Raw genomic sequence first — 60,948 nt, forward strand, 5'->3', positions numbered from 1 at the left:
CAGAAATCGACACATATACTGTCCTATTGAGCGTTGAGAATGAGTGAGAATCGTTACCTTTGGTACACGTAAACTAGTCAATTTTGGGAAATCGTTATAATGCGCCTCGTTAGAATAATGGCCTTTACAGTATGGCACGGGGCCATGATGCTATCTACACATTCGTAGATCGCCTCACAGAATATGTTCACCTACAAACTTGTAGGCTGTGTTTACATGAGGCGTTTTAACCCAGATTGAGTTCGACCCGGGTCAAATTTCAACCCGCCATGAACACAGATTGACTGGCGCGTTTCCATACTGTAGTGACGCGCATATAAGCGCATGTGCCTATACCCGGGCATAAGTGCACCCTCACAAATAAGCGCACGGGCTTATAAGTGAACCTAAATGCAATTCCATCCGCAACACACAGACACCACAAAAACACCATGTTCACATAGTTCAATGTGCATTGCGGTATCGCACTACAAGTATGTGCATAATTATGCAAGGTGCCGGTACACTAGCAACTCAAGCGCATGCGCCTACGTGTGAGACAAAACGACCCGGAAAAAAATAGCAAATAAGGCCACACTGAAGAAGGTCTGTGGTTCGACTCACCCGACCGACCGTACAATTTCAGCCCGACCGTAACTTTTTTTCGGCGGGCTGTCGTGTGACTGACGTACGTGGACTGAACACGTCCACGTCTACGTGCTGTGCAGCGTGAGTCTGCGGATGCAGGCGGCTCCTTTTGGACTTGACTTGTAGTTGTACTGCAGTGCAGTGCAGTGAGTGGTAGATCTACGACTGCTGCCTTGTGCTGGTAGTAGAGTCTACTCGATACGACCACCGGCAGACTGGCGAGACTTATTTTGAAGTGACCGTCCGGTTGAGAGTGATTGCCTCGTTCCAGATTAAGGACGGCCTTCTGTTTTGGGATGAAGGACAGACGAGATTGCACTTTCCTCGTGTATTGGGAACGATATTTCACCTGTACCGGTAAGTTGCTGCTCCATATGTGTGCAAGCACAGGAAGCGTCGATGGAAAAAGCCCATGTATTCGTGCACGCCGACACCAAACTAGCAATACATGTACCGGTACATTGTACAATTTGTACTTCGAAGTAGTTCCCGAACTTATTTTCAACTCGCATCGTTCTTCATTTGCTTGATGATTTGGACAGTCAGAGTCACCGCTTGAAGTTATTCTCTTCTCGTTCCAGAGCTACACAATGTTTCAAAGTATTAGCCAGTGATCCCTTTATACAACATGTATGGCATAACACTGCGTAATAATACCGATGTACTGGGTGTCTAAAGGCAGTACAGTGTATTTACATGTACTAAAAAATATATTAAAAAAAAAAAATCCGCCCGCCCGCCCGTAAAAAAAATGTCCATGTTAGTCGAACCACACACCTTCTTTAGTTTGGCCTAACGCAAAATCTCACTCATAGGCGCATGTACATGTGCCTTTATGTGCGTCACTACGGTAATGCATTGCGCTTGACCCGGGTTGAAGCTTCGCCCCGGGTTGATTTCAACCCTTCCCAATCCACAAATCATACTACATGTACCGTACTTCTCGCGCCAGGTTTGAACAGCACTGCGCAGTCAAATTTCACGCGAAAGTTTTCACGTGACCATACAGGACTCTAGAAGTGGACTTTTGGCGGCATATCAGTAATGGACCCTGGGTCGACTGTCTTCATCATGTAAACACCCACCTATTTTTTCCATCGTACAGATTTTCAACCCGGGCTGAACTCGACCCGGTTTGAAAATTCTCATACCTATAAACACAGCCCTAGTCCCTACCTCACCCATTGGGGATGCAAAAGGTAGCGCCTCGGTACCAGGCTTGCATTCAGTACAGCAAACCATCCCCAAATGGACGGTCTCACCGAGAGGGAAAACATAATAATAATCTTTATTTCAGGATTACACATGATTGTGGAAGATGTCTTGAGGGCCTGCCATGACAAATGGGACGTATTTTTACCCGTTTGTGAATTCGCCATCAAGCATTCATGGCAGCCATCCACTGATCAAAGTCCATACTGTTACAGTATGATATTTTTTTGAAATACGGAACCGAACCCCGGTCACCCCCTGGTCTACTCGTACGGGGTGGGGAGAGAATAATTGGCTTCAGGGAAAACAAGATGCCCAAAAGATGGCCGCGAAAACATGCCCTGATTGCCGCCCAGGACCGTCAAGCAATGCATGCAGACAGAGGCCGACAGTCTCGAAATTTCAAGGTGAATGACTTGGTCATGGTTTACTGAGATTTCCTGGTGACCTCGGAGTGTTGTAACCAACCCACTCCTGAACTCCGACCAAAGTGATATGGCCCGTTCGGGATCACTGAGCGAGTAGGCCCAATGGCAATGCTTTTCGTAGCCTAGGTCGTTCTTATTCAGTCCATGTACTGTGGTCTATGCACAGTGGAGTCACCATAATTATATGTACATTGGTACAGGTCTACTCTCGTTAGTGACGACATTGGTTACAAGACAAAACCTCATTACAGTCAGACCTCGCTTATCCGGTCCTCTTTTATCCGGATCCCTCGCCATCCGGAAGAAAATCGTTGGTTACCGATTTACAGCATATGTCAGCTCACTGACTTGTCAGTTTGAGCACTCTGGCAAGGTACGTTCGGGCCTGATTGGAAATTTTTATTCCCGTAGCTATGCAGAAGACGTTACTTCAGTAACGTCTGGCGCTAGCCAGGGTCCACACAGCTTTAATTTGGTGTTTGTTTGTTTGTGGCGGACGGACCTCCATATATCTGGCGCTATCCCGTATCTGTCCCGTACCGTACCATACCATCAAAGACAGCTGGCCACAAACAGCTGGCCACAAACAGCTGGCCACAATATTCAACGCATATTCAAATAGGGCTTTCAAATGCAAGATCATAACGTGAAGCAACTTGGAAGAATGAGTATGAATGCGAAGTGTATCGGGTAATGCATGTAGGGCGATTGTGCGGGTTCGAATCTCAGGTTATGCCTTGAAAAAAGAATAGGAAAATTGAAAAATTTATAACATCCCTATGCTTTTTTGCCTAGGTCATCAAGGTGGTAGACGGTGTCGTATTACCCTCGACCGGACCTGTCCCGTACCGTACCGTACCATCAAAGACAGCTGGGCCTGGCCACAAACAGCTGGCCACAATATTCAAATAGGGCTTTCAAATGCAAGATCATAACGTGAAGCAACTTGGAAGAATTAGTATGTATGCGAAGTGTATCGGGGGATGCATGCAGGGCGATAGTGCGGGTTCGAATCCCAGGTTATGTCTTTAAAAAATAGGAGAAATGAAAAATTTACTACCGGTATGCTTTTTTGCCTAGGTCATCAAGGCAAAAAAGCATAGCGTAGGGCCCTGAGCTTCCAAGCTCTCTCGTTTTCATTGCTATCAGGTTCGGCCTCATTTCCTCTGTGCTGCGCTGATGAGTTCACAAAGAACGAAACAGCATGCTGTCCGCAGATTGAGTATGTCATGATACATACAGTACAGTCTGTATCGGCTATAGAGTGACCTGGTGACCGGGTATAAGAATATATCGGCTACAGTGATATTGGTACGAAATATCAAAAGCAAAACGTATTTTATCCAGTAAAATATCACTATAACCAATATTATCGGATGTAATGATATATCGGATATTATGATGGCAACAAAGAATCAAAACATGCATAACACACTATAATTATAGGGCTTGAAAGTGCTACGTCACAGCATAGCAACAATTTCAAAAATTCAAAAATTGGATCCACTTGGATCCAGTTTTTGTATGGATCCAAGCACATTTCAAGCCGTCTTACTCTCAGCAAGGTGATGTAACCAGTGAAACTGACTGATTTGGCTACTGGGGGCGGGGTTACAACTGGTGGCGAAGTAAAAGTCACCCCTGCATACGACATGAGTGGGTTGCTATGCACCCACATACTGAGGCAATAGCAAAGTCACACCTTAGTGGATCCAAAATAGAAATCTGATGTCAACTTAGTACTCCCTGGCCGTTTTTGACGTCATCACTTTCAAGCCCTATTGTTATCGGCTATAGTGATAACTTTAAAATACATGTACAGGTCGTCCCTCGTTAATACATAATCTCTGGGACTTGACAAATGTTATGATTGTATTAACGGGGTTTATGTACTAAACGAAAGTGTACATATCTTGCTTGTGTATCAGAATTTTTCACTTTTTTCAACTTTTCAGAGTGTTTCTTGCTGCCATGACTAGGGAGCGAGATATTCTTGATTCCCTCGATATAACATAAAAATTATGTTATAACGGTCACAGTCAGCGAAGATTCTACAGTTTTACTGTAAGACCAGACATTTTACATGAGACCTGCCCAGTCGCACCTGTACAGTCACTCGGGGATAAACAGAGCTTTGTCAGTTTGTGATGTGCGCTCTGATTTCTGAGCTAATTGCGTCCACCAGTAGAAACTAGAACACGATGTGCCTCCACTGGAAGCCCAAAAGACCAACAAATTATGTACTATTGAGGTAAGTGGCATGCGGGTACGGAGAAATGTTATGTACTAACGGGGTTTATGTACTAACGAATTATGTACTAACCGACACAATTTATATGGAAGTGACCATGTTTCGTCCGGGACTTGAGATTTCTTATGTACTAACGGGGTTTATGTACTAACCGGACTCGTATTAACGGGGGACGACCTGTAGCAATAATATCAAAGGCCCTATTTTTTTACTTTTTTCACGTTGCTTGTTTTTATAGTGATACATGTACATGTATATAACATAATTTTTTGTATGGAAATGCGGGCACTGTCAACTATGCAGCATGCTCATTTGTCAAAACACCATGCTGGAAGTATTTCCTTGCCTTTCATGTGTCGATCGGAAAAAAGTCCATCGTATCGCATATAGTGATGCATCGGTTATACTGTAGTGATAAAATCACGGAAATCAAAAGGGTACGCTATAGCCGATACAGACTGTATGTGTGTTCGATTATCCGGTTCCCTCGCCTATCCGGATATCTTTGTGGAAAACAGATGACCATGTGTGTGGTTATGCGAGGTCTGACTGTACTTGTCATTTGCGCCATTTTGACAAAACCTATTGCAGGTTGATATACTGGTACTTGTAGTACCCAACTCACTATAACATGAACCTCGCTATAGCATAACACTTCGCAACCCCCAGAGATTACGTTATAGTGAGGTCTGACTTGTAGTGACCAAATTCATTTTGTCAAAAGACCTGTATTACAATGTACGGCAAAATAATGTCAATATTCTTGCATTCGATTAAGTTTGTGATTTCAAGTGGTGTCAGAGGATATGCAAAAGAGAAAAAGTTGCGTCCATGTGACCATGTCATGTGACCATGTCATGTAAAACAAAAGAGGGGCACAGTACAGTAAAACCGGAAAGTCTAACGTTTTAACGACCAATTTTTTTCGTTATTTCAAGAAATGTTATTGCGAACCCAGTTCGAGATATGTCTCTGCAATGAGGCGCATACATCGATGCATGTTCTGGGTGGCCAGGTAGCCATCGTTAAACTTTCTGCACGTTATGCCTTAAGCAAATTTAGGTCTGCGCCTGCTAAGGGGGCGTGTGAATCGGGCCACTTCCTGGTCACAACGGACACTTCGACAGTTAGCGGCAATGATTATTTTACACGTTGCAGTTAGAAAAATTCGGCACACTACATATGAAGAAATAAGTACAGGGGCAAGGAGCCATAAAAAGGTGCTTCGGAAAGGTCCGAGCAGAGAGACTATCTGGAAGAGAAAGTAAGCTGGCTGGCGGCAACCGTATGCAAAAAGCGAGGTTCGTTATTCCATACGGTACGGCAATTTGCTAATGTACGCTAAAGCCAGTGCTTCCAAAAAACATTGCGGAAAGTGCAGCGTGGACAGCACAAAGCCACGTGGGTGACTTCGAGAATTATGTTGCACGACATGCCAAAATTGCAAAAACGTTAAACTTTTGGTCGTTACACTTTCTGGTTTTACAGTATACAAGTTCGAATCATGTACAATTATACATACACATACACATGCACTTGTAGCATATTGGTCACTGGACATAGATCTATGCCGTAACCAAGTATGCAGTTTGTCAGTGCATGATCGCTTAGTCTTTTGATACCCCATTTCCATACAGTACATGTGGTATCGGTCATATGTCTGGCTGTCTTTGATGGTACGGTACGGGATAGCGCCAGGCATGCCGATGGCACAAACAAACAAACACGGAACGAGAGAGCTTGGAAGCTCAGGGCCCTACGCTATGCTTCTTTGCCTTCATGACCTAGGCAAAAAAGAGCATAGGGATGTTATACATGTTCCTATCAATTCCTCCTATTTGTTTTCAAGGCATAACCTGGGATTCGAACCCGCACTATTGCCTTGCATGCATCCCCTGATACACTTTGCATACATACTAATTCTTCCAAGTTGCTTCACGTTATGATCTTGCATTTGAAAGCCCTATTTGAATATTGTGGCCAGCTGTTTGTGACCACCCATCTTTGATGGTACGGTACGGTACGGGACAGGTACGGTCGAGGGTAATACGACACCGTCTACCGCCTTGATGACCTAGGCAAAAAAAGCATAGATATTATAAATTTTTCAATTCTCCTATTTTTTTCAAGGCATAACCTGGGATTCGAACCCGCACTATCGCCCTGCATGCATCCCCTGATACACTTTGCATACATACTAATTCTTCCAAGTTGCTTCACGTTATGATCTTGCATTTGAAAGCCCTATTTGAATATTGTGGCCAGCTGTTTGTGGCCAGGCCCAGCTGTCTTTGATGGTACGGTACGGTACGGGACAGGTCCGGTCGAGGGTAATACGACACCGTCTACCGCCTTGATGACCTAGGCAAAAAAAGCATAGATATTATAAATTTTTCAATTCTCCTATTTTTTTTCAAGGCATAACCTGGGATTCGAACCCGCACTATCGCCCTACATGCATTCCCCAATACACTTCGCATTCATACTCATTCTTTCAAGTTGCTTCACGTTATGATCTTGCGTTTGAAAGCCCTATTTGAATATTGTGGCCAGCTGTCTTTGATGGTACGGTACGGTACGGGACAGATACGGGATAGCGCCAGGCGTGACACAAACAAACAAATACCAAATTAAAGCTGTGTGGACCCTGGCTAGCGCCAGACGTTACTGAAGTAACGTCTTCTGCATAGCTACGGGAATTAAAGCTGTGTTACTTAAGTAACGTCTTTTGCATAGCTACGGGAATAAATATACAAGACTTAGTAATGCTATAGGTGACATCAAGAGTCCATAAACAAGAGTATGCAACTGTGATCTCTTTCCAGTCTATGGGCCAGATGCGCGGCGCGCTGCCTTCATTACATCATTCAGCTGCAGTCCACGCACTTCGGAAAATCAAATACAGCACTTAGCCTCTGGTTTGAAATGAATTTTTTAACGGAACTGGAGTTCACGCGCCAAAATTTAGAGATCGCGACGGTACTGGAACGAATCGAGCAAAAACGGATGGGCTCGTACGAGAAATTGTGGGTTTGAATGCATGCTTTCAGAGCGTGATACAGGCAAGTTAGGTAATGAAGGCAGCGCGCCGCGGATTCACCCATAACCACAGTTGTCAGTGTTTATGCACTTTTGGTGACATGCACTGTATACAGCGGCATAATCATCACAATGCAACAATAAATCAATGGTCTATGGCAGCTCAACAGATCGATCAGCACAAATTCCTATAATCGGTCAGGATTGTCCTAGTAAAATAATAATAATTCCCCTCAACTCAAACAGCCAGTTGCTCTTGCTAGGTCACATGCATCGGCTGATTTCAAGCGTCGTGCACAGAGCACATCTCTCGTTTCTTTCCAAAGGCGGCCAATCTCAGCATACTTCGACTTGGAATCGATTTTCCATCCCTTCTCCATGGTGAAGTGGACAAGACGTATATCAGATTTCTTACTCTGCCACAGGGACTTGTCCCATAACCAAGCTGCCAAGTTTGCATTATCCTCAAAAGCCAGCTTTGTCCACACATTCTTGTAAATTACGGACAGAAATCCTTGCTCAGACATTGTGGATTCATACTCAACACTGTCACTTTCCAGCAAGTTGAACAGACGGACAAACTCTGTTCGATTAGTCGGTATTACAGCAACACCCATATTGAATCCATCCACCCACTTGCCGTTGAATATATCCTGTGCTACAGCAAGTGGTTTATTCGAAGCCATACTAACCGGTGTGGCGAGCAGCCGCTCCAGTCTTCCCACAGCTAGAGTGTCGGCATCCATGTAAACGACACGTTTGTACTGCACCATGTTCCACATAAGAAGCTTGACAAACTGATCCTTGAAGCGAGCAAAATCGGACGGACGCGGCGGCTTAATAGGTGGCGCGTGGCAGATACGCCAGCCAGTATCATGAAGTCGTCGCATGCAAAGCTCGTCACAGTCTGTACCTTCCAACACCATGAGTACACGCGGCACGCTCTTTGGAGCAAACCTGTCCAGTGACGTTCCCAAAACTTCCAGTCCTAGAATATAATCTAGAAGCAGTGATGGTACGGATGCAGATAGAAGACTTACTATAGCCAGCTCGCCAGGGTTGCCAGGTGTATGGGGCCATGAGTGATCCTCCGTGAATCTGCACGTGTACTTTAGCAGCTTATCAGAGCCATTCACTCCACTGAGACTTTGGGAATAGTTTCCGAAAGCTGTGCGCTCCGTTATACTAGGTACGCCTATTCCATCTCGAACGGGCGATGGAGAAGATATATTGCCCGCAGGCGCACATGCTGTGGGCAGTGTCACTGTGGCATGGGTATCTCCTGCAGAGGTCAGCGGCGAATGCGAGCCTGTCTTCCTATCCTGGTGACGTTGAAAGACACTCCTCAGCTTCGTCGGATTACGCTGCCAAGTGAATGCTGCAAGGAGCAGACACATCGCGATTCCAAACCAGAAGAAATATCGACTCGTACTAGTACCGGCAGAGTTAGTCATGGCTCCTATGGCAGCGCGCGCGCGGTGAACCGGAATGGCGATCAAAAAACATTTCGGCATTCTGTTCTCGTCGACGCCATGCACCAATGTCAGGCAATGGCAATGGCAATGATTGCCAATGAATGGCTATGTCTATGATGACTTATGACTATGACTCTATTTATGAGCAAGACTACATAAACCATGTAAACCATGCATGTAAACCGGTTTATGTCATGAGTGATTGACATGACAGACTCCGACTCAGTCAGTGTCAGTTCTCGGTCAGCTTGTTTATCGCTACTCTTTAAAAAAAGAAAAAGAAAAAAAAGCCCGCAAATAATTATCGCCCTCATCTCATGAGCTCATCGATCATCTCTTCTGTTCTTGCCCGACGTCTCGCGATATCTGCTCCCAGGTAGGGGTGCGCGGATTATTCCCGGAATAATTTGGGAATACTATCGTCGAGAAAATTTTGGGAATTTTAGGGGAATTCTATCGATCTTTTGCCAGATCCATTGACCTTCAGAAGAGTTTTGGGGGAATTCTGTCAATTTTGACCTGCCAGAGAACAAGCTCGCATCCATGGCCATGGACGCACGTACATACATGTACATTTAAAGGGGAAGTTAAGGCAAAAAATAAAATTTCACCAGTTGTAGTCTTCGGGGTGCTGAGTCGAATGGTCGTGGTCCGAGGAAGCTGAGACGCTCCCTTCCTACTTGAATCCCAATCGAACTCGCGCACTTCCACCGAAACTGGGTGAGTGCACCCTACTAGATGGGGATTTGTATGCAAAATGTCACTAAAAGCGCCATTTCGTTCTTATAAAAGCACGGATGACCGCGATTGGCCCATATGTTGTAGTCTTTTGGACGCTGAGTCGACTGGTTTTGGTCCGAAAAGGCTGCGATGCAGCGTTCCTCCTTTATTCCCAATCGAACATGGTTGAACAAGCGGTCACGTGCTCCTGCGTACGCCAGTCACCTGGTCACCGTGCCTGCAGGGTACAACTTACTAGCCTGTTTGACCTTTTTTGGGTGCAGTCCTGTCACTCGAGTTGAACCTGTAGTAGAATACTACGGACCTGGCTCGCTCACACAACGTCGTCTGGAGAGTCTAACTCAAAAACTAATCTTTCATGGATATGTTATGCATTATATCATGTCATGGACTACGGAGCTTAGGCTAGGATCAGTACGGTGCTTGCACATAACAGACAGCAGGCTGACCAGGAATAGAAAGCTACATAATCACACAATGTGTCGGCAAGAACATCAGCAGACCTAATCAACCATAATCAACTATATTTCTAAGGGGTCGTCACAAGGAGGGAAATCTGGCGACCATCTGGTGGAATAGCGATACCTACACCTACATAGAACACCAAACAATGCACATCTATGGTTCTAGCACAAGCACGGCAGGGCATGTACCTGTCAGCAGTACGTAGTACAGTCATAGTCATACATAGATGTACCATGCAACTGAGTTACTCGCTAGTCAATGCAGGACATGCAAGGATGGCACCTTGTCCAGTACAGTACAATCACACCCCTCTCCTAGGTGACATCTCCACTCGACTCTAGCCATTGTATCTAGCTGGACGCGCCAAGGTTCCACGGTCACGTAGGACATAAGCCGGTGCAGGGCGATCGTCGTCGTCGTCCGCTGGCTCCGGCTGGTCAAGCCACATCTCACCATCACCGTCGTCACGCCCATCGTCGGCGCTCGTGTGCGCCTGCTCCGTCGCTCCTGGACGCGGAGCACCATCCTGCTTGGCACTCTGTGGGTGTCGTACGTCAGGCTTGAGAAGGTTGATGTTCACGACTTTCTCCCCGCCATCATCTCTGGTGATGACTACTGTCGACGGCGCAATGATCTTCTTCACTTTCCAGCCGCACTGGTATGGCGGAGTCAACTTGCGTCGCCGGCCAGGCTGTTTCAGCATCACACGTTGCCCCTCTGTGTAGGGTGCCTCGAACTTGGTGATTGGCTTCTCCGGAGTCGTAGCAGCAAGCTCCACCTCCACGTGGTCGCGGACCCTTGCTGCTGTCTCGCCAACTCGGTCAACCCACTCGCTCAGTAGGGCTTCTGGTTCCTCAGCCTCGATGATCAGCTGGCGCGGCTGCCATGAACACATGGCCAGCATCGGCGGTATGGCTGTCGTGGTGTGTGGCCTCGTGCGGTAGTAGTAGAGCAGCAGATCCAGCTCAGTTTTCCAATCTGCTGCTTCTGTGAGGACCTTCCGCATCAGCGTGATGATGGTCCTGTTTGCCCTCTCGACACCTCCCTGGGACTGCGGGTGACGTACGGCCCCTGTCTTCACACGCACGCCGAACCGTACGAAGAGAGCTCGGACAACGGCGTTCTTGAACTCGGAGCCATTGTCCATACGGACTTCGTCTGGCGGGCCCCAACGGCAGCAGAGGCTGGTCAGCGCTTCTGCAACACTGATCGCATCGTGCCGCCTGAGAGGGATTGCCTCGGCCCACTTCGTAAACACATCCACGCACACCAACACGCAGTGGTACTGACCGGATTTCTCCTCTCCCAGGTGAAGTGTGTCGATCTGAACGACACTCCACGGCCGCCCAGGCAGGTCTGGCTGCGTCGGCGGCGCTGCGGGTCCTGCGTGGCTGCTAGCGGCTGCACACTGTCGGCACTGGTCACAATACTCCCGGCACCTAGCCGCCATGCTGGGGAAGAAGCAACGTGCGCGGAGCATGTCGTACATCACACTCCAGCTGGCATGCCCGGACATCACGTGGGCCGACTCGAGAACGCTGTGCTCAAGGCACTCCGGAACGATCGGCACAGTGACAACGCCGAGTGCAGGCAGCTTGAGCGTGCGGCTCAGCTGGCCGTCCTTGATGACGAGCTGTTCACGAATCTTCCGGTAGGTGGCGTGCTGAATCTCGCTGTCGCTCTCGATAGCACTGACCAGCGTCTGAATCAACGGGCACTTCCGCTGGGCATCACAGACGTCGTCACAGCCAATGACGGTCGCCGGCTGCTTCATTGCCATGGACGCGGCAACTTCCGGAGATTCGTCGCTCTCGGGAACGCGAGCTATTTGCAGCCACTTCTTTGGGACACGGGTCAGTCTGTCAGCGACATTCTCGTTCGTCGGTACCCAGCCAACTGTTACCTTCAGGCCAGCCGTTGCGACTAGGTCTTCAATGATGTCCAGACGGCGCACAACGAGAAGCTTGTGGAGGCCAGTGACCCTGACTCGTCTGACGTTCCCGAGGACCTGCGACACCCAGCCTGCAACCGCCTTCGAGTCAGTCACTAACGTCACCTTCTCCACCTTGTACTCCGCGGCGAGTGTTAGCGCCCTTAAGACGGCGTCCAGCTCGGCAATGTTAATGTGTTTGTGGTCACGTGGCTCGCGCAGCCACGAGCAGTCTTCGATCGTAGTACCATCGTGCTGCAGGGAAGCTCCAATGGCGACGTCCGACGCGTCGCAGAACACGGTCCAGCCGTCGCTATCCAGCGATGGAACACGCCACGCACCTCTTGCAGGGTCTGACTCCCGGACCATGTCGGCCAGCTCTGCGCAGCACCTGGCGACCGCTTCTGGCACGGCGTCATCCCAGCCATCAGTTGAGCAGGCCTGTCGCTTCAACCACGCACATGCCGGGCGGAGCCACGAGCACACTGGGTAGTGGCTAGTCAGGCGTCCCGTCCACTTGAAGACCTCACGCTTTGTCAGCGGCTGTTCGAAGCCAAGGTTGACACCTCCTCTACGAGCCCAGTTGACCGGCACGTCACTTTCCTTTGACAGTTGGAGACCGAGAACTCTGGCCGCGGTGAGCGGTTCTGCGGGCTTAGTCGGCAGACCGTAGCGGTGAAGAGCGGACGTCACAGCTTGCTCTTTCGCTCCCGGAACGAGCACATCGTCGACGTAGCTATCAACATCCTGCCACTCTCGGGTCACCCAGCGGACGATGATGTCCATCACCTTGGGCGCGACGGACAGGCCGAAGCCCATCCTCGTCATCACGTACAGCTTTTCTCGCCAAACGACAACCTGGTAGCGGGCGAGCGACGGGTCTACATGAACCTGGAGATAGGCCTTCCTGATGTCGATTAGCTTGCACTCTTGATCGCCGGCCATGCGCCACTTCCGCAGTTTATCGGCGCAAACGGGCGCCTCGGTCCCCGGATTGGATTTGATGACACCGTTCAGTGCTCGGTAATCTAGACACGGCCGGACTGGGGTAGAGGCTTTGTGTTCTTGGACCTTGGCTAGCAGAGGCAGGATAGCTGCCGGCTCCCCGTGTACGGATGGGTCGTGCTCCACCAGCCAGCCGTTCTCCACCCAAGCATCGACTTCGGTACAGAAGCTGGCTTCCTGCTCCGGCGACAGCCGCTTCCGAGAATACTGTCCGATGCCGGAACCGATCTGTTTGGTTGGCGGTTCATCATCAGCCCACATCCATCGCACGATCCAGCGCTGGCTTGCGCTGTCCCACCGGACCTCGCTGTCGTCCGTTCTCAGCACCACATCTTCTCCGTCCTTGCTCACAGTCACGTGCCGAGAAGGGTGAGCGGCCGGCACTGTCGCCGCCACGATGGCAGGACGGTCAGTTTCTGGGGCGCCGAACTGGACACTCGACAGGGAACCATCGTCACCATACCCGAGGTGAACTCCTCCGACAGCCGCAATCACGTCAGCGCCAACGAGGACGTCTGCATTCACAGCGTCCAACTTCCGGACAACGAAGGCTTTCACTTGCGTCCGCGGAAGATGAACCGGGCAGCCCGCCTCTACTCGCTCTACCAGCAGCTCTACGGCTCCAAGCAGCTCGACTGCGCTGCCGTTCAGGGCGTTCATCTGGACTTCAGTGTCGGGTTCATACTCGATGCCATGGTCAGTAAGGAAAGCCTCAGCCACCAGAGAGCGTGTGGCGCACGTGTCTACTGCTGCCCTTGCTCTCTTCCATGCACTCGTGCTTTGGTCCCGCGGCTTGACATCGACGTACACCCTGGGCAGAGTCCCCTGTCCTGCCTTCGTCACTGTGCAGAGGCACTTGTCAGTGCTAGCTCCGCGCTCACCAGCAGCTGCAGCAGCAGTGCCGCCCTTCGAAGCCGCTTCCCATCGCTCACGTGCAGGGCAGTTTCGCTTGACGTGGCCAGGCTTATCGCAAAAGAAGCACGTGAGCCCGCGAGGCTGAGAACGACCACGCCGATCGCGGCTCCTTGAAGGGCAGTTTCGGCGGAGGTGCCCAACTTTTCCGCACTCGAAACAAGCCGAGCTGGCAACTGGCTGGCTCTTTCCACTACTGCTACTGCTCGCCGCCGCTGCCACTTCCTCCGAGGCTCTGGCTAGCAATCGCGAGTCGCTCTGCGCTGACCTCAGAGCTCGGATCGATGCCAAACACCCGCTCACGGAATGTTCCTTCGAGGCCATGGACAAGCGTAATTCCTTCGCGAAGGCGCTTGGCAATCCGGACACCATCTGTTCGATCAACAATGGGTCCTTATCATCGTCGGCGGCGTGCCCCGCCAGGCTCGCGAGCCTCTGTAGATCGGCCACGTACGCATCGGTCGACTCGTCTTCTCGTAGAGTCCGAGTCGTGAATGCACGGTACGCCTGTGCCTTCGTCAGGCTGAAGGACACTTTCATCTTCTCGTTCACCTTCTCCTCGTCCTTCTGGTCGTCGGCCGGCATCCGCGTGAATACCAGGAACGCGTCTCCATCCAAGAACAGTGGAAAGTTCTTCATTCGTTTCTCCGCAGAATCCCATCCTTGGATCTTGGCTAGGACGCTGAACTTCCCCCAGAAGTGTTCCCAGTCGTCCCCTTTGCCACGATACGCACGAACGAAGTTGTCGACCTTCAGCGACGCCATCGTAGATCGCTGTTCCTGCTGCTCCACCGCTAGAGCTTGAGCGTTTCCTGCGTACTCCGCCGGTACGACGCTGTGAACCCTTTGTGAGAGATCCCGGGTTTCGGCACCACAAAAGCTGTAGTAGAATACTACGGACCTGGCTCGCTCACACAACGTCGTCTGGAGAGTCTAACTCAAAAACTAATCTTTCATGGATATGTTATGCATTATATCATGTCATGGACTACGGAGCTTAGGCTAGGATCAGTACGGTGCTTGCACATAACAGACAGCAGGCTGACCAGGAATAGAAAGCTACATAATCACACAATGTGTCGGCAAGAACATCAGCAGACCTAATCAACCATAATCAACTATATTTCTAAGGGGTCGTCACAAGGAGGGAAATCTGGCGACCATCTGGTGGAATAGCGATACCTACACCTACATAGAACACCAAACAATGCACATCTATGGTTCTAGCACAAGCACGGCAGGGCATGTACCTGTCAGCAGTACGTAGTACAGTCATAGTCATACATAGATGTACCATGCAACTGAGTTACTCGCTAGTCAATGCAGGACATGCAAGGATGGCACCTTGTCCAGTACAGTACAATCACAAACCTTGGTGTGAAAGTTGTCGCCTGCTGGCGTGGTGACCAGGTGATTTGGGCACCCAGGAGCACGTGACCGCTTGTTCAACCATGTTCGATTGGGAATAAAGGAGGAACGCTGCATCGCAGCCTTTTCGGACCAAAACCAGTCGACTCAGCGTCCAAAAGACTACAACATATGGGCCAATCGCGGTCATCCGTGCTTTTATAAGAACGAAATGGCGCTTTTAGTGACATTTTACATACAAATCCCCATCTCGTAGGGCGCAGTCACCCAGTTTCGGTGGAAGTGCGCGAGTTCGATTGGGATTCAAGTAGGAAGGGAGCGTCTCAGCTTCCTCGGACCAAGACCATTCGACTCAGCACCCCGAAGACTACAACTGGTGAAATTTTAATTTTTGCCTTAACTTCCCCTTTAAGGTAGCAGTACTGGAAAACGGGTGTCAGATTTAGCCAAAATATCAATTTCACGGGAACTGCTTCAAGTGTGATTTTTCTGAAAGAAGGAATACCAAAGGCTTTACAAATTAATTTTTTTGGCATTCGAACCAGCCAAAGAAGAGATATGGCCCTGCGAAAACTGAAAATACCCGTCAAAATTTCAAAATTGCACTGATCAGCTGATCGCTGTCAATCTATTTCGAGAGGGTTTCTGTACAATATCGGCGCATCCTTCCCAATCTCGGCCTGATTCACACTGTCTGTCCAGCTAAAACCAGTTTAGAGCTGGGCTGAGCGTCGCGATCGCCACATGCAGCGCCTGCCTGGCCTACGCAGCACGCTAGCTGGCCTGGCTGGCCTGCACTGCAGGCTCAACCCACGCAATTGTATTTTCAAAAAATGATAAAAAAATTCTTTGTTCTCAAACTGTTTGCCAGTGCGACGAGCGTTTGTCATCGACGTTGGAACTCTGCGCTTGAGTTGTTGTGCTGGCGCTACTTGGTCAGGAGATGGGTGATGAACACAAACGAAGGTCGCTCAGCAGGCCAAGGAAAAGCAAATTTCCTAGAGCTACGTCCAAGCTCATTTCAAGTCCTGAATTATTTGAGCCAATTGAGGGGAGTGAAAGCGAACACGAGTCGCAGGCTGATGGAGCTGGTGAGGGCGTAGAAGATGACTCTGATCTTCCAGGTGATTTGTTATCCAGTGATGCCTCGTGTGATAACGATGGAGATTAGTCTGAAGAGGATTGCGATGATATTCCATCAGGAAATCGAATTGTTCACATGGAGAGCTAACAGCAATTGGTGACGTCAGCGTGTGTATGTAGTAATTATCAAGAGGGCAACCTGACTATCAAAGATAATTTTCGTCCTGGCCTCGCCTCAACAATTAGTTTGCAGTGCGAATCGTGCTGCTCATCAACCAGTGTAGCCCTGGCAGAAAGACACCCACTTGCTAAATTGTACGATATAAACCGCCGCCGCAGTGTGCTTGCCATGCGCCTTATTGGTAGTGGACGAGAAGGTCTGAACAGTATCTGTTGGATATTGGATATGCCGCCTCCTGTTAGCAAGTCCAATTCTGAGCACAGCGATGCACTACACACTGCTGTGGAAACTGATGCTAGGGGCAGCGTGAAGAATGCTGCACAGCGTCTTCTTGTTCGGCGAACAACAGAACAGCATTCCCACCCGGAGCATGTTGCAGTTAGCACCGATGGAACGTGGATGAAGCGCGGGTTCTCATCAATGTTTGGTATGCCAACTGTTGTCCGATGAGACAGGAAAGGTTCTGGACGCGGAGGTGCTATCAAAACACTGCAGTGGATGTGAAACTTGGAAGAACAGATGGCAAGCAGGAAAAATTTCTAATGCTGAGTACGAACAATGGAAATGTTTTCGGCTGTGCTGGAAATGATGAGCTGCTCTAAGTTTCACTTGCCAGCTCTGGTCTTCTCAAGTTGGATGGAGAGAAGCAGTATCACAGGAGGAGAAGGTCCAGTGAGGAGCAAAAGTCGGCCAGGAAGAGAAGAAGAGCCATTTGAAAGGGATTTGCTGACACGACACAGCAAGCAGAGGTAGTCACATACATTGCTGGAGGGTTCTCAGAGTGCCAAAAGTTAGTGTTTTTTGGCCTTCCGACCAAACTTTGGTACACTTTATCTCCAGACTGGCTCATCACAGCCCAATAAACCTTATATGTAGATTGATCAGTGGAAAATTTCCCAGATGCTGAATATATTTATAAAGCCATAGTTTTTTGTTTGGCGGATGTTAGCTGCCTCAGTAGTAATAATCTTTTTCGACGGTGACGGGCATCTTCACGGATGATGTTGACTGGGTGGTGCTATTTATGTCCTATCTCCAATCTGTTCTATTCAGCATCTGCTACTGTTGTAGACTGTTGCTTGTGATGCAATTTTAACACTTCAGCTGATATTATGTTGCTGCTAGCATGTACCAAAAATCTGAGATGACGGCATTTTTTTTACTCTCCAGTGCAGTGAACTTTTGGGACGATGCAAAGTAAATAAGTTCAAGGTAGTACTTTTATTAGGTGATGGCGTGAATCATGAATCTGTGCTCAAAATTTTGTGGGAAAAGATTCACAGACACCGAAGTAATACCCGATTTTAGTTGTGTGTATTTGCGAATGGCATATTCCAGTACTGCTACCTTAAGCCGCCAAGGGGGTCGGATTTTAGTTGCCAGCACTGTACTACATGCAGTACATGGCGCGGCGGTCGATGGATTATAATATATATTTTTAATTTCGGCCAGTCGGCTACTATCATTTTCGTCTTGGGGGCTAGACAAGGGGAAGTAGCCATGTCGGGGCATGAGCCCGCCTTTCGGCACCGGGAGTTGCAGCTCGCTCGACTTGACTCTACTGAGTGCAGAGGACCCACACCTTGATCTGGTGAGCTGCGTCGTGGATATGCATGCGCATCAGGGAGTCGTAAAATACCAGGTATTTTACGACTCCCTGATGCGCATGCAATAAAATGTTCGTATCGCAAAAAAAATGTGATTTTTTCTCATTGACCGCCTTTAGTTACATTGTTCGCAAACAACAGGGCCATGGCGCCAGGACTACCCAGGAGACGGCAAATATGTTATGTACTCTTGATGCAGGCTCAGTGGGTTGGTCAAAGACCATGATTGAGGTACGAGAGGTACCTGGTTCAAGTCCTGCCTGGGTCTGGGAGCTCAGTGGGTTGGTCAAAGACCATGATTGAGATACGAGAGGTACCTGGTTCAAGTCCTGCCTGGGAGCGGTTTTTCCAGCCGTACCCACAGTCAACTGGGAACTTGTCGCCAGGCACAAGGGGTACATGGATGCGGCTAATGGGGTTTCTCGGCACTTGTGCCAGTGGTTGTGAGACTTATTCACTCACCCCACCGTTAGGCGCTGCATCTGCCGCTAGGCCTAGGGTTTACCGGGTGTTAGCGGCCGTCGTGAGTTCCCTTCGGGAACGGACACGATAATTAATATTTACTTTTTTTATTTACCGACTTTTAGTGGGGGATTTTCCCTTCGTCGACTAGCGCTATAGTATACTATAATTATAGTACTAGTGTAGCGGGCCTGGAGGCAAAACAACCTAACAACTCGTTACTAACGTTATTAAAGGGGAAGTTAAGGCAAAAATTAAAATTTCACCAGTTGTAGTCTTCGGGGTGCTGAGTCGAATGGTCGTGGTCCGAGGAAGCTGAGACGCTCCCTTCCTACCTGAATCCCAATCGAACTCGCGCACTTCCACCGAAACTGGGTGACTGCGCCCTACTAGATGGGGATTTGTATGCAAAATGTCACTAAAAGCGCCATTTCGTTCTCATAAAAGCATGGATGACCGCGATTGGCCCATATGTTGTAGTCTTTTGGACGCTGAGTCGATTGGTTTTGGTCCGAAAAGGCTGCGATGCAGCGTTCCTCCTTTATTCCCAATCGAACATGGTTGAACAAGCGGTCACGTGCTCCTGCGTACGCCAGTCACCTGGTCACCGTGCCTGCAGGGTACAACTTACTAGCCTGTTTGACCTTTTTTGGGTGCAATCCTGTCACTCGAGTTGAACTCGAGTTGAACCTTGGTGTGAAAGTTCTCGCCTGCTGGCGTGGTGACCAGGTGATTTGGGCACCCAGGAGCACGTGACCGCTTGTTCAACCATGTTCGATTGGGAATAAAGGAGGAACGCTGCATCGCAGCTGGTGAAATTTAAATTTTTGCCTTAACTTCCCCTTTAACAATTCTCTCTCTCTCTAGAACGGCAAAACTGTCTTTAGCAGTAAAACTCTGAACTCACTGTGAAAGATAAAATAAACGCAATTTATGGAAAATAATCACAAACAGCAACGTACTGTCATGCGACCGTTAACACGTTGTATGGTAGAACAAACGTCGTATTGAACAGTACGCTGAGCGTATACGCAAATGCTGAGCTTGTAGCGAACGCGTTAACGTCGTATTGAACAGTACGCTGAGCGTATACGCAAATGCTGAGCTTGTAGCGTGACCAACGCGTGACCAACGCTACACTAGTACCAAGAGTACATAACCCCCGGGGTTATGTACTCTTGCTAGTACTAGTAGTAGCGGGTACCCAGGTAGGTAGGTACATTTTTATTTTGAATGCGCAGAACCAAACGGGCGGTGTCGCCCAATTACATGGAAGCGAATGGAAACAATACAATATTGTAGGAAATAAGCAGGGTGTAGTACAAAGCAAAGAACGCTCAGTCAATGAATAATGTTAACGTAACCCGGGTGCTGATTCATTCCAGGGCCAGCGGGCCAGCATGTAACGTCGTTTGGACCGCGCGGGCAGAACGATAAACAAAAGACAAGCACATAAATAGCAAAGATAAGTAAAGAAGGGGGAAGCTTTGCGAAAACGAATTGTACAAGCCGAAAGCCAAACTCCTTCAGTACTCCTCATGCATGACATTGTGATGGACTAGTTGACTACAAAACAAGTTGTTTCACACGACTCATGTAGTCCATCACATGTAGTCCATCACAATGTCATGCATGAGGTCATGCATGAGGTCATACATGAGGTCATGCATGAGGAGTACTGTAGGAGTTTGGCTTTCGGCTTGTACAAGCACATAACTTCATATTAAAGTCATAATACGTACATGATCAGTGTCTGCGTTGTGTCAACCTTAGGGTGCGTTCTTCTCGGAGAAGAAGCAAAAGAGAAGTCGAAGAAACTGGTCGATGCGTCGTTTGCCCCGGCGGTCATGACGGCACCAGGTGGTTTTGGGCGTTCGGCAGCCAGCCTGGACAAGAGAATCACATCGCTGCTGACTGACAAGCGTAATGAACCGTATGCACATACATGTACATGTACATGTATCATGGCATTTGTCAGGTGCCGCATTTCCTTTGCCCTCCTATGGTCCTGTATAGTGTGCCTTAGAGGGTCTAGAACATTATTATTTTGGAAAATATCAACAAAGAATTGATTAACAAGAGCCTCCCAGCACGCTGGCGTTTCTGAGGCAGCTATTGGTGTTTACTACTGTTTAGTATTTCTTTTTACTTCAAAGTAGAACTTTATTATTCATGTGTATTTGTGCAGGCTTTGTGGCCGGATTCCTTACTGTAATTATCATGACAATATCATAGCGGCATTGCTCAGTGCATTGCTCAGTGCATTGCTCAGTGAAGAAAGCGGTATAATGCAAGAATGGGTCTCCAAGAATTCGGAGATATTTTGCGGCACATGTGAAGCAATATGAAGCGCCAAACGGGCCGTGATCTTGCGTGTTACGAATGTAGTGCGCACTGTGCGTATGCGAAAAGGGAATGCGTACACTCATGATCAACACAATGTGCTTTTAGCAAGAGTACATAAACCAGAGTGTGCAACTCGGGATGGTTCCTGTGAGAGCGTAATTCGTGCACTACGTCATTTCTGACGGCATGGTAAGCCACAGGTACAGTGAAAGGTTGCGTAACCAGTCACGGTGGTGCAGGTCACTGAGTTTGTCCTGATTTCGGTTTTTTGAAACGGATAGCCTGGTGAATTTACTTGTCAGCGGATGTACGCAGCATACGAAGTCACACAAAAACACCGAAATCCTCAAACAAGACGACTAAAATCATGTAAACTTGGTTGATTTCCGGTCTGTGAAACACGAAAATTTGAGCTGTACGCAAGTCGCGGCTTGGCTGACCTCACCAGGGTGACGTAGTGCACGAACTGCGCTGTTTCAGATATGCACAGTTGCACACTCGACTCAGCTGTCTCTGGTTTATGTACTCTTGCTTTTAGCTGTAGTTCGCATGCGCTGATCCCAAACCGCGGGAATCTCCATTTACCATTAGTTTCAACCACCTCTGAAGCTTGGAGAGCTTTGGTCTTTGGAGAGCCTCCTAAAATTTGGAGGGAATATAAGAACAGCTCTCGAACTTTTCCGAGAGTCTCCAACTTTTCCGAGAGGATTTAAAATACACTAACTACTTACCTCCTTTACATGACAGTGCACTGACTGTCGAGTCGACTCAAGTAAGTTTTTGTTTACCATACTGGCCAACCCTCCCGTTTTTCCCGGGAAAATCCCGGAAAATCGACACTCCTCCCGGGGTCCCGGGGATTTCAAGCAAACTCCCGGAAAAACCAAAGTTTTGTCTGATACCGGATTTTCTAGAAAACTCCATGGTTTCTGCCTGAATGTCCCGGTTTTTTGAACTTTTTTCAAAGGTATGTACGGTGCTCATTCGCACTTCGAACCAGGGAGTAGTACAATACCGGGTATTGTACTACTCCCTACTTGGAACAGTGCACAGCACTTTGAAGACCTGACCATGCCTGCAAGATCTGCACTGACAAAGTGACAGGCGGGCGCCGACTGATCAAACTGCACTATGTCTACGAGCTCTCGTACAGCCTATGGCCTAGGGTCGATCTGTGCTGTACGCACAGCTGTAGAGTCGAACGTTTTTTTGGCGGGAAAAGCTCAATTTCACTTGTTTTTGTGCCATCCAGGGATTTTGAGAGAAATCCAGGGATTCTGCATGTCTTGTCAAGGGATTGAGATTGTGATGGTTGGTCAGTATGGTTTACTCAGCAGTCAGAGCACTAGCAGCGGCGGGTGTACAGAATCAGTAAGTCTGATGATGAACGCTACTCGCCGCGGTAGGTCTACCATGGTCTACCGGTAGCGCCGCTGCAGTGCTGGTGTCTAAACTTAAGACTAAAGTCAAGACAGTGACGTGACGTGAGGAGTAAATAAAAATATTAGTTACAATGTAGTTGGGGGATGGGGCAAACCGATCGTTCCTATCCTCCTCCCACGGATACTACACTTGTACTTGTAAAGTTGTACTGTTGTAGTACTACTAAGTACTAGTACTATCACACATACAGACAGTCTGTAGTTCTAGTAACCGTGGTGAGCAATACCATGGTACACGGTCAGTCACAGCTAAAACAACAAGACCCAAGCGTCGGCACTAGCTTTACGTGGCAGCACCGTTACTTGTACTTACGTGCGTGTGTCTGTGATACCGATGTGGTGGCCAATGGTGTCCGCTCACCCGCCGGCCCGATCGCGCTCGCCAGCAGTTGTCCTCCTGACGTCCTGTACGTCCGTCCAGGCCGCTACCGTCCTCGTGGACGGTTCGTATTTCCCTCGTCGATGAGCGGCGCTCGGCAACATTGGTTGGCTTCGGAAGAGCGACGGTTATCGGTAGATTCTACGTGCTGCAGAATCAAGCAGAGGAAAAAAGCCAAGCATAGTCGTGGTGCACGGTCGATGTCGACGGTACGCGGTGTGTTACTGTTAGCTACATGTAGCTCCGTTGAGGTGTGAGCATGCTAAATCACCTCTGTTCTAACTTACTTCTAGATCCTCAGTCCGGACAGCACTGAACTGACTGTGCGAAAATAATTCCTATTTCGGCTATTAGCAATTATTATTAATTTTACCTTTCGAAGTTTCATTGCCGATGTGCGTAGATCTACGTCTTGTCGGAGTACGACCTCACCTCTACTGCTCAAGCTGGGACTAAAGCCGAGCCAAAGAGTGCAGGACACGACTACCACTAGTGGTACTACACTTTGTCGACGATCACCACTGGACACCGGTTGAGCGTTGGCCGCCGTAGATATCGAGATGACGAGCGTGGATGCTGAGCAGGCGTACCTTTCGCCCACGTTCCAGTCCAGCGCTCTGCACGCTCCCAGTGATGTCCGACGAGCTACTATCTCTGATCCCAAGTAAGCACCGGCTTGATCATGTTCATAGGTCCATGGTAAAGTTACACTATGATCATCTATCATGCTGGTACGGTAATCATAGCAAGGCCTCGACGAAATTTCTCTTGTAACGCCTGGCATATGAGTCGTGTTTCCTTGGGGAAAGAGGGTAGGGCGACTAGGGGACCAGGGGTCCTTCTAACAAACAAACCACAAAATACTGCAGAAATCACGGTGGTAGGGCTTCAGGGGGTAGGTAGGTAGGTGGGGGTAGTATTCCTGGTTCAATGGCACAAGTTTGTCCACTACTAGTCTTGGGCTCTGCTGCTTTGTTAGCATCAGTTGGCCCAAGAGTACATAATCTCCCAAGAGTGTGCAACTCCACTATGGGTGCTGTCCCGACAGAATTTCAAGTTGACGTCATTTTTATGATGGAATTTGTATTATACACGTATTACCGACTCGTATCCTGGACCCGTGGCGGACAAAGCTCCACCCTAGGCCACAGAAACACGTGTGTTGCGTTGACGCCCTCGTACAAATTCCGCCAATCACTGGTGCAAGGAGCATTGCATCATTTAAAAAAAATGGCGTCAACTTGCAGGGTATGCGGAAGGTGCACACTCTTGGGGAGGGGTTATGTACTCTTGGTTGCCGTGGCAACTGGCATGCTACTACAGTGCGTAGCATGGAGACTGGTGACATGAACTGAGACGTTCATAACGCATGGCTCAGTGACCTACAATGCTCATGTACAAGTACATGTGAGTTAAGTTAGTCTTGTTTACAGCTTGTAGTGGAGCATGTAGTGTACTAGTAGTACTTGCTTGGTGTGAAACTCCACCACTTTCCTGAGCCAGTGGCCTGCTATGTTTTTTTAGACCATGGTTGTAGCACTTGCCTGGTATCCATGCCTGGCACATGCATAAGCACATGCGTAGTCACGTACTAAGTCACACACAGGGTGAGCATACATGTATGCACAACTGCGTCTTCCATCCCACTCAGCTACTCAAGGTACCTGTCTAGCGGGGGACCGGCCAAGTCGGGGAAAAAGCACTCCCCGGACACGACCGAGGTGGATCGGCCCCGACCGGGAACAGCCGGGCATCAATGGGGACGGCACTGGAGCTACGGAGGCATTGGCTCCAACGTAGCGCACGAGTTCACTCAGTACGATCCTTACGGACGGCCGTTCGGCATCCGTGGACATGATCACTGGACGACAGGAGCATCGGTTCTACCAAGGTACGAGCATCTTGCCATTGATGTTGGCAGTCGTGAGAACGGATAGCTCGCCACATTATACCACTGTTAGTGCAGAGTGGCATGCTTGTAGAGTAGAATGGGTTGCCATGCATGCAATGTACACCATACACATTGGCATGCTTGCAGAGTACTAGAAAGTAAGAAGAGGTAGGCACACAGACTCACAGTACAGTGTACAGATGGCCATACTCGGCTGATTTCTTGTTGCATGTACATATACTGTGGTCGGGTCATGCTCCTGGACAATCATGTTCATTCAAAGCCACTGCCAGTTCGGCATTCTGTTCTTCAAGTCTCTAGCGGCGTCATCCTGATACAATCCCTGCATGTTGCTGTGTATGTGCCTATAGGGATGTCAACATTGATGAAAGCTACAAACTGACCGACATGAAGCGTAGTGACGTCAGGCCCAACGACGAACTGTAAGCGACAGCACAAGCTGCATGCTATCGGCAATGAATACTTTAAAAGAGTACCGATCATGTGCTCCATGTCACTACAGGATGCACCCGAATATGTTATTTACCTTAGCCTGGCCCGGAGCCAGCTCCTGAAAGGTGGTATGGCCCCTGGTCGGCCACAGGGCCGATCATTGCCCTATGCGGCCCAATCTCAGCATCATCGGAGGATGAACCTCTAGCTATATATATGCTACAAACAAAAACAAAACTGGTATACCATATTTCCCTGAATATAAGTCGCACCGTTTTACACTAAACTTCAAGGGCAAAGAAGGGGATGCGACTTACAATCGAGAGTGACATCCTACTTATATGCATGTATTGAAAGTTCACAATGTGGTTCAAACCTCAAAGTGGGGGTGCGCCTTATAATCGGGGAAATACGGTAGCCATGGCCCTATTCGCCGTACCAGTGGCACCGGCCCTGCCTGATACGACGTGTCCAGGTGTGACGCAGTGGTGCTTAAAAAGTGACTTTGAATTTCACGTAAAAAGGCACTCACACAATGCCACACTATGAGTATCATTGTATGAATGGCGAGGGTGTCTTTTCTTCAACATGCGCTTGTTTTGGCATAGCTCCTTTAAAAAAAGGGAATCTCTCAAACTGATGAATATTTGAATGATGAAGCAGCCGAACATTAACATTCCCCGAGCCACGCATGTACCGTCAGTCACAGCACACATTCTACTCACCAGGTACAATATCCCAGGCTGCAGTCGACTTCTGCTGAGCTGCGGGACTCCTGGGTTCAATACTGTACAGAGTGCAGGTACAATATCCCAGACTGCAGTCGACTTCTGCTGAGCTGCGGGACTCCTGCGGGTTCAATACTGTACAGAGTGCTAGCATCACACAGCCATAGGACGTATATGTAGGGGGTACTTGACCTTTCGACCGGAGATAAAAAAAATAGAAGGTCTGCGTATAGAGTACTTTCTGGCAGTTTGCCATATCGTTCTTTGTAAATGATGTGTTGTGTTCGGTGATGGTTTGTGCCATTTTGTGGTAATCTAACCTGTTCTTGTTCTTACCTGACTCTCTGCAGGGTACCACGACCACTCTCCGTCAATCTAGCGTAAGTACATCAGGCACTTTCCTCCGTTTGATTCGGAAGCAGTGAATCTAGGCACATAATACACACACACACACACACACACACACACACACACACACACACACACACACACACTTGTACTTGCTCACTGCCAAAACTGGTCACGTGGGTCTCCCCGGGAGAGGGGAGAGAGACTCAAAAGGAATCTTGGAAAGATGACTCAATTGGCCATTGAACCACCCAACGGCCGACACCCCCTGAAATCCCCAAACTAGGGTGGACTTGAAATGATCCCACTTATGGGCTCACCACACCTCAGTAAGTGGGTGAGGACAAGGTGCAGAAAAAGGATTGACGGCATCAGGGTATCCATCCTGGGATCCAACTGCAGGTACACACACACACACACACACACACACACACACACACACACACACACACACACACACACACACACACACACACATGTTTGGGACATGTTTGACTAGGAGTTGCATACATGTACATGCATGCACTCGCGAGTATCTTGCCTTGAGCAGCTTGGAATTTAGTCATTCTATGCCTGGTGCAGGATGGATAATACACTGCACATGTAACTTACGTGTACATGCAATGGATGCAAGTACGTGTGTTATGCCCTCGTCACAGAGTCTTCAGCAACCTGTCTCTGTTAATGGTGTGATTATTGTTGTCGCGGCTGCTTTTGGTGGTGGTGCTGCTGGTACTGCGTATGATACGATTAATGCTGCTACCTTTGTTCAGTAAGGATCAGGTGAAGAAGAGATTTCCAGCCGACCATCCGTTCACCTCGCACACCCTGCAGCGTGAAATGTTCCCCCGTGTTGAGCCACCCCCGGAGGGTGTACTCGATGAAGACACTGGCCTGCCGCTCAGGAGGAACACGGGTGAGCTGTTAGAGATATCACATCATCCCGCTCATTACATGACTACTGTATACATTGCCCAGTGGCAGCAGCAGACACAGTAAGGATATCCTACCACAGTATGAGTCATTGTTAGCAGGTTGAGGTTGCTGCAGTACTGGCAACCCAGTGCAGCAGTCTCAACACACTTACACGAGCGTGTTGGCAAAGACAAGAACAATCTCCTCTTGCCATCATCACGCCATCTATATCCGTATCAGCGTGGTGTTTCTTGGTGCAAATCACCACGGCGACAATTTGCTCCGTGCATCGTGCATGTGACTGTGTGCTATGCAGGTCCCATTCCACCGCTCAGTGCACAGACTACGGTGCGACACAAGACCAGGGGAGCGTCTGCCAGACACGAGAAGCTCATCTTGTTCGACGAGGAGGAGAAAGTCAAGGTCAACCAGAGCCGACCGCTTCCGAACGACGTCTGGGATGTGGATCGGTCTGAGCGGCACAAGGTAAGAACTGACGTATTTCCGGAATATAAGCCGCTCTTTAAAGTTTAAACACCAGTACTAATTCACCCAGAAATAAGCCGAGCCGGTGCCGCGGCTTATAATAATGATGGTCAAATTGACGGTGATAAAATAAGGTAGATGTCTGTATTTCGTGACAATAAATCTGGGTGCGGCTTATACTCGGGAAAGTACGGTAAGAAGCGGCCGGCAGTCGGTACGCCGCTGCATCTATTGATTTATAGTTCTCCCTGGTCTAGAGCTGCTACCGGTACATGATTGTATCAGTTCAGAACAGCCATATACATTACATTGCGTTAGAAAGAAGAAAAAAGGTGGTCCCCCAAGGCAGAGGTCGTAAAAGACATGTGTTACTGTACATAATTGTAGTGGCTTTGACACTGTCCTGGATTTGACACTGTCCTGGATTTGTGCATGTGCATGCGCTGTTGGCCTGGGGGTGCCTGCGTGTGCACACCGTTGTCCCCCGTCCGCAGCAGTGCTCATTATTGCCCTGCCCACACTTGTCTCGCGTATCAGTCTCCCGTCATAATATCGACGTCAACCCCTCTACCTCCACGGTATCTCTGCAAGGTTGTGCAGAAGTCTGTCTGCTTATAAAAAATATCTGTTTGTGTGGCCTGTTGTTCTTGTGCAAAATTTCTCACCCGAATTCACTTCACTTTGGCCTACTCTAGTCTTAATTTTAATTAAGACTAGAGTAGGGGGGGGGGGGGGGCTATAAATCTGTTATGTGCTTGACTGTTTGACATGCTGTGTGTCTGTACATGTATGTGTGTGCACACTGAACACACACGCACACACAGAGAGCACTGACGTACCCCGCACCACAAGTACTATACAGCGCTCGTCCCGAGCAGCGCACAAGCATGACGGTGCGGCCGCGAACGGCCAACGCCCTGGCCAACATGCAGGACAAGGCGTTCGGCACTACGACGTACGGTGGACAGCACACTGGAAGAGGGCCGCAGCACATCAGCCACATTGACGACTACGAGGAGAAGAAGACGAACAAGGAGATTGCCGACATGTTTCCCGAGGACAGTGGCGGTGGAAATTCAGATGTAAGCCTGCTGTGTATGCATGTCATGTCTCCCCTTGTTTTCTCTTCACTCGTTGCCATCCAGCTAGACCTTGACAGTCTATTCGTATGATATTATCATGTTAGTTTATAACTGAAGCTATACAGTCATAAACATGTATGCCTATCCTCAAACACAAGCCGTGTGTGACGGTGTGTGTGTGTGTGTGTGTGTGTGTGTGTGTGTGTTTGTGTACGTGCATGCGTGCGTGTCTTTATGAATGCATGTACACCTGACTGTTCTGTAAACATGTGTGCATGTGTGTAGGCTCAAACTTGGAAGCCTGGACTGAAGCTGACAACCAATCACGCCAGCTCTCTGAAACCGGCATCAGCAATCTCGCGCAACTCGGCAATCCCTCCGGCACGGTTCGGTGGTGATGGCTACACGAGTGGTTACCACGTTGCCAAGCCCCGCGAAGGACGCCACTCGCGCACCACTGCGGCCAACCTGAAAGTGGAGGACGACGCTGCGGCCGAAGAGTACGGAGAGATCACGGCGGAGGGACACATGAGACCGGGCACGGCGCGATGTAGGTCGGCGGGAGCTGTTCGATTCAGCAACTCCGGTGACAACCCGCCGACGATGGCCAGTAAGAAACTGATCAGTGGGAGCCGACCAGGAACACCCTGGGTAAAGCGACCCGGTACAGGTCGGTATCGCGGTGATTCATCAGACGAAGACGACAAACCAGCAACCACTTCAGGTGGTGACGGTGAGACGGATGGTGATGACGACGACGGCAGCGAGGATGAAGTGGATACTGCTAACAGCACGCCGCGAACTGCTGATGGATCCAGTGGTGGGCCTGCACAGCGGCCCTGGTCTGGTTTAGACAATAGACAGAAGTCGGCGTGCCGCTATGATACATCTAACTTTGCTGACGGATGGCGACCGGGTACCGGAGTGCCTCGCCCGAGATCGACGTTTCACGAACGGCAAGACGCGTTCCACAAGTCCTCCGTGCACGATCAGCTGAACAAGGACTTCCCGGAGAGGCCTCCTGACGTGCGTGATAACCAACACTTTCCAGGTAACACGCGCCACACAATACACGGAGCACACAGCTATTGGTATCACCATGGCTGAGTGACCTGCATACATACTGCATACGGAACGCACACGTATTGCTATTGGTATCACCATGGCTGAGCGACCTGCATAATACTGCATACGGAACGCACACGTATTGCTACTGGTACCAGCATGGCTGAGCGACCTGCATACATACTGTATACAGAACGCACACATAATATTATTGCTATTGGTATCAGCATGGCTGAGCGACTACATGTACATAATAGTGTACACTGACCGCACCCTTATTGGTATTACCACGGCTGGGCGACAAGACTGTATACTTGACTTTTGTACCAACAGTAGCTGTCCAGGGACAACATTGCTCACTCCACTCAAAGGCCGATTCACTGTAACAGCTACGAGCAAGAGGGAATGCACAATCTCCAACCAGAGTAGCTCAACATCGTCTCAAATGCTCAACCGGCGAGAGAGTGATAAGCTGCGTCAGACCGTACCAGCACAGCCCACCCGTAAGCATTCTGCCATCAAACTGAGATTGCAGCTTGAGCTTCATAGTTGTATAGATCACATATACAGCCAATTTTAATCTCTTCGGTAAGTCGGTACATGAGTAGACTGTAGTTGGTGTGCAAAGTCGGGATTCATGTGAAGCTTTTACGCAAGTGCCGGAGAGATCTCTGATAGTCTGGCATTGCAAGCTAGCGACCAGTGCTGCTGACATTAGCTACACTGTAGTGTCTTGTGTACACATGCCTACAGAGCTAGGCCTAGGGTACACCTTGTGTCCTTTTTGATAGGGTCTTGATCGAGTGGTTTTCTAACAAGCCTACTTGTATGGTTCTATTGTTTTGTCAATTTTACATCACATGCCGTGGTTATTTTTCAGGCTGCAGCCATTAGTCTCATTGTTGGTCAGTGTATCCATGGTGACTATAATTATGTTTACACTGTGCCCTATGTATGTACATAATCATGTGATGGCTGTGACGCAGTGTAACGGATAATTCCTATACCAAGAGTGCATAAACAAGAGTATGCAACTGTGGTGATGGGTCAGTGCGCGGCGCGCTGCCTTCATTACGTAACTTGCCTTCATCACGCTCTGAAAGCATGCATCAAACTCACAATTTCTCGTGCGAGCCAGTCCGTTTTTGCTCGATTCGTTCCGGTACCTACGCGATATCTAAATTATGGCGCGTGAACTCCAGTTCCGTACGAAAGTTCATTTCAAACCAGTGGGAAAGTGCGGTGTTTGATTTTCCTCAGTGCGCGGACTGCAGCTGAATGATGTAATGAAGGCAGCGCGCCGCGCATCTGGCCCATAGAAAAGAGATCACAGTTGCATACTCTTGTTTATGGACTCTTGCCTATACTTATAAATGTTTCACAATACTGAGCGCTGAGAAATTTCTCGCTGCTGACAGTCAGTGTCTCAGGCGGCATGAACGTTAGTGCATACGTTGAGAAAGAGCCTGTTGTGTGTGTGCGGGGGGGGGGGGGGGGGGCACAGGCTTTTGTCGACAATCTCCAGAGCAAGCCGGGAACAATACAGTCCATTCCCGTCTTCTCCTGGCTGCCAAGTACCGTACACCCAAATCACAAGGCGGCTAAGGGGTCATCGCAAAAGTTTTTTGTCGTCCCTGAAACGAACATGATTCGTTGGGGGAAAGGGGGTGCGAGCCAAAATCGCAAGTCGACCGACACTGTACATATGACATGTACATGCATGCGATTTTCGTCGTCTAGCATAGCAAGCTGTGTTCATTTCAGACGGAGGGGATGGGGTCCGAGTACGAAATGAACGATGTTCGTTTCAGGGACGACAGAAAACTTTTGCGACGACCCCTAAATATGGCTGAATACCATCGCATAGCTAGACTCTGGTAGTCTTTTGGGTAATGAATAAACTCACTACCTGATACTTCTCAAAGTAGTTGTAGAATGGAACGCTTTCGCCAGTACTAGTGCTATTTGTGGAAGTATAAAAATAAATACCAAAAAGGCATAAAAATCATTGAAAAATACCCAAGAAAAAAAGAAAGGAGAGAGAGAGAGAGAGAGAGAGAGAGAGAGAATGAGAGCGACAGAAAGAGAGAGCCGAAAACTGCCAGTCAGTCGACATGGAAATGGACTAAATCCTGCTCAAGTTCAGCGTCTCAAGCGATCTTTCAGATGAGTCGCACGAGAGAATAGGATGTCCAGAAATCAACACTAGAGCTGTGACACTAAACGTCGTCTTGGTGACCACCTAATGGAAATCTCCCGCACGACAAGAGTAATGGACCAATTTGTTGAGAATAAATAGGTACTGGATAAGAATGTCCAATGTTCAATAAACCTAAAACTGTCAGGTGGCTCATGCATGGCTCGTGACTCACGTACATAGAATACGCCTAAATACACCCATGGTAGCTTTGGCAAGGTAAGTGATTCTGACATATGGCATATTGGCTGTCAGCAGAAGTCCTCGCATCTCCGCCTTACGTCCAGACGTCCTCCAGGTAGCGGCGTTCCTTGCGCAGCACGGCCACCGAGGCTTGTCCCTCTGCCTCCGAGCAGCTCTTGTAGCTTGCCAAGACATTCGCAAAGGCCGCGGATACGTCTTTCGACATGTTCTTAGCATCTCTGTGACCAAGCAATGGCCATCACGACAGAACAGAAGAGAAGAAATAAAAAAAAGAGTAAAACAACAGATATTACCAATGCAGTACAGTGGGAAGTACCTGGTGAGGACAGCTGTAAATGAATGCACGCGAAGCAACTGCTTTTCTCAGGAAAAAAATCATTGACTTACCCACACACGTAGATAATGGCTGCCTTCTCAACCAGGAGATGGCCTAGTTCCTTAGCGTGTCTTGTTATCTCATCCTGGACGTATGCCTTTGGCGTGTCCTCACTGCGAGATACGGCAACGAGGAGGCGTGAGAGTGAGCCATTCTGGACAAAGCCTTCAAGTTCTGACCTGAAAAAAACGGAATCAACATCACGTGCAAACACAGAACATTACGAATATTTACGATGAAAAAATACTTGAAGTAGAGCCAACTGAAAGTAGTTCGCATACCATTTAGCAGCATTTGTAGAGACGTCCTACGGCCGGGCAAGCCAAGGAATAATAATTATGTACGAGACACCGAGTACTTGAACATACTACACTACAAGAAATATGACACCGTGATTTCCTCGAAACTAGTGAATGCATTAAAAATTAGCCGACTGGGTGATGGTCAAGTGCAGCACACCATACATTGAGTGCATCCCCACAGAACGTTGAGCACAACAGAACGCACCGGTAAAGGTGATCAAGATCATGATGGCGACATCCGAAGAATAGCCATGCGTCACCAAGGCCAGCAGCAGCAGCACGCTGGGTGCACTGTGAACGGCTTTCATCCGTGTCCTCCTCTTGGTGCGGGAAACTATTAAGAATAGCTTGCCTGTAACAGAAGAGCAAAGAGTGAATAGTGGAACATGCACATGTGCATTGTTAAACATGATCGTGTCCACACACACACACACACACACCCACACACACACACACACACACATACACACACACACACACACACCCACACACACCCACACACACACCCACACCCACACACACCCCCACACACCCACCCACACACCCACACCCACCCACCCACCCCCACCCCCACCCCCACCCCCACCCCCACTGCACTGTACAACACATGGCATTCGCTGATCCTAGAGTTCACTGAGGTGGAGTTACACCTCGCTCTATCATCAGACATCTACACTAAACTTCACATTGCATGCCACGCATGCAGATTCTAGTAGCATTCACACTCGCCCATAATACGGCCAGGGCTGGGAGGATTTCACAGAGGGGAGCAGACCGAAAAGGCCACAGACAACACCAGGGGTATGGTGGCAAAACACTACATCACAAAACCACCTGCAGCAAGAAAACGACAAAACAGCTACAAACACATGCACTTGCACATAAGTTACACACATGTACATGCACAATGGTAGAAATGCCAACAACACTCACCGCTCTTCGAGAAAGCCAACAAACGGTGCCACACCTGTACCGGGACCGACCATGATGATGGGTGTACTGGCGGTGACCGGGAGCCTGAAGCTGGTTGGCTTGCGGTGGAAGACACTGATGCACGGCAGTGATCCATCAGCAACACACGGTGTACCTTCTCTAGCGCTACCGTTGGTAGCCAGTGTACGTAGCGGTGTGGTTAGGGAATACAGCCAGTGACTGCACAGACCAGGTCTGTACAAGTCACAACAACAATGCAATGCAATGCAATGCTCACATCACTACTTCACTGCATTCTACATGTACACTATGCTTTTAAACATGTACACTAGCTTCACGCTGTACAATACAGCACAGTCATGCAGCCCACAGTACACAGTACACAGTACACAGTATATGTACTGCCATGCACTTGTTCCTATACAGATAGCTACAGATAGGTACACATAGCACTGAGTACCGTATGAGACACAGTTCCAGGATACATGTACATGCACCAAGAGTCCAAGATGGAAGATATCTGCGTGCAACCGCGTTACTACCACCGGCGTTCTGTATACGTACTTGATTTCCACAGGCATATTGAATGCAACGGCCATAACAGTTTCATTATGTATGCAGTCATGTACACACACACACACACACACACACACACACACACACACACACACACACACACACACACACACACACACACACACGCACGCACGCACGCACGCACGCACACACACACACACACACACAACACACCCCCATACACACACGACTGACAAAGGTCAAGCTGAGATATAGCAATAGCATTGTTACAAAACATACCTCTGTGCAGTGCTGCTCTCCAACTGTAAAGGCTGTGGTGAGTAGGCCAGATTCAAGGCAAACTTGAACTGGCTCGGGTGACACCTTTGTGAGCTACAAAGTAGAGACAGCAGAATACATGTAACAGGATCAAAGACAGGACAGACACTGGGAGAAACTGTCCACAGCAAGTGCAGCATGGTTCCCGCACAAACACACCCTTCACAAACACAGACACTGGGAGAAACTGTCCACAGCAAGTGCAGCATGATTTCCGCACAAACACACCCTTCACAAACACAGACACTGGGAGAAACTGTCCACAGCAAGTGCAGCATGGTTTCCGTACAAACACACCCTTCACAAACACAGACACTAGGAGAAACTGTCCACAGCAAGTGCAACATGGTTTCCGCAAAAACACACCCTTCACAAACACAGACACTAGGAGAAACTGTCCACAGCAAGTGCAGCATGGTTTCCGCACAAACACACCCTTCACAAACACAGACACTAGGAGAAACTGTCCACAGCAAGTGCAGCATGGTTTCCGCACAAACACACCCTTCACAAACACAGACACTGGGAGAAACTGTCCACAGCAAGTGCAGCATGGTTTCCGCACAAACACACCCTTCACAAACACAGACACTGGGAGAAACTGTCCACAGCAAGTGCAGCATGGTTTCCGCACAAACACACCCTTCACAAACACAGACACTGGGAGAAACTGTCCACAGCAAGTGCAGCATGGTTTCCGCACAAACACACCCTTCACAAACACAGACACTGGGAGAAACTGTCCACAGCAAGTGCAGTATGGTTTCCGCACAAACACACCCTTCACAAACACAGACACTGGGAGAAACTGTCCACAGTAAGTGCAGCATGGTTTCCGCACAAACACACCCTTCACAAACACAGACACTGGGAGAAACTGTCCACAGCAAGTGCAGCATGGTTTCCGCACAAACACACCCTTCACAAACACAGACACTAGGAGAAACTGTCCACAGCAAGTGCAGCATGGTTTCCGCACAAACACACCCTTCACAAACACAGACACTGGGAGAAACTGTCCACAGCAAGTGCAGCATGGTTTCCGCACAAACACACCCTTCACAAACACAGACACTGGGAGAAACTGTCCACAGCAAGTGCAGCATGGTTTCCGCACAAACACACCTTTCACAAACACAGACACTGGGAGAAACTGTCCACAGCAAGTGCAGCATGGTTTCCGCACAAACACACCCTTCACAAACATAGACACTGGGAGAAACTGTCCACAGCAAGTGCAGCATGGTTTCCGCACAAAAACACCCTTAACCCTTTGCATGCTGAGCCCCTTTTCTCCAATCCACTGGCTTTCCAGCGTACTGTCTCTTTTGGTGGAGTATGCACTCACAGCTCCGAACAAAATGTATTCTCATTTCACTCCACCTTGATGGATTTTCATCGTCCTTAGCTAGTTGGAAAGATCAGGACCAAGCGAATCCATCCCGGCAGCTCTCAGCTCCATAGACACATCAGGGCCACTTCCACGTCCTCTCCAAACTACTCCACCGTGCCTCGGAACGGCACAACAACTCAATTTCACATTCTTGTTCGGCTTCTTGCCCAAATTCAACAGATTTTCACAATTCAAACTGTGCTGCAAAGCTCAGATCCAAGCGCTTCATTTGATGTCCATCACGCTGCGCCGCGCCAAAGGGAAATTTCCTGGCACGCTCCTCAACAAAAAGAAGTCATGAACAAAAATATTCGTGTTCACTCTGGGCCGTGATTTCCGTGTTCATCTTGTCGCCGCTCAATGAATTCTTATCGCGAAGAACTTTATATCCCTGGAAAGATGAGGTGAAGACCTTTCCAACGGTGTATTGATTGTCGCGGTGCGTTTATGTTTGACAAAGCTACGAAAGTTTGTACACTGGTCTATGCACTGCGATATATCGCGCGTTTTTTGCGAGTTAACTCGTACTTAGTGGATCAGGTCATGCATAAAGTGCGAGTTAACTCGCACTCAGCACGCAAAGGATTCACAAACCCATGAGCATGAAGGGCCTACAGCACATTCAGAATGAACAAACCACCAACGAATAGCCCTGCTTCTACCTGAACTTACCAAGCAACAGAGTACGGGCGAGGAAGAAGACGTGGACAATGTTCTGCAACACACAAAAACAAGCCAAAGAAAGAAAAAAACGCTTTAAAAAAGGAAACACCAAGCTTCAAAGCATGACACACTTGTGTTGAGGGCCTAGGGACATCTTCTGCTGGCTGGTGAACTGCTCAGACCAGCAACACATTTTTTGGGTGTAATTCAGTATTGGGTATAGTAGGCAAGAATACATAACCCCCCCCCCCCCCCCCCCCCCCCCCCCCCAGAGTGTGCAATTCGACTATGGGTGCTGTCCCGTCAGAATTTCAAGTTGACGTCATTATTTATGATGTAATGGGAGTTGCTCGCGTCTTTTGAGACGTAGACACTGGACCTCAACGCGTCCGCGGAGTTAGTTGTACAAGATCTAGAACGACCTTTGTTGTAGTTGTACGATGCTGTAAAAGCCATATATATATATATACGAAGTGCTAACTCTAACGAGTTAACGAGGAGAAATCTGTCGTTAAAATAGAAATCGTTATCCAGAAATCGATACATATACTGTCCTATCGTGCGTTGAGAATGAGTGAGAATCGTTACCTTTGGTACACGTGAACTAGTCAATTTTGGGAAATCGTTAGATATGCACCTCGTTAGAATAATGGCTTTTACAGTAGAGCGTACGATCTTGGCGAGAGCCCGCATGCGGTACTTTCGAAAGAATTTTACCGTATGACCGGTCACTTCCTTCGGTTCACCGGCACCATGGGCCATGGGATGGGGTAGCTTCTCTTTTGTTGGTTTGAAGTTTTATTTTGCATCGCAAACCAAAACGGATTGTTGTCTTCTTTGTGAGACTTTGTGCTTTGAAAGTTGTCCGTGGTCCGTGGTTCCTTTGTGTAGTTTTGACTTCTTGTCATGCTGGTTCAGCCGCTAGCAGTCGATTTTATTCCGTAATTGGAAAGTCGTGACAGTGGTAGCGTCTGTAGCAGAAGCATCGTGGTACAGTCAGACCTCGCATAACCGCACACATCCGTTTTCCACAAAAATATCCGGATAGGCGAGGAAACCGGATAATCGAACACACATACTGTATGTATGCATGACGTCAGCTGTAAATCGGTAACCAACGATTTTTTTCCGGATGGCGAGGGATCCAGATAAGCGAGGACTGGATAAGCGAGGTCTGACGGTATAATCAGAGTTTCCACGCAGAGCAGGACTAGGAGGTAGTGAGGTACTCTAATTTCAGAAATTTTAGGTGCGCAATATTTTCGGTATGAGGGCAAAAGGCCAGGTTAGGTGAACAGAAATTTTCGGTACAGGGAAGCTGTTCCCTATGCGATTATGCGTGTTAGTGTTTCTTTCGGTGTATTGAAATTTTAGGTATGAAGCAGATGCACCGAAAGTACCGAAAATAAAAGTACACCGAAAATTCGTGAAATTACAGTACAGTGTAGCAACTTCACGCCGTTTAATAGTTCTGTTCTAGTATTTTCAAGAGAGGCCCTTGAAGTATTTTCAAGAGAGGCCCTTGAAGTATTTTCAAGAGAGGCCCTTGTAGTATTTTCAAGAGAGGCCCTTGAAGTATTTTCAAGAGAGGCCCTTGTAGTATTTTCACGCCGTTAGTTCTGTTCTAGCGTTTTCAAATGTCACGCCGTTAGTTCTGTTCTAGTATTTTCAAGAGCGGCCCTTGGGCCGGCTCTTGTGATGGAAACTACCAGAAGATGCGTTGCCTCGACTGGCTCAAAGCGTCTGCTGGCAAGTGCATGCAGTGTTTCTAGCGACAGTGATGGTCAAGCCGCTAATGTCCCGGACCAATTAGTATTGCCCGCAAAAGTCCCTAAAGCATTTCACTTTCCTGACATCTCGGTTAAACTCATGTCAACGCTGATAGCACAAAACGATACCTATTCTTCATCGCTGCAAATAGGAACATTAGCCTCTGTCGATGGCACGGAGTGGATAGAAGTGTCACCAAACCACACACCCAGGGAAACGCAGCAAGGTGCCCCGTTCACTGCCATCAGGCTGGTCGTCGCCCTCGATGGCTTGGGAATTTAAGTTCTGCCCGGGCCTGTCTAACTATAAGGACATACAAGCGGGCGTTGGGTTTGACTCCCGGGATGTAAGAACATGGAGTTTTCCTGTCACCAGGACAAACTCGAGCAAGTGCAAGATCCTCCATGAGTTCAGTAAGAACACAGCGAAAGAGCTGCTGCCATGGTGCAGTGTCGTGAGTGCAAGCTGCTGCAGCGCCAGTGCACCGTTCTGAAGACCAATGCTGAGCAGAAGATGGGTGAGGAGAAGCAGCTGAGGACCGCATCATCCTCCAAGGTCAAATGGATGCACTTGTCGCATGCCAGTCAAACGGAACGCTTGGCTAATGTACGGCAAGATCGGCGAATCATGAAGCGTTCCCAAGCTGGACCTATACCTAAGTGAAGATCAAAGTGGCGAGCTCCACAGTGCTTGTAAAGCACTCCAGCAAGACCAGCTGGAATTGTTTGAAGAAGTCGTGTCAGAGGCAGGTAGCAACTCGCATGTGCTTCGAGAGGCATGGGAACAAGACAACCAGAATCACACTGAGTTTATGCAGGACCAGGAGCAAAATGTTGATGGTAGCCATGGAAACCGCTGGTCAATGATCACATATGTAGCAAGAAGGACCCATGAGTGTGTGTGATCCCCGGTAGCCAATCGGTAGGGCACTGTCCCGGAAAGACAGGGGTGCTGGGTTCGAATCCCGCTCGTGGATCCTTCTTTTGCAACATTGGCGCCCAACGTGGGGCTCGAACCCACGACCCTGAGATTAAGAGTCTCATGCTCTACCGACTTCGATAATCTAGTCAGAAGTCGAATACATTCCCTAATGTTGAGGTCTAATAATTCTGTCCTCGTCCCGTGAGATATATGCTTTACAGACTCTAATAAACTGGTATCTCTGATTGTCTGGTGTGAACCGTAACGAAACCTGAGTAGACAACATCGAATAGACAACATAGACAGCCTGTTGGGGCGGGGGAGCAGTGTAGCAAGAAGGACCCATGAGTGTGCGTGATCCCCGGTAGCCCAATCGGTAGGGCACTGTCCCGGAAAGACAGGGGTGCTGGGTTCGAATCCCGCTCGTGGATCCTTCTTTTGCAACATTGGCGCCTGGCAATGGCTCGAACCCACGACCCATCGTACCCCCCGCGAGCTAGGTACGGCGTGAGGACACAGCCTGTTGGGGCGGGGGAGCAGTGTAGCAAGAAGGACCCATGAGTGTGTGTGATCCCCGGTAGCCAATCGGTAGGGCACTGTCCCGGAAAGACAGGGGTGCTGGGTTCGAATCCCGCTCGTGGATCCTTCTTTTGCAACACATACAGGATGGCTGTGGCAGTTTACACCAGGAGCTCCTCGGCTTACCAAGCCCTAAAGTCCTTCGACATCCTGAAGCTGCCAAGTGTCCGCTCCTTGCAGCACTACACTTCGGGGCACAACGATCCACCAGGATGGTGCGAAGAGCACATCATTGAAATGCTCCAGCAGTACACCAGCCTGAAGAAGGAATGCTAGATACAAGGGAAGACGCAGCCACAGTCAGACGGCATCATTTTGGTGTTGTGTTCTAATCATTCGCTATATTATAGGATTTGACAGTAAAAAAAAAAGAGATATACTGCATGGATGCATTGTTATATCCAGATCGCACCACACAGGCGCACAGCTTAGCTCTTCAGGCAGTCAATTATCACCGGTACCTGTAGCACAGACAAGACCTTTGAAGATGATATTCGATGAGGTGAAAGTCGTTGGCAAAGTTCTGTGGAATTCGAGTAGTCAGGAAGTTTATGGACCTTCAATGACCCCTGACCAGTTTTCCTCACTGCAAGATGTTTTTCAAGAGCTGAGGAATGACGACATGCAGTGCACGGAATATGTCCTGCAGTTCCTTTGGAGGGACATGATGTCAAGCACCGACATCTTTGGCCCCTACTACACATCTTCTAAGTCGATGGATGCCAAGTTCACATTTGCTTGTGTTCTGGACAGCCTCTGGCTCTTTCATTCCTATGGTTTGATGGTGAGTGCACTAGTTTGCGACGGTACATCAACCAACCTGACCCTGCTCAAAGCCTGCTCCAGCCCCCAGGAGAGGATTTGGACGTGGTGTGGCTGTTGTTGCGCAGCACTCAGGCAGCGTCACGCTTCGGCCGTAGCACTACCGAGGTTCAGCAAGTCCCGTCCTGGTCTGGCTTCAATGTGGCTGTTAACTAAACGTTTGTTCAGCAGGTAACCCGTGTCGCATACCTGCCATTGATACCAGAGCCACCCACAGATGTTGCCGTGATAGCAGAAGTTATTCAGCGATGTGTGCTGATGGCACGCAGCCACGGCCAGCAACACTGCATCCTGACTTGTGACCAAGCCGTGTATGCGAAGGCGGTGCAGGTGATGACGCTGAAGAAAGACGTCTAACCGGAAGTTGTGCTACGCATGGGCAGTTTCCACACCATCTGCTCATTCCTCGGTGTGATTGGGAAACGCTTTGCCGACAGTGGTCTGAGCGACCTCCTCCTTGATGCCGGTGTCATCGGCCCGAGCGCTTGTAAAGCTGCGATGAGTGGCAAGCACTACAATCGAGCCATTCGCTTGCACAAGCTGGCATTTGACGCGTTATGGCGCAGTCGATGGAGTGCGTTTGAAAGAAGCAACCACGCGGCCCAACCAGAGAATGGAGGCAACCTCCAACACGTTGAAGACGCCATCTGTGCTCTGCGTGATCGTGGCATTTATGATGCTGCGGGTTCGATAACACAGTCATCAGCATTCACAGCACTAAAGGCAGATTTCTCTAGTGATAACCAGCAGGAAGGCAGCAAGCAGTCCATGGCTTCCTTCTGCCTATCGTACCTGGAAATGGTTAGCCTGTTGCTGCAATTCATCCGGGCAACCCGCACCAAAGACTGGAATCTGCATCTGGCATGCGTTCGGAAGCTCCTGCCGTGGTTCTTCGCATATCACCACCAGAATTATGCTCGCTACCTGACGCTGTGCTGGTGTGACATGATTCGATTGCCCGAAACAAACGCAGCTGCTTCAGAAGCCCTCAAGGCTGGTGATTTCACTGCAACGCGCTCGTCACGAACGTTTGCGAAAGTCCCTGTTGATCAGACCATTGAGCAAACGTTCAACAGGGATAGCAAAACACCTGGTGGAATCGTCGGCTTCTCGCGAAAGTGCAATGGCAGCTCTGGGAGAGAGCTTTACAATGCCTGATTCTGTTTTCACCGGCTGCAAGCAGTTTGTTTGTACACTCCATGGATCGTCCAAACCATAAGATGATGTCAATGGCTTGCAGTACAAGTTGTTTCGTGATCCCAACAAGGCACGTGATCCAAGACAACTCCCCCCCCCCCCCCAGGATGCCCTTCTCCAGCATGTGCGTCGCTCCACCTATCAGGCAGCAATCTGGAAATCAGCACTGCAATGTCAACCGGAGCAACCCAGTCCTGAAGGCCGACGGCTGGACCATGTGAACGTTCTGAGCCAAGAACAGGTTGTCAGCAGAAAAAGGAAGCAGACTTGGTGATAGGAGCCACTTTCCAAATTTGGCTGCTGGTCTGGGGGGGGGATGTACTCTTGGTATAGGTGTTATGAAGAGTATATAACCCCCCAAGAGTGTGCAACTCCCGATACCCTTTCTATTGGGTACGCCGACGGCGAAAACTCACATCACGTGGTGCAGTGTCGCAGTTGTACGTTTCCAGCCCGTTTTTAGCGAGCAGCGGAGTAATAAAAAAGCACTCTGACAGAAACTCACTGCGGGTATGCAAATCCCCAGCATGATCATGGCAGATAATCGGATTGCGCGCACGCTATCCTCCATTCGTACGTAGTATGAGCTTGCCTGAGACACGTGATGTGAGTTTTCGCCGTCAGAGACCCAATATGCAGAGTTGCACACCCTGGGGGGGGGGGGGGGGGATTATATACTCTTGGTGTTATGCACTTGTAGTTCCTTGGTCTTTCTCTTTTGTTATGCACTACAATTCATTACGCTTGTTTTAGGCTTTGCTTACGAGTACATGTACTACATGTACTTCCTACACAGTAGGTGCGGGGGCATGTTGACCAGCGTCATCTCGCCACTGAAGAACCATGTCTAGAATTCAGAGCACTAACACACGCGCACGTCACTGCAAAGAAACTATGCATACTGCTGTGTACATGGTGATGCACACACGCCCCGCTAGGCGGTCTGAACGTTGGAGATGACCAAACATGCACACACGCCCCGCTAGGCGGTCTGAACGTTGGAGATGACCAAACATGCACACACGCCCCGCTAGGCGGTCTGAACGTTGGAGATGACCAAACATGCACACACGCCCCGCTAGGCGGTCTGAACGTTGGAGATGACCAAACATGCACACACGCCCCGCTAGGCGGTCTGAACGTCGCAGATGACCAAACATGCAGCACAACACTTACCCAGTAAGCATTCTAGCGATGGTCGGCACGAGGAAAACACGTTGAGAAAATCGACCAGACCGAGACAAGCCTCGCGTACATAGCTCTGGTACTCACTAGCTCCTGTAACAAAAACACACACGCACATACATACACACACACACACACACACACACGTACACACAAACACACACAACCAATGAAGCTGAAAAGAAGAAGAAAATACACAGACGACGAACTAGGCCTGAGCACAGCTGTCTTGTTTCCTTTGCTGCATGGCACTGACATATGACGGCGAGACGTTTCCAGCTGTGTACTAATCAAGGTCAGACACATTGTACAGTGCTCCCAGAGAGAAGGCAGGGCTGCCACTTGTTCTGATTTTTCAGAAACATGCCGATTTTTACAGGACCTTGGTCATTCACAGAAGGGTGTGCTGCCTTCTTACCCCCCCCCCCCCTCGGCCCCTGGCCGGGGAACGCCCATGCACCCCAGTCCCGTTTCAGATGTATCTCTACAGAAAAGTGGCAGCCGTGAGAATGCAACTTCTAATGACGATCATATTTACCTTCCCTGCTACTCAGCTCAAGCAGTCTCCGTCTTTCTGTTTTTTCACTCGTGAATTCTGCAAGTGCGCGAACAAATAGCTACAATGTGACAAAGAGAAGACAAACACAGACAACAATACTCACAAGGTCAGACAGCAATGGGAACTTCCGAAGATATCATACTACTCAGAGTAACACGTTTGTTATACTTGTATCAGTATTCACCATCATCACCGAAGCAACGAAGTGCAGCAAGCATGTTGTCCTTGTATCAATATTTACCGTCATTGAAACAACGAAGTACAACAATTACCTTTTTGGGCACTGCTCGGATATCCAGGCATCGCGATAGGAGGTGCTGCACAGTACGAGTGCCAGTACAATGCACCGGCACACTTGCAGCTGGAAGCACACGCACACACACACACACACACACACACACACGCACGCATACACACACACATATACACACACACACCATAGCACACAGATAAAATTATGTTTCCGAGTGTACAAAAAATTAAACAGAGAAGAAAATGCCAACACGGCACCAGTACAAGAACATAGGTGGATAAGGCAAGACACATACATCACAGTGTAACACAAGTAAGCAGGCATTGCATGCACTGGTGCCTGGCCCCGGGAAAGGTGCCATATCCAGCTCAGAGTCATACTTCAAAAGCATAGCAAAGCACTGGTATCGAGCGTATAGATGTACCTTTCTTCTTGGTGTCAGCCCTAACATTCGCCTGCAGACAACAGTGCCGCCGCTTCTCCGATAGGCCAAGGCTAAAGACAATGCAAAATTAGAGGTACAAGAAAAGTACTTCAAGTAAATAGGCAAAAAGACCAGCCACTGGTTGCATAGCTCCAAGTATGCACTAGTAAAGAGGCATTAGACACCCTTAGCAAACAACGGTAACGCTATTTTTTACGGTACTCGTACCTTGATCACCCAAATAGCGTTGAAGCTGCAGCGTATAAACGTTATGGGGGCTGATTTATCGTTGTGACCAACGGTACGTGTTTTGGCCAAATATTGCATAGTCCGTACGCATTTCACCTTGTATCGCGTATATGGTGACAAAAATGGTTGTACCGCGCGAAATCAAAGCTACTCTCGTGGCAACAGCGTACTAAAAATAGCGTGCATCTTGCTAAAGGTCGAACCCAAATCACGGTATTTTCCCCCTTACGATAATACCGTTACAACATAACGTTTTTTGCTAAGGGTGTCTAATATTGCTATATAACATTGCTGGGAGTTTAGCCAGGCGCACAAGTAGTCTCAATTACAGTACCTGTAATACAGATATCTATCCTATCTATCACCGTTAATTTGATCATTGAAGTAAAGCCGCACAATTTTTCGGGGTGAATTACTTGTGTTTAAAGTGCGGTGTATACTCCGGAAAATACGGTATGTACAAAACACAATCACACGTACCGGTCTATCACTGTCTGCACATCCTTGTCACAGTTTTGACAGATGACACTGAATGAGTCACCCGGCTCATACTTGAGCTCCGTGCCCTAGCAAACACACAACAACAACACCACGTCCATGGAGACATATGCACACACGTGCACACATACGCACACAAGCAGATACAATGCACAATAATATTATTTTACAGTGTAATCATCATGCTGCAACAGCACACCTTTACTAAAAACACACACAGGCACGCACACACAAACACACACGCACGCACGCACGCATGCATGCACGCACACACACACACACACAACAACAAAACATCAAGCACTTCGTCAAGAAAGACGCTGAGCGGTCAAGTGATACGGTAACTAGTCAGAAGGAGAGTACAGTCAGACCTCGCTTATCCGGTCCTCTTTTATCCAGATCCCTCGCCATCCGGAAGAAAATAACTGGTTACAGATTTACAGCATACGTAATGCATCCAACATAACTGGTGTTCGATTATCCGGTTCCCTCGCCTATCCGGATATATTTGTGGAAAATGGATGTGTGCGGTTAGGCGAGGTCTGACTGTAATTACCATTAGAAAGCAAGCGGACTGGTAAACATAGACTGGAAAATAGAGACAGGAAAACTGGAGCTACTGGAGACTTACAGACAAATCTGCAGTTACTTCAAATGTTGTTTTGACAGCACCATCTCTGGTAAGCAAACGTGAAGATATAACCGGTATGGAGCAGATTGGCGAGTCAGCGAATGGCATGTTGCCGCATCCTTCCTCTGGGGTGCCCTGTATTCGATCCGATCAAACACAATAGCAGGCGAAAAGGAGACGGTCAAATCGCAGCAATGCACAATATCCAGAGTATACATGTATACCCCGCCTACCCCCCCCAGCAGTATCCCAAACATGCAACATAGTTCATGGTACTGTATCTGCCACGGCAGAACTTCACATCACATGACAAATCCATGCGCACTACACACACTGTATCCGCACTCCGGGCACGATAGCTATATGGTTGTATGCACGTAAATCATCTACGGCTGGCGTGGCCGGATAGGGAAGCACAGGCAACAGCAGCAGCATTGGCCTCCATGACAGTGCAGGTGAAGCAGTAAGGGAAATCCCCAGCTATTCTTATGCAGGTTCTCTAAAGGGACATTCAGTGTAAATCAGCAGTGTCGGTCTGGCTTAGAACGTACCAAGAATGAGAAGTTAAACACACAAGACACACACAAACACAAATATTCGTCAAGAAAAGCAGCCGCGCAGTTTACCTCTTCAAGCCACTTCAGCTCAAGGAATGGTGCAGGGCAAGCTGGTGGGCTAATGGCTACAAACAATACAGAAGAGAACACAAAGCCACAAGTAAGCTTAGTGCGTTGCTCGTTAGCTGGGCAGAGATCACATTGCAAGGTGGAAATGCCGGACAGGTAAAAATCAAAGCTCAAGACAGGAGTTGCACACTCTTGGTATAGTCTTGACAAGAGGAAAGGATGAGTACAAAACTTACCAACACCATCCAGGGCTGGACTGGGATGAAGCACACGCTGCAGGTAGGTGAGATCAGCACCATTCTTAGTCATACCAGCACCATTCTGAGCTACACCGGTGCCATTCTGAGCTACACCGGTGCCATTCTGAGTTACACCGGTGCCATTCTGAGTGACATCAGCACCATTCCGAGTTGCATCATTTCCTGTAGCTACTGCTGCTGGCACACCGTTCCCTACAGCACTGGCTGCTGAGTCGCTAGTCACGACGCTCTCCGTGACGGGACTGGCAACAGCTGCAGTAGCGCTAGCAGCAGCAGCAGCATCAGACACAGCCGTCTCTATGCCAGCACTGTTCGATTCAGAAACCACCTTTTCCTGCAAGGTCATATCACTGGCAGCCTGCGTCAGTCCATTGACTACTGCAGCAGATGGAGCAGCAGGTGGAGCAGCAGCAACAGCAGCGGATCCCTCGGCTGCTTCAGGCGTGTCCGCTGAACCGTCAATCAGCTCAGGTAGACCAAGCTCAACACGCAGAGCGATCCATAGTCCTCTGATCCACGGATCTACAACAACCTCTAGCCTACAGGACCACATACACCACACACAAACAATGTCCTTATCAGGATCAGCAGCATCGGTTATGTCCAAAGCCAACATGACTAAAGCCCACCCCAGGCTACAGCACACTCTAGGCACAGTGACAATGAATCATAGTGACAGCAACAGCACTGAACAGTGACTTAGATATTGCACATGCATAAAGACATGAAGACAATGGCATATGGCACATGTTGAACACTGACCATGGCACACGCCACCATACACACATGAAGAACTACATACTAACAGAAGCACAAGAAGCATGTAGCTGCTCAACGGATCTCACCCTATGCCATCATCCGCAAAGCCAGACGGGTAAAAGTGAGCCGCTCCTAGCTCAGCACAGCGCGAATCCAGCAGCTTGCCCATGCGACAGAAGTTGCCGTAGTTGGAGTCACCCAGAGCTAACAGTCCACACAAGAAACATTTGTTTAAACAGAGTGTCAGTTCTACCCGACAATTCCAGTACTGTTTTTTTTTCTCCAACATTTTGTATGCAGCATACAAAACGAAATAGTCAAGTCAAGTAAAGTCAATAGTCCACTGTCAAGTCACGTCGGCGGCAAAAAGTGCGAACTTGCCCATGAATTGAATAGTATTACAGTCTGTATCGGCTATAGAGTGACCGGATATAAGAATATATCGGCTACAGTGATATTGGTACGAAATATCAAAAGCAAAGCGTATTTTATCCAGTAAAAATATCACTATAACCAATATTATCGGACGTAATGATTTATCGGATATTATGATGGCAACAATGAATCAAAACATACATAACACACTATATTATTATCGGCTATAGTGATAACTTTAAAATACATGTAGCAATAATATCAAAGGCCCTATTTTTTTACTTTCTTCACATTGCTTATTTTTATAGTGATACATGTACGTACATAACAGAATTTTTTTATGGAAATGCTGGCACTGTCAACTATGCAGCATGCTCATTTGTCAAAACGCCATGCTGGAAGTATTTCCTTGCCTTTCATGTGTCGATCGAAAAAAATCGATCGTATCGCATAGAGTGATGCATCGGTTATAGTGATAAAATCACGGAAATCAAAAGGGTACGCTATAGCCGATACAGACTGTATGTGAATTCCTTTGTGTCCAGTGGATTTTGAGCTTACTGCTGCAAGCAGAGTGGACTGGTGGGCACAGTTTTCCCTACAGTACTAAGTGTACTCACAGCACATCACACATTCAGTCCAGGAGGCAAAAGATTGCATGACACTACGAACACAGCATTCATAGACATAGGTCGTCGTCGTCCTGATCACAACAGCCTATCGTAAGTTCATACAAGAAAAATGATGTGACTTATGTCACTTATCGCAAGTCGATTGCACCTGGCAGGAAACATGCAGCGAGTAAAACACGTTCCAACAGCTGCTTACCAAGAACAGTGAACCTCAGAGATGCTAGCTGGTCACTGGGCAGAGTCTTCTTCTTCACTCGCCGCCAGAACTTCATCACTGTGTCCGGAGGATCTCCATCGCCGGTTGTCGAACAGACAAACACCACCAGCTGTTCCCGGTCAACGGCAAACTATTCAGGGGGAGGGGGACACAACACCGGGAATGTAAGCTGTATCTCAGTACTTGTGTACGTTGTCATGTAAGTACTGGTAGTTCATCAACAGGGCATTGTAGTGGATCTAAAGACAAGACATGTCCCCAGTTTCATACATCAATCTCACACCTGCACCAGCTACCTTACATATTTCGAAGTATACGAAATTTAGGAAACTTGGTGACAAAAGTCTTATTTTTAATTTATTAACCCTTTATTTACCGGATTACTTGCACAGCATACACCAGGATTACGAATTTCAGCACAATTTCCAACTTCTCCAGGTCATAACTTTGGTCTCCTCTTGATTTTCACAATCTAGGGCTCGTTGGAAAGCTCTTGGCAAGAGCAACGCCAGGGTACCAAGCTCCATTATCCAGTCGCCACAAATCAGGCGCGGTAACACAGCAAAGTCGTCTCCAAGCCTGATATGCAAGCAAATTCGTCTCATCAACACTATTCCACTCTCCTTCATCGTAGAACGCTCAGATTTGTTTGAGACGATTCAAACTTCAGCTGACTACGTCATTATCTTGTGCTTAGTCGCTCAAAGAGCACACGAAAAGGGATTTTCCCAAAAAATGGCGAAGTGATCGATCAAAAATTTGAATTTGCCGAGGTGAGAATACGGCGCACGATATCTCTGGTGTCCGACATCGTAACTCTTCGGCGATTGTTGCATTGGAAAGCTTGGAGTTTCCGCTACCAAATAGACCTTTCGATTGTTGAATTCGCACAAGTAATGATGGAGTTACGAAGATATTACCGGCCTGCAGACTTTCGATCATATATGATCGAAAGTCTGCAGGCCGGTAATAAAGGGTTAACAGTGATGCGACAAATGGTGTTTTCTTTGAACGAATATTCCCTCGAATGTTGCTTTGGCGAACAAACGAATACTCTACGTTCTTCTGATGTGGCTCAGTCATTTCACTCAATCAGACCCAACAGTAATGATGTCTACTGATCACGTGCATAGTAAATATTCACTGGTGAAAGAGAAAATTTGACCAAAGAACAAGCTTCACAGTTCTCGGAACATAATTTCTTCACTCTCATCCTCAATAGTACGGAGGATATCATGACTGGAGCTGCATAATACAGGAATGGTGCACGGATTTTGAAGTAATAATTTTATAATAATTCAAATGTTACTGCCTGCATTCGAATATTCTTTCTGGTGTCGGTATTCTAGAATATTCCTTCATATCTATGCAAACGAATACATCATTGAACATTGGGATACCCTGATTTGCCATCAAACGTCATCGCGCGAGTCTAGCGTATGCATGCGCAATTTTGACTGACAATACCTGGTGAATAATCCACTGCCGCCACATCGGATCGAGACCATTCAACTCAGCACCCCACACTTGACGGGCCGTGAAGTTTTTTTGCTTTCCACCCAGCACAGTATACGGCCACAATCCTCGACTCCTATCTCCCATTTTGTGCACGTGTTCTTGAAAACGATATCGATCCGATCATGAGAAATGAGAGTTACTGGCCGCTCATACTGTCATTGTGTGTTTCCAAGGTGCGGCCTTTCGGTTTATATATGGGCAGCCCTTGGTGTTGATAGATCTACAAAGGAGAGGCTCAGCTGAACAACTACTCTCAGATCAGATAGATACCCCCATTTCCCACTCCCACTCAGCGGACGCAAGTTTAATCTTCTTTAGACTAAGGTAACTTCCCATTCACATCCACAAATGTGGGACAGACAAGCAGATCAATCAATGATCACGTACATCATCCCAGTACATGTACATTCATACCATACAGAGTATTATACAGCTGATGCTACATGTATGAAGAGGCTTTTAGAAACGTGCAGGGAGACCACAGCACCGCAGGCACACACAATGACAACTTCTAGTCTATAGTATAGACGATCCCTAACGCGGTGCTTCGGAAAAGTGTTTCAAATAGAAATACTGCCAGAGGTAAAACGATCATTGAACTCACCTTTTTGTCTGTTTGGCTAAGGCAGAAAATCCGCGAGCTTAGTCCCTGAGATTCGCTGTTGTTGTGAATTTCTTCAGCAATGGCTTTGGCTTGGCCTGTTTGTGACCCATAGAGGATCAAGAAATCATTGTCTGTCCTTGGCATGGTGGATGATAGCTCAAGAAAAAGCCAGAGCACCAGGCTAGAAATAACGCTGCACAAATCAGCTGCGAAGGCAACATAAACTTCGACTTCCAAGCGCTAAAGAAACATACATGTACGCGTACTGTTGTAGCAAAATAGAATTTACTATTTTCATTTGAGCTGATTCAAGGAAGAAAAGCAGTTTGTTGAGAAAATTATTGCATCATTGAGTGTATCATTGAGTATATGCCGGGTAGGCCGGGTGGCAACCGGTTGCAACCGGCATTGACTCGTACTCATGCATGATTGAGCCTCCACATATGTACCGGTATGCTACAAAAAAATTTTAAAATGTAGATCTACAGCACGTGACGACATCAGTGCGAGTGACGTGAGTGCGAGACTGCGAGTACGAGTACGAGTGCCATGCCAGGCGCTAGGCCGGGATGCCCTGGTTATTGCCGGGGATGCACCTCGGGTGCACAGAGCAGTGACCGATGAGTTAGCCCGGCAAGTAACTACTGATTTGCCATAATCCATTTATCATGTTTATGGCATATCCATAATCAAGACTTCATAACCCACCATGGAGGTTACCATGCAGGATCCTACAAACATAAAAATGATGAGTTTTACAAAGCTGCAGGAGCTGCATCACCTGACCTGACCATGATCAGCCTCTTGTTGATACCCTATCCAGCTATCCAGGAGCTCTCCATCCCACTATTTATGCTCTTCTTCACACACCATACGTTTGTGTCTTCTTTACAATAAAATCAGTTCAGTGACTGACAAGTTCGAAATCACAGCATGGTGTCAGAAGTGGGACTAGAATACACACAAAGACATGACACAATACCCATATTACGTACCACCACTGCACCATGTGCATGTACATGATTCTATTCAAATACCTACACTAGCATGTAGAGTCTGTGCACAGCCAGTGTTGTGCAGTGTCTTTTGTAGGTACATGTACTCACTTCTGTCAATCATGTCATCCCGTAGCTTTTTTTTTAGCTTGCCGAAGTAGTACACGAAGCCAGTAGCGTAGACACAGTGCTATTCAGGTTTGAGAAATTACTGTTCAAAAAAGTGAGTGGCAACAAGGAAGATAGCAGCTAGAGGGCGCTAAGCAAGTGTGCCGTGACCCTAACACCAACTACCAACCACATAACCCAGTGAATCTGGGTTGGCTCAATTTCCCAGATGACTTCAACAGTATTACCAGAACAAAATGAGGAATATGGAGAGGCTTTAGAAAAACAGTTCACGGTTCGCGAGAGACGTCCGGGGGGAGAGAGATGCCAGTGATAACAGTAAAGAGTCTAAACAGCGCAAGCAAACCCAGCAGCCGAGTGGAAACACGCACAGGGAGTTTGCTGCAACGTATTATCTCACCGAGCACGACAACTGACTGGAACAAAACTAGAGAAAAAAAGCAGCGGAATTTGCGCACATAGTAATACCGGGACGAGCTACGCGGAGTACAAAACAAAGAGAGACTACAAATAACTACAGTAACAGAGTTGTACATCTTGGAAAACTCAGGCCAGCCTCAAGCAATGCACCTTTCTGCTCACCTGTATCTGCACTTCAATAGAACTATGCATGTTTCTATATATATAAAGTATTTAAAAAAACCTAAAAGAATATGATGGGATCCAAACTAGACAAGTGGCAAATACCCATTGCACCACGCACACATGCCCACGCATAAACTCAAAGGCAATGGATGGTGTAGGAAAGCAAGTAAACATCGACCGGGGGAAACAAGTCTCAACGTACGGCAGAATGGATGATATCCGGCTTACAGGCCTGTGGTGTCTCTCCGAAGGACGTATGCTGATGCCGGCTCAATGCGTTTGTAATATGCCTCCTCTGTTTCCGTAATTTCGAATCCAAACTTTTGATAAAATGCTATGGCTTCCTCGTTGTTGATTTGCACATGCAAGCAGATACTATCGACGTCTTTTCTCTGCCGACAGATTTTGAAGATGTGCTCCAAGAGCAGAGTTCCAGTTCCAAGTCTGCGATAAGGAGCTAGGCATCCAAGTGTCATGATATAGACCTGCTTGCCTGGACCGTTCGGACAGTTCTCCAGTCGACAGCAGACTGCACCAACCACTACGTCATTGAAATAAGCAAGCTTTGAGAATTCTCCTTGCTCAAGGACATTCCGGTAGAATTTATCATTATAGAAGACGGGAAATATTACGCTGTTCAGCTTCTTCAACTGCTTGATATTGTGAGGAGTGATGTCTCCTAACTCAACTCGAAACGGAGCGCCCGACATCTCGCCTCCAGGTCTCCCGGTCCGAGGTCAATAACAAAAGTTGAAGTACAGAAAAGTGAAATGCACAATTCAATCACCCGCAGAACTCAGCAGCTGAAACACTACAAGAGCGATTATCAACCCTGAAGTTACAACTGCAACAAAGGCGTCCGGTGTAGGACGAACTATTGCAATCAAAAAGCAGAGGAGAGTAATGAAAGAAAAGCAAGCACACCCCAATTCACTCCGAAACGGAATATCAGGATACAGGGGATACTTCACTTTTCTACTTCTCGCCAAATCAAAAAAAACTAAACAGAACATGAACAGACATGATGAAAAAATGACGCACTTGATTTCGGTTTTCCGTGGATTTCCCCGCAAAATTTATTCTCAATGCTGAGGTGTCATCGAGCTTGCTTTGAGCCGAGTTGCATGATCCAGCAGCGTCGATCCAGGCTGTTGCCATCCTGAGCATACTTATGGAAGAAATTTAGGCTCACTTTACATTTTAGTTATGGCGAATCTTAGTACACTGCTAGTTTTAGCCTTGGTGGCTCATGGATGCTATGCACTGTCCGCCAAGAAGACCCGACCGGAGGTAATGCAAGTTTGGTCGTGGTAATCACAGCAATTGAGTTTTATTCGTAATTGAAAATTTATTATTTTTATCAATATTTTCCTTGACTCACAGATCTTGGCCGAAAAAGTTAGTCAGATGAGCAAATGGGCAGATCGGCGACCTGTTATTAAGCTGAACAATGACCAGTTTAAGGAGTATCTCCGTACCCAGCCCAGGAACTACTCGGTCATTATGATGGCCACTGCTCTTGGAGCTCAGCATCGCTGCAGTATTTGCAAGTACGTCTGTCTAGATGATGTATCAATGGTTTTAATGGTTTAATACAAGCTATGCACTGTGTTCCACGTCACAACGCAGGTTTTTCCATGTTATTCCAAGTACAGTTAGGATGCAATACCGGTATACCCTGTCCAGGGTCCTAGGTAAAAATAGTTGGGGGGGGGGGGGGGCAGGGAACAGAACCTTTTTTACAAAACGTGTTGCAAGGCGGAGGACATGCTGTCATGAATTCATTGCACATTGTACTTACCTGTTGCTGGGTTGTGTTATGAAAAAATGTTTTACATTCGCCACAGCATGCACCTCCACGTAAAATACAATCCATATGATCTGCATACTGTAAGTCGACAAAATTTCCGCCCATTCAATTTTCGGCCGCATCAAATTTTCGGCCTGTACTGCTGCCGCCTGTATACATGTATACACTGTCACAATGAACCTTGGAGAACAAACTTTCGCCCGCAACAAATTTACGGCCAAATATGACCAGGCCGAAAATAGCCGAAAATAAATATGCGTCGAATAGTTGAGGTTTGACTGTATATAGTAACGACACACTGGATTGTGGAGCCGAAACTAGTCCAACTTTCAAATGCTTTGGCAAGAGGGTAGCCCTCCGACAGGTTGGCACAGACACGCACACACATGCACACACACACATACACACACACACACACACACACACACACACACACACACACACACAGAGTATTCCACAGTCCATCGAGGGACTCATTTGATTTGCCCATCGCTGCTCCTGAAACATATTCCTTGTTCCTTGAATTTGTGGTTGTATGCGTATGTGTCCCACTGCCCAGGCAAGCATCAGATGAATTCTATGCTGTTGCCAGCTCCTACAGCGGCTCCGATGCTGCTTCCAACCGGCTGTTTTTCGCCATGGCTGACTTTGATTCAGCTCAAGGCGTGTTCCAAACGGTAGGTTATCTTTCCGTAATGTCAATGATGATTCGTAACAGACATGTATTAGTCACTTCTACTATTATTTGTGTTGTTGATACTTCAGGACGTAGTGTAAATGTTGTATCTGTTGACTGCACAAGTATTCTTTGTGCTATTCGGTCGACTTCTGTCCGCCCATCCATTCCTTGAAGTAGCATAATCCACAGCCCTCTCATCCTTCTGATGTTCGTGTGGAGAAACTGTTGCTTGAGTAGCGTGGATGATGCTTTGTTCTTAGAACAGCATTCGCAGTAATCTTGCTACTGCTTGCTTTCTGTTTAAGTGTATGATTGCCCGTTTTCGTGGGGCTGCCAATGGTACCTGTCCTGACTGAAGATGCAAGCTGGTTTCACCATTCACTCTGAAATTCAATTAGCAGTTCTTGAGCATAGGGGCCTTTGGTCAGCTCACTTCTAACTCCAGTGATTTGTTCTTCTTATCTTTTTCCTGTTTGCTTGCAGCTCCAATTGAAAACTGTTCCAGTTTTCTATCATTTCCCAGCAAAGGGTGGCAAGAAGAATCGCCTGGATCAGTATGACATGGGCAGGTGGGTACTCTAACTACTACTACATGTACACAGCCACACAGTCTGTGGGGAAAGATGCTGTTTGTATGAATCTCACTCTCAGACACCACATGCCTTGTGGGATTCGGCTGGCGTTTTCCAAGAAGAGAGTCATGGTTGAAGTGGCAAACTTGAATTTGCAGTGTACTGTTTTTCTCGCTCTTTTTTCTTTTGCTAGGTTTGGGTTCTCGGCTGAGTCTCTTGCCAAGTGGGTCGAAGAGCGCACTGATGTTCATGTAAGTATACAGGTTGTATTATTTTCTTTCTTTCAAAGTGCAACTTACCGGTACTTTCATACTGCTGTTGATCATGTTCTTGTCGTATCTTACCACTTTCTTGATGCTGCCGACATAATATTAACCCTGAACTTGTGTATGTGTGTGTCTGTGTGTGTGCATGCCTGTGTGTATGTGTGTGCCTGTGCCTGTATGTATGACCGTGTATGCCTGTGTGTGTGTCTGTCTGTCTGTCTGTCTGTCTGTATGACCGTGTGCATATGCTCATGTGTATGGGTGTGCAGTTCAAGGTTGCGCGTCCGCCGAACTACATGATGCTGATCGGTGGAACTGTCGGTGTGGTTGCTGTTCTGGCCATTATCTACTTCAAGCGCAAGGCTGTGGAGCAGCTGATCAGCCGTCACAACTGTGCTGTGCTGTCCTTGGTAAGGCAGCCGAATGCAGTTTCTCATGGTGTGTCACTCACACCAAGAGTACATAAACCAGAGTGTGCAACTGTGCATATCAGATCTGAAACAGCGCAGTTCGTGCACTACGTCATCCTGATGAGGTCAGCCAAGCCGCGACTTGCGTACAGCTCAAATTTTCATGTTTCATAGCCCGGAAATCAGCCAAGTTTGCTTGATTTTAGACGTCCTGTTTCAGGATTTCGGTGTCTTGTGTGACTGTGTACGCTGCGTACATCCACCGACAAGTAAAGTCACCAGGCTATCCGTATCAAAAACCGAAATCAGGACAAACTCACTGACCTGCACCACCGCGACTGGTTACGCAACTTTTCACCGTACCTGTGGCTTACCATGCCGTCAGAAATGACGTAGTGCACGAATTACGCTCCCACAGGAACCATCCCGAGTTGCACACTCTGGTTTATGTACTCTTGCTCACACGGATCTGTATGCTGCGGTCTGTGGCGAACACTGCTCTGCTTTGTTTGCAGTGTGGTGTAGTGCAGTGGCAGTAGGGAATGCTAGGAATCGTGCACATGTATGTACATGTCCAACTGTACGAATCATGCCTCTGCATTGATCCGGTGGGCAGTAAATTGCCAGTAATGCACCTTTATCCGGTGGGATGTGCTTTTGAAGTGTTGTCTGTGAGGCCTATGTGGGACTGCATTTGCGTTTGTGTGTGCGTGCATATGTGCATCCACACATGTAACTTATGCTTGTGTAATCTTTCCAGTACTCCTGATTCTCTCTCTCTCTCTCTCTCTCTCTCTCTCTCTCTCTCTCCTCTCCTCTCCCCATGTTTAACAGGGAGATCACATTGCTGCTGCTGCTATCTCTTAATTTGCTAAATCCTATATATAGGATTTTGGTCATATTTTTCAACTCAAAATGGGTGTGGCATGAGAAAAGCAAAAAGTATGTGACCAATTCTTCCTTGCTAGGTCTTAGTAGATATCGAGAGTTGAATAAGATAATTTTTTCAAACACTAACATCTCAGGCTCATCTCCTTGCCCAATATTACTTAGGCTTGTGCCCTATTTTTCGATTCCTATGCGAAACTTCCTAAGCTGGTTGTGTTTCTCAACGCAATTGTATAGCCGGTGGTAACGCGGACGTGCAAACTTTACTTTACTTTACTTATATATAGGATTTGAGATTTTATTGGACCTTGTTTTATCCTTAAAACTGGTAGTTTCATGACGGCATGTGCGATATGTCGTCATGAAACCACCCCGTGCCACACCTGCAATGTTCTTCTGCACATTCACTGCTTCAGTCCTTTCCATGACAGCAGCTGAACAATTATGCTCAAATTTCCAATTATTGCTGAAAGTGGGTATTCATAAGAAATATTATCACCCTATGAATCTAAAATGTAAACATTCATGCCTCAAACATACTTCAAGTATTTACAACTTCCATGAAAACCAGTATGTCGTTATTATTGGTCGGGATGACCAATAACAACGGCATAAAAGGCACTTATTTTCAAATCCTACATATAGGATTTTCGGCCAGCAAATTAAGAGATATAACATTGTAGTACAAGCAATCTGTGTTTTCTATTTTGATCTTCAGTTTGTCATCCTGATGATGCTGTCGGGTCAAATGTGGAATCAGATTCGTGGTGCTCCAATGGCTCAAACCGACCCGAACACTGGCAAAGTGGTATGTGTGTGTGTGTGTGTGTGTGTGTGTGTGTGTGTGTGTGTGTGTGTGTGTGTGTGTGTGTGTGTGTGTGTGTGTGTGTGTGTGTGTGTGTGTGTGTGTGTGTGTGTGTGTGTGTGTGTGTGTGTGTGTGTGTGTGTGTGTGTGTGTGTGTGTGTGTGTGTGTGTGTGTGTGTGTGTGTGTGTGTGTGTGTGTGTGTGTGTGTGTGTGTGTGTGTGTGTGTGTGTGTGTGTGTGTGTGTAAGTTATGCTTATACTGGTGAACACTGGTGTTAGGCTTTGTTAGCAATGCAACTGGTTTACCTCACAGTTCAGTCTACAGTTACATTGTCCTCTAGCCTGTAGCCAGCAGTCGCATACTGAGCTCGATAGCTTGTGCATTGGACATTGGTACACACTTATCCATAGTATTGTCATTGGCTCTCCCTACGGTGGATTTTTTTGCAATGTTTTGATGTTCCTTTTTCTTGCGTGCATCCTGTCCGCAGGCCTACATCTCTGGCAACAGTCAATTCCAGTTCATCGCAGAGTCCTACATCATCATGGCGATGTGTATCCTCCACTTCGTCTACAGCACTTATTGTTTTGTTTTTTTCTTCACACAGTTTGTTCTGCATTGTCCAGGTCTAGTCCAATCCAGTTCTTGCCGGGCAGTTGCTCTCTTTTCCATCCTCAGATACTGTGAATGATGTCTATAGTGCTGCATGGCTCCAGTTTCCAATGCCGTGATGATACATGCTGGTATTCTTGCTGTTATCTTCCAATGCTGTGAGGCTGCAGTATAGTATTCTTGCTGTGATTTATTAGTTGACTGGCATTCTGACCCAGTTGTCATGCAGTTCTGGTACTGTACCCCATCGATGAGTGTGTCTACTGCTGCTGATGGCTTCCTTGACCGGTACTGCTCTTCTCAGATGGCCTTGGTGGCCTCGGCTGGATTCTGCTCTCTGAGCAAGGTCCTGCTGCAATGAAGTTCAGCCCGAATGCACAGAGCAGTAAGTTCTGCCATCGTTTAGAGTGCTTCAAACTATTGTAGTTGTTGTCTTGACGTCTGTGGAGTAGTCTCAGCATTGGCTTGTCATGTCTTGATGACAGCATTGTCTCCAGTTTCGGTGTAGTGTGTAACCGTGTGTGGGTATATTAATGTGACCCTTGAATCACCAGGCGTGCACTGTGTTCGTTGCTCTTGTCTTTCTTGCTTACAGCAATGATTATCGCTGGTGTTGCTCTCGTCGGATTTGTCTTTTCCTGGCTACTATCCACCATGAGAATGAAGAACCGCGGATATCCGTACTAGTAAGTTTTGACTGAAATCAACTGTTTTATTGGTTTTCTTGTCAATCTGGCAATTTGTTCCTCTCCATTTCGGGCTATGGCTTTAGTGTAGTTGAGCTCACACTGTGTAATAATGGTCAAACACACAGTGTGTGGATGTTGTAAATATGCCGCTGTTGCCGCCGCCACTGCTGCTGCTGCTGCTCCGTCTGCTGCTGCTATTTCTGCTGCCCTCTTGCATGTACTGTATAGATTTGTAGCTTTGTACCCGTGCATGAATTTCACTCTGTGTTTGCGCCGGTTATAGTGGATTTGGTTAGTTGGCTCAAGTAAACTGAGATTTGCATGCATTATTCAGCTGCTCAACTCCGATCAAAGGTGTTTTTGGGGCATCATGTTTTGCTTGAGCTTTTAACTTTGATCTTGTTCAACGGTGCACTTCTCCATTCTGTTGTTGTTTGCTACAGTTTCCTGATGAAGTAATTGCCTTCGTCAGTGTTCCTGGCAAGGCCTGCTCTCGTTGCTTTCGTTCCACTTGACTTGGTATTGTGTATGCTGTTGCCTGGTCACTCGGCTCACTTTCTTCCATCACTGCCCATGTGGGCCCGTGTTAGCACTGCACAGCGAGCATATTGTTTGTGTGGAGTCAGTGTGGCGTGCTGTAACCATTGTCATATGCGTGATCCCTCAATTGTATGGTAGTGCACACCGGGCACTGGGATACCTCAATTGTATGGTAGTGCACACCGGGTACTGGGATACCTAGGCCAGCATCCTCGGATCGGTCTTGCTCATTTCAACGCCATTTCGTTTTATTTGTTTCTGTACTCGCCGGTGTTGCTCGGCGCACTCCGCACACCTGCTTGGCAACCACCAGGCTGTACCTATGTCCTGTCTTGTCAGCTCTACTGGCTGTGTCTGGCCAGGGCAGTGTAACCGGGCTTGTGTAGCTGAGTGTGCTCTGTGCTCTGCTTCACCCCTGTTCGCTATGTGTTGGCATGTACATACATGTATTATCATTCCCTGCAGTGAGCGAGTGGTTCACTCACATCACACGCCAGTGATTGTTTCCGCTGTACATGTGTGGCTTTAGGTGACAATAGCATGCCTGAGTTTCCGATTTCCGTTGTTTTTCCTTCTCGCTCAAATGCACATAACAAATTCTTATTCTATTTTGCACAACTGATCAACACTTCCATTCCGTGCACTAATGTTGAGCCTGCTGTGGAGTGCGTGCTGATGCAGTTTTCGTGACAAGCCATGCTGGGATCTCTGGGGCAACACACTAGTACGTACGTCCTGTAGCCAGTACATTTACAGAGTGAATGTACAGAGTCATTATTTTACTAGTGAATGCCGGTATCGGTGATTGTTCACTGTAGCAGAAAACACTACGTTACGAACACTGGCAAGGCATTTTTTTGTACAGTATTGACGCTGGAAGTTGAACGAAAATATTCCTCTCACGTGATGCATTTAACTATGAGATTCAGCAAAAAAATGATTCCAGCACACAGCATAACTCTACTATAGTTTCATTCGCAAATGCCATGTCGGTATGTCAGTATTATTACACAGCTGCTGAGCACAAGCATGGAGGTACTCACA

At 47.9% G+C, this 60,948-nt stretch overlaps 7 protein-coding genes and 1 long non-coding RNA gene across 8 annotated transcripts; 3 read left to right on the forward strand and 5 right to left on the reverse strand.

Annotated features, from left to right (window-relative positions):
- Positions 1-7,217: 7,217 nt before the first annotated feature.
- On the reverse strand, positions 7,218-9,101 carry LOC135829126 (uncharacterized). The gene is made up of 2 exons (XM_065341536.1): positions 7,649-9,101; positions 7,218-7,326 (listed from the first exon to the last, which is right to left on the reverse strand). The coding sequence occupies exon 1, from the start codon at positions 9,069-9,071 to the stop codon at positions 7,791-7,793; it is 1,281 nt and encodes a 426-aa protein (XP_065197608.1). The 5' UTR covers positions 9,072-9,101; the 3' UTR covers positions 7,218-7,326; positions 7,649-7,790.
- A 1,474-nt stretch (positions 9,102-10,575) lies between these two features.
- Positions 10,576-14,850, reverse strand: LOC135804909 (uncharacterized). Its single transcript, XM_065318886.1, has one exon. The coding sequence runs from the start codon at positions 14,848-14,850 to the stop codon at positions 10,576-10,578; it is 4,275 nt and encodes a 1,424-aa protein (XP_065174958.1).
- Positions 14,851-19,995: 5,145 nt separating this feature from the next.
- Positions 19,996-23,458, reverse strand: LOC135829136 (uncharacterized). The gene is made up of 3 exons (XR_010555791.1): positions 23,327-23,458; positions 22,888-23,101; positions 19,996-20,672 (listed from the first exon to the last, which is right to left on the reverse strand). It is a non-coding gene; the product is annotated as an uncharacterized LOC135829136 (long non-coding RNA).
- A 17-nt stretch (positions 23,459-23,475) lies between these two features.
- On the forward strand, positions 23,476-31,371 carry LOC135829117 (uncharacterized). Its single transcript, XM_065341525.1, has 8 exons — positions 23,476-23,617; positions 24,605-24,844; positions 25,216-25,287; positions 26,376-26,405; positions 27,147-27,289; positions 27,605-27,774; positions 28,599-28,856; positions 29,142-31,371. Exons 1-8 carry the CDS (start codon positions 23,514-23,516, stop codon positions 29,961-29,963), a joined length of 1,839 nt encoding a protein of 612 aa, XP_065197597.1. The 5' UTR covers positions 23,476-23,513; the 3' UTR covers positions 29,964-31,371.
- A 428-nt stretch (positions 31,372-31,799) lies between these two features.
- LOC135829143 (methionine synthase reductase-like) lies at positions 31,800-51,252 on the reverse strand. Its single transcript, XM_065341551.1, has 17 exons — positions 50,924-51,252; positions 48,781-48,931; positions 47,664-47,781; positions 46,795-47,357; positions 46,559-46,614; positions 45,933-46,067; positions 45,284-45,369; positions 44,555-44,625; positions 44,150-44,238; positions 43,857-43,935; positions 43,310-43,411; positions 36,854-36,896; positions 34,750-34,842; positions 33,934-34,167; positions 33,206-33,352; positions 32,710-32,877; positions 31,800-32,540 (listed from the first exon to the last, which is right to left on the reverse strand). The coding sequence occupies exons 1-17, from the start codon at positions 51,065-51,067 to the stop codon at positions 32,396-32,398; spliced, it is 2,424 nt and encodes an 807-aa protein (XP_065197623.1). The 5' UTR covers positions 51,068-51,252; the 3' UTR covers positions 31,800-32,395.
- On the forward strand, positions 39,056-41,111 carry LOC135806730 (uncharacterized). The gene is made up of 4 exons (XM_065320956.1): positions 39,056-39,220; positions 39,321-39,484; positions 40,195-40,385; positions 40,534-41,111. The coding sequence occupies exons 1-4, from the start codon at positions 39,056-39,058 to the stop codon at positions 41,109-41,111; spliced, it is 1,098 nt and encodes a 365-aa protein (XP_065177028.1).
- Positions 51,253-52,111: 859 nt separating the features above from the next.
- LOC135829164 (N-alpha-acetyltransferase 50-like) lies at positions 52,112-53,625 on the reverse strand. Its single transcript, XM_065341572.1, has one exon. The coding sequence runs from the start codon at positions 53,340-53,342 to the stop codon at positions 52,857-52,859; it is 486 nt and encodes a 161-aa protein (XP_065197644.1). The 5' UTR covers positions 53,343-53,625; the 3' UTR covers positions 52,112-52,856.
- A 131-nt stretch (positions 53,626-53,756) lies between these two features.
- On the forward strand, positions 53,757-60,547 carry LOC135829152 (magnesium transporter protein 1-like). The gene is made up of 11 exons (XM_065341561.1): positions 53,757-53,922; positions 54,016-54,182; positions 55,002-55,119; positions 55,605-55,690; positions 55,887-55,944; positions 56,229-56,369; positions 57,976-58,065; positions 58,554-58,617; positions 58,980-59,060; positions 59,271-59,361; positions 59,808-60,547. Exons 1-11 carry the CDS (start codon positions 53,839-53,841, stop codon positions 59,821-59,823), a joined length of 996 nt encoding a protein of 331 aa, XP_065197633.1. The 5' UTR covers positions 53,757-53,838; the 3' UTR covers positions 59,824-60,547.
- Positions 60,548-60,948: the final 401 nt, after the last annotated feature.

Source organism: Sycon ciliatum, chromosome 1 (assembly GCF_964019385.1).
Source record: "Sycon ciliatum chromosome 1, ocSycCili1.1, whole genome shotgun sequence".
NCBI classification, from domain to species: Eukaryota; Metazoa; Porifera; class Calcarea; order Leucosolenida; family Sycettidae; genus Sycon; species Sycon ciliatum.

Bases quoted from the DNA above. Each gene is read 5' to 3' on its own strand.
- LOC135829143 (XM_065341551.1), bottom strand. From the start codon at position 51,067: ATGCCAAGGACAGACAATGATTTCTTGATCCTCTATGGGTCACAAACA. The intron at 46,615-46,794 runs GTAAGTTTTGTA...TATTGTTTGTAG, and splicing joins TCCAGCCCTGGATGGTGTTG to CCATTAGCCCACCAGCTTGC. The intron at 34,168-34,749 runs GTATGTTTTGTA...TGACTTGTACAG, and splicing joins GAGAGCAGCACTGCACAGAG to ACCTGGTCTGTGCAGTCACT.
- LOC135806730 (XM_065320956.1), top strand. From the start codon at position 39,056: ATGGTGCAGTGTCGTGAGTGCAAGCTGCTGCAGCGCCAGTGCACCGTT. The intron at 39,221-39,320 runs GTACGGCAAGAT...AAAGCACTCCAG, and splicing joins AAACGGAACGCTTGGCTAAT to CAAGACCAGCTGGAATTGTT. The intron at 39,485-40,194 runs ATATGTAGCAAG...CTTTTGCAACAC, and splicing joins AACCGCTGGTCAATGATCAC to ATACAGGATGGCTGTGGCAG.
- LOC135829164 (XM_065341572.1), bottom strand. From the start codon at position 53,342: ATGTCGGGCGCTCCGTTTCGAGTTGAGTTAGGAGACATCACTCCTCAC.
- LOC135804909 (XM_065318886.1), bottom strand. From the start codon at position 14,850: ATGGCGTCGCTGAAGGTCGACAACTTCGTTCGTGCGTATCGTGGCAAA.
- LOC135829117 (XM_065341525.1), top strand. From the start codon at position 23,514: ATGACGAGCGTGGATGCTGAGCAGGCGTACCTTTCGCCCACGTTCCAG. The intron at 26,406-27,146 runs GTAAGTACATCA...ACCTTTGTTCAG, and splicing joins CCACTCTCCGTCAATCTAGC to TAAGGATCAGGTGAAGAAGA. The intron at 28,857-29,141 runs GTAAGCCTGCTG...GCATGTGTGTAG, and splicing joins GTGGCGGTGGAAATTCAGAT to GCTCAAACTTGGAAGCCTGG.
- LOC135829126 (XM_065341536.1), bottom strand. From the start codon at position 9,071: ATGCCGAAATGTTTTTTGATCGCCATTCCGGTTCACCGCGCGCGCGCT.
- LOC135829152 (XM_065341561.1), top strand. From the start codon at position 53,839: ATGGCGAATCTTAGTACACTGCTAGTTTTAGCCTTGGTGGCTCATGGA. The intron at 53,923-54,015 runs GTAATGCAAGTT...CTTGACTCACAG, and splicing joins CCAAGAAGACCCGACCGGAG to ATCTTGGCCGAAAAAGTTAG. The intron at 55,120-55,604 runs GTAGGTTATCTT...GTTTGCTTGCAG, and splicing joins CTCAAGGCGTGTTCCAAACG to CTCCAATTGAAAACTGTTCC.